This window comes from Rhinatrema bivittatum, unplaced genomic scaffold, assembly GCF_901001135.1.
Source record: "Rhinatrema bivittatum unplaced genomic scaffold, aRhiBiv1.1, whole genome shotgun sequence".
NCBI lineage: Eukaryota > Metazoa > Chordata > Amphibia > Gymnophiona > Rhinatrematidae > Rhinatrema > Rhinatrema bivittatum.
The window spans coordinates 1-72,089 of record NW_021820855.1 but is presented as its reverse complement, the minus strand read 5'-3'; the positions used below and the strand labels follow the sequence as shown (position 1 = coordinate 72,089).

Genomic DNA, 72,089 nt, shown 5'->3' with positions numbered 1-72,089 from the left:
CTGCTGCTTTCAAAGATATTGTAATCACACCACTCCTCAAAAATCATTCACTGGGCCTTACTTACCCTGCTAATGATCATCCTATCACTCTCCTGCCATTTACATCCAAACTTCTTGAATGTACCGGCTGCCTCCATTGCCTTGACTTTCTTGAATCTCAAGCCATTCTCAGTTTGCTTCAGTCTGGCTTCTGCCATCTCTGTTCCACTGAAATGACCATTACCAAAGTCTCTAGTGACCTCTTATTTATTTATTTTTTTATTTTTAATTTTTATATACCGAAATTCTTGTAGGGACTACAAATCACTCCGGTTTACATAAAACGAAAACGAAAAACTGCCCAACAGAGAGAGGGGCTTTACATAGAACAGTAGCACCGATGGAACAATAACTGGATGACCTCTTCATGGCTAAGGCCAGAGGCCACTACTCCAGCCTCCTCCTTCTTGACCTATCTAGTGCTTTAGGCATTGTCTACTTCTTGGCACTCTGTCCATGCTTGGAGTCTGGATATTATTAGGTTGGAGGGAGTGAAAGAAGACATGGAAATGTAATTTTCAAATCTCCAAGAGGGAGATTTAAGGAGTGCTAACATCAGAGCCTTCATTTCCTGGTGGTAAGTTGGACTTGCTGGGAAAGAATGCTAAAAATCTTTTTTTTTTTTAATGTCTTTCAGGGTTAAATTATTACTAGCTGTGTGTTAGAAATTGTGAGAGTTTAGAAATAATAGCTTTGAGCTAATATAAAATCAGTATTTGTTTGCCACTGTTACGAACTGTGAGAGTTTAGGGTTAATAGACTTTGAGCTAATTTTGTGAGCTAATATAAATTAGTATTTGTAAATATTAGAATTGTGAGTTTGCAAAGGTCACTTACTTGATCTGTAAAGGTGAGAATACAGGTTCCTGGACAAATAGTCACTAGTTTTATTCTCACTCACCCACCCCGGTTCTTTTTCTGTTAAATAGATACCCCCCCCCCCCCTCACACACACACACACACACACACACTCCCAGTTAAAAGGAAAATCTTCAAAATATGAGATTGCAAATATTGATTTTTAATAATACATATTTAACCCTGAGTTTAGGGATTGACTAATTTTTAGTGTTATTGCTGGTCATTCACAAACTAGCACAATTCACCTAGTAATCAAGGTGAAAACCTTAAGGCTCTATTTACTGAGCATTTTCCCCATAGAGAAAACCTTTAGCAAATAGGCTCCTTAGATTTTAAAAGACACCATCTAAACAGGCCTGTTCATACAGGCCTATCCTTCCTCCATGAACCGCCTTCCTGAAACCACCTAAACCATTGAGTACACCTCCTTTATCCTCCAGCACTCCCTGCTGCTACTTCCGTTTTTAGCAACACTCTCCTTCCCCCTCCTCTTCCTCTCCTCGCCTGCCCTCTGATCTTAACGCTTTTGCAACCTAACTCTTGTCTAATATTTTGTAAATTGTCCATCTTTGCCTTTGCCAGTTACCAATGTTGCATATCTTTTACGATTTGCCCCGCTTGCCTTCCTAGTTTCCAAGCTGTAATTAATCTATTTGTCTCTTACTTTTGTAAATACTATTAATTTGCTTTTAGATGTTTGCTATTCCCTAGTTCACAGTTTCTGTTCCATGTAAAGGCAATGCCTAAAGTTTTTAGTTATCTGTAAACCGATACGATGTGCAAACGGTTGTCGGTATATAAAAGTTTCTAAATAAAATAAATAAATAAATGATGTCACAAACTAAAATAAGTCACCTAGTTATATTAAAAACCTAATAGGTGAATTTTCAAAGGAGTTATGCGTGTAAATGCAACATACTATCATAGCAATTTTCAAAAGCTATTGACCCCTGTTAAGTGCACTTAACATCGGTAAAACTTATTGACAATTCAATGGCATATATTGTAGCAATTTTTAAAGGCCCATTTACACAGGTAAAGTGCATAAACACAGGTAAAACCCAATCTTAAATGTGCAAATACTTCTGAAAATCAGGCCCTTTGATTTTAAAAGACATCAAATAATTTAAAACCCCTTAAATTCAGAGATCTAACTACTCCATAATCTGCTTTAAAACTTTAACAACTTAATAAAATTAAGATGCAGACAGAAGTTTAGCAGCGAGTTGACAGCTATCCAGTCTTTTGCACAGACTGCCACATGTATGATTAGCTACCTATTAGTGAGGTGTTGTATGTGTGCACCCAGTGCAAAGAGCTCCTGGCTCTTGGAGAATAGGTCTAATATCTGTAGGCAGAATGGCAGACCTGGAGGAGCTGAAGCAGACAGATATATAGTAGAGGAGACCTTCAGAGACGTAGTAGAGCAGCCTCAACTCCAGTCAAGCAGCCCTTGTGCTGCTTTTGGAGGATCAAGGTCACCTGGCAGAAACCATAACCTTGGTGTGGCAAGAAGTGATCCTGTAGCTAGAAAATGCCTTCCAGGTGATATCGTATCTCTCACAATGAGGTTATGTCTCCATGGCCATGTTCCCAGGAGTGAAAGGATAGGATGGCCGTTATAGTGGGTGATTCAGTCATTAGAAATGTAGTTAGCTGGGTGGCTGGGTAGGCATGAGGATTGCTTGGTAACTTGCCTGCCTGGTGCAAAGATAGTGGACCTCAGTGCTACTTAGATAAGATTTTAAAGAGTGCTGGAGAAGAGCCGACTGTCATGGTATATAACATAGGAAGGTGCAGAAGGGAGGTACTGGAGACTAAATTTAGGCTCTTAGGTAGGAAACTGAAATCCAAAACCTCCAATGTTGCATTCTCAGAAATGCACTCTGTTCCACACACAGGACCCTAGAGGCAGTCTGAGCTCCAGAGTCTTAATGCATGGATGAGACAATGGTGCAGGGAAGTGGGTTTCAGATTTTTTAGGACCCGGGGAACATTCTGGGGAAGGGAGAACCTATTCCAACAGGATGGCTTCACCTTAACCAGAATGGAACCAGGCTACTGGCACTAACCTTTAAAAAGGAGATAGAGCAGACTTTAAATTGGATGATGGGGGAAAGCTGACAGTCACTCAGAAGCACATGGTTCAGAACAATGTACGTAACTTTGAAGGATACTAACAAAACAGGGAAGTTAAGGCATCCCAATAGAGAGGTTGCAATAAATGCTAAAACATCCCAGGTACCTTTAAGCAAAGAGCAGACAGAGCAGAAAGATTCCAAATTAACTTCATCAACTGATAAGCAGGTTGTTAATACAAACAAAAAATGTACTTTGAAATGTCTATATACATATCCTAGAAGTCTAAAAAATAAGATGGGAAATGTATAGCACTGAATGAAGAGGTATATATAGTTGGTATTTCAGAGACCTGATGGAAGGAGATTAACTAATGGGACACTGTAATACCAGGGTATAAATTATATCACAATGATAGCATGGATCAAATTGGTGGAGGGATGGCGCTATATGTTAAAGAGGACATAGAGTCAAACATGATAAAAATTCTACAAGAAAAAAAATGCACTGTAGAATCTTTATGGATAGAAATTTCATGTGAGAAGGGGAATAGATTAGTAGTGTGGGTGTACTACCATCCACCTGACCAGGGTAATGGATCTGGATGGTGGATCCTTGATGCAAAGGAGTTGTTGACACAACCACTAGGTCCACTCCATCAGCAGGCAGTGATGCCTTGTGACAGAACAGACTGGAGCTTCACCTATACCAACACAATCCCTCAGGTTCAGCCCTTGAGTTGTGGTGGCCACCAGGTCTTAGATGGGTCCCTAGGGCAGTGGCAAGAACAAGAATCTAAGGCCAGGCAGAGGTCAGGGTAGGCAGCAGAATAGGAAAAACCAGTAGGTGGCTGGAGGTCAGGGCAGGCAGTAGACAATGAGATCCAGTAGATGAGCTGGAGGTCAGGGCAGGCAAAAGACAAGGCAAGAGTCAGGTCCAGGCAGCAAATGAGAATGGTCAAGGTCTCTAGCCAAGGTCAGAATCAGGAAATCAGGCCAAGGGAGGACAGACAAGACAAGAAGGAACAAAGGCAAGGAGAGGACAAGTCAGGAACACAGGAACAAGGCAGGAGACAGAAACAGGACTGGAACGAGGAACCCAGAGCAAGACAAGAATGCAGGAGAGGCAACATCCACTGATGGGCAAAGCAAGGCAGAAGACCTGTTGCTGAGGCAAGAAACTTCTGCGGCGCCTGGACTTAAAAAGGGCAGGAGACTGACGTCATCAAGAAGTGCCGCTCAAAGTCTTCCTGCCACTGTGGGCATATTATGGGATAGGCTGAGAAAAGAGACATGGCGGCATGTGTGGTGGATCTGGGGGCGTTCCAGCCATGTTTGAGACCAGGCAGTCTTGTGAGTGAGTGTTGCAGGTTGTGGATCTTAACAGCCAGAATGAACAGACAGACAGACAAGGAAATGCTAATAGAAATTAGGGATGCTAACAAAACCCCAATATTGACTAGGTAAACACAAATCGGTTGTTTACTATTTCAAGAAATATAAAGACATGGGGACATGCAATGAAGTTGCTAATGTAATACATTTAAGACAAATAGGAGAAAGTATTTTTTATTATCACATAATTAATCTCTGGAATTCATTGCTGGAGGATTTGGTAAAAGATGTTCCTGGGCTTAAAATAGTTTCAGACAAGTTCCTGAAGAAAAGTCCATAAACTATTATTGAGGTAGACTTGGGGAATCCACTGCTATCCCTGGAATATGCAGCATAGAATCTATCAGCCTTTTGGAATCTTTCCAGGTACTTATGGCCTGGATTGGTCACTGTTGGAAACAGGATGCTGGGCTTGATGGACCTTTAATAAACAGAGAGCAGAACTTGGGCTTTGGAAGACAGGAGGGAGGGAGAGGGGGGTGGGAGGGTCAGTGATGTGGAATTTGAAATACTGTTTTTGTCTGTACTCTGCTTTGAGGTTTTTAAGATTAAAAGTGAGTTAACAAATGTAAATAAGTAACTCTTAAGGTAGAAGTCTTTTTTTCCAGATCCCTGAATATGCAGACTTTTTTATTAGCAACTCATAGAGTGAAAAAAAAAAGTTTAAGTAAGAGATTTGAGCCAACTGATTTTAAAATTCAGCTATTTTCTTTCCTATCTTAATTACTTCAAGATAAAATTAAATTTTACAGCAAGATGCTTTACAGCATCAAAATGAGTCGAAGTTAAATAAGATTCATTCAGAGGATATCCAAGTAATTGGTCTTCCAGAATAAATAGAAGAGGATTATACAGATTCTTGCTTAGAAAAAGATCTCTGCCCTATTAACAAAAGTCTTGAACTTTCAGTGTGAGTGTAATTTACTTTTTTTTTTTCATGATCATTAACTTCCATAGGGCAATGTTGGAAGTAGATAGCAGACCAATTGGCTCTACATGGTATATCTTTTTGTATGAGTCAGACAAGGATCTGATTATGTCTTTAATAATAATAAAAAAAAAGAAGATTCTTAAATACAATGAGTATGGAATTCATATATTTCAAGATATTGTAAGAGCAACCCAAATAGATTGCAAAAGATTTTTTTTTCCATTTGTCAATGGATATCTGCTTATCCTGTCTTTTCTCAGCTGCCTTTCGTTACCCCCTCTCCCAGTTTTGACTTCCCTGTTAAAATGTAATTTTCCAAACTTAACCTGTTTACTGTAAACCAACATGATGTCCACAACTAATGCCGGTATATAAAAATGTTTAAATGAATAAATAAATATCTATTTTGTTTCCTGCAATGGATATCTATTTTTGTCAATGGATATCTATTTTGTTTCCTGCAATCAGGATTTTTTTTTCCTTTGATGGTGATAAAGCATAAGGATGATCCCTGACCATAGGACATCTAAAAGGAAAAAAAATGAAACTCTGGCTTCAGTTGAGGATTTGCATTCAGATTGATTATATTCTCTAACTGAATGACCTGTTTATTTCTTTATAATTTCCTGTGCTTTTAGAATTGTCTCTTTCATCTATTTGATCTTGGCAATTGAGTTAATGGTTGCTTGTTTCTAGTTTTAGGTTTCTTCCCTTTGACACCGTTGCTGCTCTAGAACTGTGAATAGGACTTTGCCATCATGCACAAAAGTTCCAATAATTTATTGCTTAGTGAATTTTTCTAATGACTCTTTCTTATGCCTTTATTATGTTAAATAGAAGGACAGGGAAAATTAAATCTCAATACTACAAAATATGATTACCTTTTTGAAATACATTGACTGATAATGCAACATTTGTGGTTTCTCATCTTCATATTTTTTTTATTTTTTTTCTCTTTGGTTATTTTTATTTGGAAGAGAAGCAGGGGGTGTTGTACTTTGGGTTAGTTTTGATGGTCCAGATTAAACTGTTTTCACAGGATACAGCTTGAAAAACACAACATTAAGTTTGATTTGAATTGAATTACTTTCCTTTCCAAATCTGAGCTCAATGGGAGTTACAAATTTATTTATGACTGTATCAGAATACCGGTATAGAAATTGAAATAAATAAATACATAAATATTTTCAGTAACAGTTGGTAGATTCTTGCCACAGAGGGCGTACAATCTAAAGCGGTTATTTACTAAGCTGTGTTAGGCCATCTACTGCATGGTAAAGATCTAACACAAAGTATTTGAAATATCACGCATTATCTTCACACATGTAAACACAGCATGATGTGAGTATTTAAATTAGCTGATTTGCATGCAAATACATGCTAATCTCATAACTAGGCAATATAATGCAAATAAAATAGCAGAGCTTGCATCTACATTTTGAAGCTGTGTTGTTTTAAGGAAAGTTAGCTACACTCAAGAGATGTAGCTAACTTTTCCCAAGAGCATTGGGACACTAAAACATATCCCGATGCTCCCAGGATTCTCCTTAAAGTGGCCAAATAGCCTAAATATGTACCTCCCAGTGGCGTTACAACCTCTGGGATTCTCAAGACACCCCCCGGCCCACCACCCCTTGAAGCAGCTCCAGTAATTACAAAGTGTTAATAAGTATAAAACTGTGTAGTTTTGGGACCTACCCCTTTTTGTCTGAAAATGTGACCCCTAATTTTGTAGCTGAGGAAATTGAGGGTGATGCTTACCCAAAGTCACAAGGAGCATCTATAGGAGAAGTAGGATTTGAATCTTGGCTTCCCTGGCTTGCAGCCTGCTTGTTCACATCACTAGGCTACTTCTCCATGCCTCATAAATGATCTGCTATAATTACTATTCATGGATTATTATTATTATTATCATCATCATCATTATCACAATTTGTGTAGACATAGCAGATGTATGCAGAGACATATACTAGACACTCTTTACTCCTTGGAGCTTACAGTCTAGTCAAAGATGGGACACACTATGAAGAAACAGATAAAAATTGTTTATATAACATTATTCCTAAGGAGCAGCATAATGTTTATCTTAAAATGATTTATTGTATCTTTATATTAAAGGACTGTAGTTGTAGTGGATTTATAAGCTTATGTATGCCATTGTATATTAGGGCAAATGAAAAATAAGTTAAAGTGCCTACAAAAATCATTTTTTTGAACAATTACAAAGAAAGTACGCTAACAAGAGCTGCTATTCATGATTCTACTGTGGTGTTAAGACTCATCATCCTGATCTTATGCCACTCAGTTATCATGCATATAAAAGCTGAAGGAGTTGGATGATTTTGAGATTTTTTTAAAGGTAATTTCCTCATTTGCAGGCTATTTTTCAGCAATTTTCTAGACATGGGTGTTTTTCACTAACAAGAGCACGGATGTCAAATTATTCCTTTTTAATAGGAAAACCATACTGCAAATTGCTGAAAATGAATGTGCAAAATAGGAAATTGCTGGGGGGGAAAAGAATCCGTGATTCACTCACATCCCATGTCATTCTAATCAAGCTGTGCCAAGACATCAAAAGGTCTTTATAAATGATGGGGTAGAGAATGAGAATTGTCATCCCAGCAGCCTAACCTGACAAAACCAACTTAAAAAAGTTAGCTAAGAAATGGAAAGTGATTATGGGTAATTTATCTGATAAAATCTTTCATTACATAAAGTACGAGTCTTACCACATACTATATGCAAACATCACTATATACAAGGTGACCATATCGCTCATGTCAAGAGGGACAAGCTGAGTCAATCCTGGTTTAACCCCGTTGCATTCAGGGAGGCCTATTCATTGAAGGGAGAAGATTTGCTCAGATTACATGGCAAATCTGCCATGTTTTGATGACAAGTATTAAGATAATATATGCAGAGGTGACCCATTATAATGTTTTATGATTATATTCAGAGCAATGCACAATGATGCCTTGGCTGCATGGTAATACACCTTATCACATGGGAAGTGTACAAGACTGTATAAGGGTTGCAAAATATCACAGGAAACCACACCCATCTCTGAAAATTATAAAAGACAGGCATTTCTTAGGGATATTTGTCAGCAGTGCAATCAGGTTGAGGAGAGCAACTGGACAGGTAAGGTAGATTCTTGCTGTAAAGAACTATAATTCAACTTCTAAATGTGGTGTGTTGTCATTTGTTTTTACTTTTTTGATTCTTATCCATTTTGTCTCTTCATTAGCTGTTGAAGTGAAACAGTGCAGATATGTGTCTGTTAGTCATAGTGAGATGTAGTAGTTATTGTAATGCTATTTGTAGTTGTGTGTGTGTGTGTATATATATATAAATATATATATATATATATATATATCTATAATATCTCAACATTCAGAAGAAAACATCTATGTAAATTAGCCGAATAAAACTTATTCAGCTAACTTACAGGGGATATTTAGCAGCATGGCTATACTGCTGAATATTCCCATTTTGGTGTTACTTAGCCAGCTGTTTTATCCGATTAAGTTAGACCTGTTCTATAGCAGATGTTTCCAGGGACATAGTAACTCGTATATTTATGAGACTAGCAGTATAGTAAGATGGCTCTGGCACCTTCCATTAAAGCTGACTGTTAACTTAGACAATGTCAGAAAGACTTATCCACCAGCTAGTCTTAGGCATATTTTCCTTGCTCAAATTGCTTGAAAAAGCTGATGTGACACAGGATCTAAGAGTCAGAGCAGGATTCAGGGTACAAATTTCTCTTGCTGTCATGGAAAACAACCAATACATTCAGGGAATGCAAATGTTTCCTCGCATCTATTTCCTTTCATGAGGTAGCATCTTCACAATATGGAATGAATTTTCAGTGGGGATCCATGAATGCAAATAGCATATATGTACCTAAATAGCATGTATGCACATATATGCTGTTCTATGAATGTCAAGAGTACACATGTATTTTCAATTTCATGCATACTTTTCATCAGGGGAGAAAGGTGTGGTCAAGAGGCATTCTGAGGCAGGAGAAGTACCTACAGTAGTTGCTATTTTGTATGCAATATACACATATTCATTACTGACCTTGTTTATGCACTTTTGCACTTGCTAATTAACTCACACAAGTGAAATCAGACTTCTTAGACTGCAGTTTTTGGGTGGTAGGTCTGGGAGAACGGGTGGAGATTCAATGAAGTGCTAGAGGGTCTAGGTGAACTGGAGAAGGTCTGGGAAATTTGGTGGAAATATCAGTGACCTGGTCATTCCAAGTCCTTGCACATAATTTCTAATATACCTGCCTCTGCATTTAATTCTGGGTATTTATTCAAACAGTGTGACAATTATTTTGTACATACAATATATGCCCATATTTTAATAAAATGGGTAAATAAAGTATTTTCTTGCATTGGAAATATACAGTGCATGAGAATTAAAACATACATACATACTTTCAGAGCTGAAATCCATGGAATTTTATAAACTGTGCAGTTCCTACCACAGTTTAGAAATACTGGCATTCTATCTCTATATTTCCACTTAAGCACTCGGTTGCTGTACCATGGATAGGTTTGAAAGTTGGGCTTCCTGTGTGCAGTCAGTTGCATCAATCAGTTTACGTAGGCCAATGATGCCCTGCTGTGCTGTCCTCTCAATAGGAAGAATTATTTAAAGCCTAAAGTATTTCAGTGCCTTTAGTACTTGGATGAAATACAGGGAAAAGTTGGACTGCTCCTTTCCAACCTTCTACAATCACAGTAGACTGAAAAGATCCAGAGTCCAGAAAATTTAGGGAACCCTAACCTTGACAAAAGCATGAGAATCAGCTGTTAAATGATCCAGGTCTTCCCTGACCTCACAAAAGTCTTAATAACTTGGGAGTTCAACCAGTATCTGTGAATGGCTTCCCTTTCAAGAAGTCCAAGCAGGATAATCTTTACTTGACAATCCTGGTCCTTCTGTACTCCAGCCCTTTTTTTTTTTTAAAAATATTGTTACTGAGCCCTCTGTTCCTTTCTGCCCTCTTGTTGGCATTCTCTGGACAGACATTTACAGGCTCCATTTTGCTAGGAAAACTGTGCCTCTCAGCCATTGCCTTTTATACATAAGGTTCTCCGTAATTTTCACTTCCCTCCAGCAGATGCTAAATTTTTTAAAATAAATTTAGCACAATATTTATCCTGCTAGTCATTGTGGTGAACACACTGTAGGAATATGTAATTAAAACAGTCCATTTATATACCACTTTAAATAAATGAATACCCTGGCATGAAGTGTTATCATGCACTGAACAGAACACACTACATTTCCACACTCCCCTCCCCCCCCCCCAAAAAAAATAAAATAAAATTGTGCAATAAGTTTAGCACATACTGTGACAAGGTTTCACAGGAAACCTTGCTTTAATCCCCAGAACTTCTGCATGCACTATATAAATTCCACATCTGCATGCAGCTTTGCTGAATGCTGGCATTCACTGCACTAACCTAAAAAGCTGCAGATGTGGAATTTCAATGTGTAGAAGAAGCTCAGAATGTCTGTATATTATATACTGTATGCATTTCAGTATGTTTTATATATAGATAAAGTATGCAGTGTATGATTTCATAGTATATATGGCAGTAGATAAAATTCAGTATATAGTGCATGTATTTCATTTATCATTCATACACTAGAATTCAAGGTGTATTTCATGGAATATATATTTAAGAGTACATGCTCATCAGTATCTGCTCAATGAATTTGACTCTATTGCATATGGAGTCTACTGTAAAGTAAAAAGTTCATTCACCTGAAGTTTATTTCTGACAGTTATTAACTGATGGTTCCTTTAATTGATAAGGGACTAGCAAGGAATATTTTGTAAAGAACTGCATCATTTTTAACTCATAATCGTCTGAACTGCTCAATTTATAGCTACATAATTAAAATAAGGTCAATCAGAAAAGCAGAATGGACTATTTTGAGTGTGGTTTTGGGCTTAGAGTCTAACTTTAAATTTAAGACATTCTGTCATGTTCCTGTTTTTCTTCTTATTGTATTCTATTTATGCAAAATTAATTTTTATTAAGGGAACGCCACAGTAAATACAAAGATCAGTGTGTAACTAACCCTTCCACCCACCTTAATGCTGTTGTGCCCACTAGTTTTCTTAACTTTGCAGCAAATGAGAATTGGAAGGGACCTGCTTCAGCAAAGCTTACAATATGGGAACAAATAGATTGCAAAAAGGATCAGATTGGGAATATATTTAAGTAGCTGCTTTAAGGTTGAGCAGTGAGAGCAGTTGAGATAACAGCATTTGAACCTGGAAATCTTAGGGGTAGGATGGGGGGTCGTCGCAGAGTTGATAGTTATTGGCACTTACTAATGAACTACCCGCCTCTTTCAGAAAGGAAGCCTAATCATGGCCCATGTGAGATTCATTTTTCGCAAATTCAGCATTTTATTTGTATACTTCTTTTGCCTCGTCGGGCTGTTTAAAACTCGAATCCACCTGTGTTATGTTATAAACATCTGAAAGATTTTTGTATTCTGTTGCTGTAAGCCGCAAATTCCTGGAGAAATGTATTTTTAAATACGGTTATGAGGAGGTTCCAGTCCACCTATGAAAAAGGGAAAAGAACAAATAACTCCCTTTGGAAAAAAAAAAAAAGTTTCTGTCTTAACGTGTATCAATCGACCACCCAAGACGTGGCATTTCATTTGCAGATATTCTGTGAAATCTCAGCAGTGTGAACTGGAGAAACTTTGTAATTATCCATAAAGTTAAACTGAGCAGCAGGAAGGGAAACACAACGTCTCACTGATCCTCCGAAGTCTGCTTTCCCTGCCCCCAAGGAGCCGTGATGCTTTACTTTCCATTCAAAAGATCAGGCAGGAGCTTTGATAAACAGTTCAATTGTCTCTGCCTGCGCCCCCCACGCTGCTTTCTGGCGTCACGACGGGGAGGAGTCGGTTAAATAAATAGGAGGAAGATTCCCCCCTTTCCTGATGAGAGAAATAGAGAGGCAAGTGACCCAACGCCGGCAGAATCCTTCCAAATTGCCTTCCCAGGTTCCGCTCGATCTTTTTTTTTTTTTTTAAACCCCTCCGCCCCTTCCCCCTCCTCCGGTGCGTATTCCTAGCCCCACAGGGGGAAAGGGGGGATTTCAGCACCATGGAGAGCTCCCGGACGCTGCTGGCCGCCCTCGCCTGCTGGCTGCTGCTGCTGCTGGCCGCCGCTGCCTGCGCCCAGGAGAGCTCCGAGCTGCAGCCCAGGGCACTGAGGGATTTCTACCCCAAGGACTCCGTCCCTTCCAGCGAGAAGGAGCTAGTGAGTGCCGCCGCCGCCCGCCTCTTGCTCTCTGCCCGCTGCTCTGCAGACTCTGTCGTGCCCCGATCGTGCGGTTTAAACTTTAATAGCCCCGCAGCACTTCGCATTGTTTCGTGTGCGTGTCAGAAATGCCTAAACTGATCAGGGCACTTTTAGTGATCATTGCTTCTTGCTGTATATAAAATGTGAACAGGGAGGATCTTTTTTATCCGCTTTACAGGCGAGCCCCCACCTATAAAGAATTGTTCTGTTTTATGGAGATTCTGACTCAGGTCCCTCGCATATATATGTGTAGTTTATGTAGTTTCAATTGCTACTTTTGATTTATGTTTATAATTATTGATTATGGCTCTTGTTCCAGGCGATGACATCAGCACCATCTAAAAAAAAAATCTTTTTTTATAACACAGCGATTTATTCTCTGCATTAAATTAAAAAAAAAAAAAAAGACTGTATTTAAGTAATATCTATGTTCTGACCGGGATCCCATAATCAACTAATGTAGTAACCCAAAAAAAAAAAGTACTGTTGTGTTCAAGCAATCTGGTTCCCAGGCAGTCACAAGACGTATCCATATGACTGGAAGCATAAAATTCACGAATGCATTTGTTTTTCCAGCTTGGAGCTTTACAAGAAGTTCTGGAGAAACTGCAGAGTAAACGAGTGCCAGTCTGGGAGCAGAAATTTGGACAAGTTCCCACGGTAACTTCTTTCATTAGATTTCAGGATAAGCAAAGCGCTAGGGGAGGAAATGGGTTCTTAATTTACAGAACAAGGGGAAAAAAGAGTAAAAAAGATTTTGATGAGAGGTTTTTAAGTAAGAGACTGGAAAACAACCTATGAGGAAGACAAGAAAATAATATATATATTAAAAAAAAAAAAAAAAAGGTCAGCGTCCAATTTCAACAAGCATCTGCTTTTTTTTGTTTGTTTGTTTGTCAGTTGTGGCATTAACTCTCTGCTCTGCTCTAGTGCGATGCCGGGGAGCAATGCGCCGTCAGAAAAGCCTCCAGGATCGGTAAGTTATGCAACTGCCCCCGCGGAGCCGTCTGCAACTTCTTCTTGCTGAAATGTTTGTAAAGAAAACAGACGCCCCCCCGAAACTGCAAGGATTGTTTCTCGGAGTCAAGGGAAAATGGAAGGAAAGAATTCATCAAGGAAAGAAAACACGAATGACTGTTTCATTCTTCTGCAGCCTCCGATGTGATTTTTCCACTTATTATTTTCTTGTTATTGTATTCCACCTTGTTTGAAATATGCACATTTACCCTCATATGTAAAATAAAATGATTTTTTTTCTCTTTTGTAAAGTAGTCTTCTTGTTCTCTGTATTTATCAGGAGACACCAGGTAAAACCCAAGTAGTCTGGATTCAGCACCATTTCAAAGCAATACAAGACTAAAAAAAAAAAACTCTCCTTTGATAAGAACAAAATGTTATTTTATACAAGTTACAGGCTGATTATATCTCAATGGTACTTTAAGGAGACTAAGGGCCCTATTCACAGCGGCTTTTTCCACATTCTTGGGTTGATTTTCAAGCCTTTTTTGTGTATATAGGCCTGTTTTATGCATGCAGTTGGCTCTGTACATGCGGAAGTACACCATAACTTGGTCACATGCGCACCTTTATGTGAAATGCAGAGCTGCAGCAGGGGAGGCACAGCTCGGGCATTGTTGGAACTTATGGGGGCATATTCAGTAAGCCGGAGAACAGACAAGATATCCAGCAAAAGTTAACTGGATATTCAGTCCCGAAGAGCTAGTGGGCTAAGCATACTGCTGAATATACTCAAAGTTATCCATATAACCAGTTAAGGTTTTAAAGTTATCTGATCTTGTGTGACTAGGTAACTTTCCACTTAATTGGATCTCTTTGAAGAGATCCAGCTAAGTGGCACTGTTGTTAAATAAAAATAAGTGCCTTGTGGCCCTGCAGCTCGATTCCTGACACCCCCCCCCCCCCCAATATGTCTATATGGTGCTGCCAGGCCATGTACCCCTCAGTCCCAAATCACTCCAATGTTTACAAATAGATGTGGTCAGCAAGTCTGCCCCTCCCCCACTCCCATTCCTTTCCTCATTGTTTTTTGAGTCTAAGCCCTCTCCTGCTCTCCCCACCCCACCCCCCCCCCCCAAACCCCAGCCAAGAGTAAGGAATTCACTGATCTGCTCCTGGCACTGTTGGAACCAGGAAAAGCAGCGGAAGCATAAACTTACCCCTCTCTTTATGCTTCCAGCACAGCTGCTGCTGAACAGCAGGAGAATCATAAACTGCAGACAGCTTTACCCTTCTGTCAGAGCAGCACTGAATGTGCCAGAGCTGGTAAGGGAATACTTTGCTCCTGGCTGAGGATTTCTGGACCCAGGTAGGTGGAGGTGGTGCTGGTGGTGCTGGCAGCCTGGGGTTACAGAAGTTGTGGGTGGGATAGGGGCAGAAAGAGACTAAAATTTAAAAACAATGGGGAAGGAGGTGGGTTTTGGGGGGGCTGACTTGCGAATCGTGTGTATTTATAAACATCAGAAGGATTGGGAGTACGGGTTATGGGGCCTGGCAGGGCCACCTGTGACATATTGGGGAGAAGCTTGGGAACTGCGATGCAGGCCCACAAGCCATCTTTTTTTTTTTTAATTTAACAGTAACACTTAACTGATATCTTCAAAGTTATCGTGTTAAGTGGAAAGTTATCTGTCCACACAAGGCCAAATAACTTTAGATCTGCCTTAAAGCAAGTGTAAAGTTTGGGTAACTAAGGGCCAGATTCATTAAGGCTGTGTCTCCCATTTTGTGTCTATGGGAAAAACCCTTAGTGAATCAGGTTCTTAACTGGTTTCAACTGAAAATCAGTTAAGTTAGTCAAATAACTTAGGCCCACCCCAGAATGCCCCGGAACACCTTTTTTATCCTGCTAAATTTCAGCTGGATAATAACTATAATTTAGCCAGCTAAGTGGCCCAATATTCAAAAAGTTGCCATTTAACCAGATTAAGGTGCGTTATGTCCTCTGAAGAGCAGGTGTAACTTTACACGAGTTAATCTATGCATGAACCAGGCCAATTACCCAAGCATTTTCAAAGCAAACGTATACTCTTAACTTTGCTTTGAAAATGCCAGCTAGTTTGTGTGTACAAGTCAAACACAAACTTTAGCCCTACCTGCACAATTGTAAAGTTAGCCTCTGGGAAAAGTCCTTAACGAATCAGGCCCTAACTGTATTTTTTGTGCCTCTTTAAAAGTTCTTGATAACTGGGATGCCCATAGCAAATATGGAAATTACACACAGTGGTTTTCTTGTTTGAACAGCCAAGGAACTGACAAAAACATGCACACATCCAGTATTCTAGGAGTTCTCCACTGTACATTTGTATTTATTTTGGTATACTATGAAGCTATTTATTTCAACTCTAGTTTCCAATTAATCATAAGCAAACCATGCTAAGTGTGGAGTGAATAGTAGTACATTGTTGCCACAGAGGCCTTCATGTACTCTATATTCATCAGAATAATCTTGTTTTAACAACTGTTAAATATCATACCTAACAATCATCATGCCACATCAAAACGACTGTTCATACAAATAAGTCAACATACATTGAAAGAGGCAAAAAAATGAGTGACTTTGGAGATTGGCATTGAAACAAGCGTATAGTTTAAATATTTAAGAAGAAATACGCTTTATCTGACAAAGGCTATCTCATCCTAATGCCTTTTATTTTTCATTATTTTACTGATGTGGCAGGAATGGTTTTAAAATAAAGTTACTTAAGCAGAAAAATGTGTGCAATGCACAATTCCTGAAAAAACAGAGGTCCATAATCAGACACAGTCCGGCTAGCAAAGTTAGTTGGATAAGAACATAAGAACATAAGAAAATGCCATACTGGGTCAGACCAAGGGTCCATCAAGCCCAGCATCCTGTTTCCAACAGTGGCCAATCCAGGCCATAAGAACCTGGCAAGTACCCAAACACTAAGTCTATTCCATGTAACCATTGCTAATGGCAGTGGCTATTCTCTAAGTGAACTTAATAGCAGGTAATGGACTTCTCCTCCAAGAACTTATCCAATCCTTTTTTAAACACAGCTATACTAACTGCACTAACCACATCTTCTGGCAACAAATTCCAGAGTTTAATTGTGCGTTGAGTGAAAAAGAACTTTCTCCGATTAGTTTTAAATGTGCCCCATGCTAACTTCATGGAGTGCCCCCTAGTCTTTCTACTATCCGAAAGAGTAAATAACCGATTCACATCTACCCGTTCTAGACCTCTCATGATTTTAAACACCTCTATCATATCCCCCCTCAGTCGTCTCCTCTCCAAGCTGAAAAGTCCTAACCTCTTTAGTCTTTCCTCATAGGTGAGTTGTTCCACTCCCCTTATCATTTTGGTAGCCCTTCTCTGTACCTTCTCCATCGCAATTATATCTTTTTTGAGATGCGGCGACCAGAATTATACACAGTATTCAAGGTGCGGTCTCACCATGGAGCGATACAGAGGCATTATGACATTATCCGTTTTATTCACCATTCCTTTTCTAATAATTCCCAACATTCTGTTTGCTTTTTTGACTGCCGCAGCACACTGTACCGACGATTTCAATGTGTTATACACTATGACACCTAGATCTCTTTCTTGGGTTGTAGCACCTAATATGGAACCCAACATTGTATAATTATAGCATGGGTTATTTTTCCCTATATGCATCACCTTGCACTTATCCACATTAAATTTCATCTGCCATTTGGATGCCCAATTTTCCAGTCTCACAAGGTCTTCCTGCAATTTATCACAATCTGCTTGTGATTTAACTACTCTAAACAATTTTGTGTCATCTGCAAATTTGATTATCTCACTCGTCGTATTTCTTTCCAGATCATTTATAAATATATTGAACAGTAAGGGTCCCAATACAGATCCCTGAGGCACTCCACTGTCCACTCCCTTCCACTGAGAAAATTGCCCATTTAATCCTACTCTCTGTTTCCTGTCTTTTAGCCAGTTTGCAATCCACGAAAGGACATCGTCACCTATCCCATGACTTTTTACTTTTCCTAGAAGCCTCTCATGAGGAACTTTGTCAAACGCCTTCTGAAAATCCAAGTATACTATATCTACCGGTTCACCTTTATCCACATGTTTATTAACTCCTTCAAAAAAGTGAAGCAGATTTGTGAGGCAAGACTTGCCCTGGGTAAAGCCATGCTGACTTTGTTCCATTAAACCATGTCTTTCTATATGTTCTGTGATTTTGATGTTTAGAACACTTTCCACTATTTTTCCTGGCACTGAAGTCAGGCTAACCGGTCTGTAGTTCCCGGATCGCCCCTGGAGCCCTTTTTAAATATTGGGGTTACATTTGCTATCCTCCAGTCTTCAGGTACAATGGATGATTTTAATGATAAGTTACAAATCTTTACTAATAGGTCTGAAATTTCATTTTTTAGTTCCTTCAGAACTCTGGGATGTATACCATCCAGTCCAGGTGATTTACTACTCTTCAGTTTGTCAATCAGGCCTACCACATCTTCTAGGTTCACCGTGATTTGATTCAGTCCATCTGAATCATTACCCATGAAAACCTTCTCCATTACGGGTACCTCCCCAACATCCTCTTCAGTAAACACCGAAGCAAAGAAATCATTTAATCTTTCCGCGATGGCCTTATCTTCTCTAAGTGCCCCTTTAACCCCTCGATCATCTAACGGTCCAACTGACTCCCTCTCAGGCTTTCTGCTTCGGATAAATTTTAAAAGGTTTTTACTGTGAGTTTTTGCCTCTACGGCCAACTTCTTTTCAAATTCTCTCTTAGCCTGTCTTATCAATGTCTTACATTTAATTTGCCAATGTTTATGCTTTATCCTATTTTCTTCTGTTGGATCCTTCTTCCAATTTTTGAATGAAGATCTTTTGGCTAAAATAGCTTCTTTCACCTCCCCTTTTAACCATGCCGGTAATCGTTTTGCCTTCTTTCCACCTTTCTTAATGTGTGGAATACATCTGGACTGTGCTTCTAGAATGGTATTTTTTAACAATGACCACGCCTCTTGGGCATTTTTTACTTTTGTAGCTGCTCCTTTCAGTTTTTTTCTAACAATTTTTCTCATTTTATCAAAGTTTCCCTTTTGAAAGTTTAGCACAAGAGCCTTGGATTTACACACTGTTCCTTTTCCAGTCATTAAATCAAATTTGATCATATTATGATCACTATTGCCAAGCGGCCCCACCACCGTTACCTCTCTCACCAAGTCCTGTTATCTGGCTAACTTTGGAGGTTTATTCAATAGTGAAATTGCACTATGGAATATAGTCGGCTATCTTAAATTTAGCTGGCTAACTATAGCGACCTAATTTTAGGACAGCTCTTTAGTTCAACCAGATTTAGCCAGCTAAGACACCTGGCTAACTCTAAATATTGGAGTTAGCTGGTTAACTTAGCTGGCTAACTCAACTCCCAGTTATGCCCTTGGAACGCCCCTAACTTAACCAGATATGCACCCAAATATTAATTTAGCTGGATAACTTCTGAGTTAGCCAGCTAAATGATTTTGAATATGAACCTTGAAATTTTTAAATTCAGTTTTGCAATAAATTGATTTTAGAAGCAGAGAGCCAAGTTATTGCTTCTAGTAAGGTTGGAATTTCTTGGCTTTCAGCTGTTCTACCCATGGATGGGAGATGGCAATGGAGCATAGTTTTCCAGCCATCTTGGGCACTATAGATCTGAGGGAGGAATCACCGCCCTGCAGTAAGAATAAACATCTAATCTGGCTGTTATGTATTATCTATCATTCTCCTTCTCCAATAACAAAACCCACAATTCACAAATGCAACCCAAGACTGCAAATTAGGTTATAACAATAAAAACAGAGGGAAGAGATGAAAAATGAGGGACGCCCAGTCATTTGTTCCTTACTAATAATTCTAAAGCATTTTCATACTCAGTATTTATTAGAATATTTTATCTTATTCTTATCTCTGCTGGACAGCTGTCATCAATTGCTGCAAAAGAACTTTGCCTCAAAATCATATTCATCTCAATTTGCTTAATCTTGTATTACCACATTGAGAAAAGTAAGCAGAATAATGGAATATTGTGTTAAAAGTCAAATGCATCATGTTTAAACCATTTTCTTTCTTAAAGCTATGTAGTTAAAGTACACATTGGCCTGCACCCTCATTTGAATCATCTCTGTGCGCTTTGTAACCCATTTTATATAAGTTTAGTTTAGAGTTAGGAGAGACTCAGAAAACATCACATTTGAGTACATAGAATATTTGTTTGCTATCTTTTCTAGCATCAGACCTCCTAACTTTGGACTCCTCTGAATAAAAGAAGAGGCACTCGATTAAAGAATCTGCAATGAGCAAGAATGTGTTGAAAGAACCAGGTGATTCACACGTCAATCCATGGAACAGTCCTTCTTCCAGTCCTACCCTTTGCCTGGTCTCTTCCCTCCTTTCCTTTCTCTCTGACTGCTTCTCAGTTTTGACCTTGCCTGACCTCCTCCTGCCCTGATCATTGCTTGGCTACTGATCTCTGCCTGCCCTTGGCCTGCTTACTAACTCTACCTGACCACTCTTGACAGGATCCATGCCTTAAGTCCTTCTGGCCTCAAAACCCAAGGGCTCAACCTGTGTTGGGGGAGAAGAGGCTGGTACAGGTGAGCCTAGCTATTGTCCTACCATTGGCGTATCTGCCTGCTGGCAGCGGAGGCCGAGCAGGATTTGCCGGCTGGGCAGTGCCAACCTTGCCACAGCTCAAAGGACTCACATTCCATGGCACTACCTCGGGACGATGTATTTATTTAAAATATTTTAATCCCACCAACCTGAATGGCTTATTCTTGGAGAAGTGCAATGAAAGAAACATCAAATACAATCTAATACAAAAACAGAAACTACAGTGTAAACAAACACAAAGAGACATCAATAAGAGGCTGATGAACTAACCCAGAGTATTTCCCAGGGGTTAAAGGCCTGTTTGCATACTATTTTGCTATGGATGCAAATGAGCTTGGAGCTCTCTAGCATCCACAACAATATTGCACAAGAAATGTTGTACGTGTTGCCACGGCCAGGAACCTTTCATGATCCCAGCTACAATGGCAACTTAGGGCTCCCCTTGTTAAAGGGTCCAGGTGAAATTGACTCTGACTCACCATATTCACAAAATTCTCTGATGGACCTGGTGGACCCCACCCCTATTCCTATCCTGCTCACAGCCATAAATGTGGTAAGGTAGTTGGGGTGGGGTGGGAATCCTATGGGACCACCGTGAATTTTTGTGAACACTTTGGAATGAGTGGGAGCGCCAACTTCACATGGACTACAAGGACTCTTGAACAAGGGGAGAGGTTATGCGTAAAGCACTGCTCCCTGGGGCAGGCAGCAAAACATTATTTATTTATTGTCATTTACATTCCACTGATCCAAACAAGATCCCAGCAGCATACCACATAATAAAACAAGACATCAATTCATACAATAACAAAGATAGCTATTTCTCTTGTGAAAACAGGCCTGCAACACCTTTTCTGCATCCCGGTTTTGCAAAATACCACCTTAATGAGCTGCTTTGCATGATTTCTTATTGCAAGAGCTCCTTAATGTGGCATTTAAATAAACTTGTGTTCATAGCGGATTATACTCAAAAGTTTACTACTATAAAACAAAACTCATACAAAACACCTACATTTTTATTTTTATGCATTTGTAAGTGTTGTGCACTAAGGACCAGATTTTAATAGCTATGCACAGGCGTAGATTTGTGCGTGCAACCCGGGGTGCACAAATCTATGCCTGATTTTCTAACATGCGCGTGCATGTTATAAAATCCGAGGCCGGCGCGCGCAAGGGGTTGCACACTTGTACACCTTGCACACGCCGAGCCCTAGGGGAGCCCCGATGGCTTTCCCCATTCCCTCCGAGGCCGCTCCAAAATCGGAGCGGCCTCGGAGGGAACTTTCCTTCTGCTCCCCCCCCTTCCCCTATCTAACCCACCCCCCAGCCCTACCTAAACCCCCCTACCTTTATTTTGTTATTTAAACCTGCCTCTGCCAAAATAGGCTCGGCGCGCGTAACCGCCCTGCGAGCGTAAATGATTTACACGCGCAGGGTTTTTAAAATCTTCCCCTAAGTTTTTTACAAAAATCCTTATTGTGAAAACATTTGGCAGTTTAGTACATCGGCCTCTAAGACAGAGGATATCGCCGATAAAAGGTCCGGAGACATGCACATATTTTGCTATTGTACTTATGCTTCATTAAGAGAGGGTGAAACTTTACAATACGGCACCGAATATTGAGCCGTCAGCCTTTTTTCCATTGCTCCCTCCCTTCGCTGTTCTTAGTTTCTGGTAAAACGCTTACCTTTAGTGAAAGAAAAGGCATGCTTGTTTTCCATCTGTCTAGGACGCAAAGCTTTATTTTTCAAGAATCAGAACAAACAGCTTTCTAATTTTTGTGCAGCACAATAAAGAAAAAACACGTCATTGAAAGCTTGAGTTTAAGACATTGAAGCTGAGTGGAATGCAATATCCACTTTTAGCTTCTATAAGCTGCAGGCTGTCTGGCAGAAGGTTTACCCTGAGTTCTGATTCTGATGTCACTTTAACCGAAAATGAAACATTTGTTAACCTTCCTGTCACAAGAAGTTTGTGTTGATGGCCTTGAGCAAAGACATTTATCTACCAAAATAGCATTCTGGCAATTTATGGGCATGAACATCCACAAATAACAGGATGAAAATAACGGGTAATGTTCTCTCTCATTATACTCTTCCCTCAACCACCAAAAGCATCTGGTGGATGAGGGCTGCCACGGCTCAAGGAGCATAAGCCATGGCCAGCATTCATAGACCTGAACCAAATAACCTGAACCAAATAAGTTTCAATATTGTTCATTAAAAATGGACTTAGACTTAGACTTAGACTTAATTTTTGGGTACTTGCCAGGTTCTTATGGCCTGGATTGGCCACTGTTGGAAACAGGATGCTGGGCTTGATGGACCCTTGGTCTGACCCAGTATGGCATTTTCTTATGTTCTTATGAAGATAAAGAGTGTGGCCCACCCCAATGCACCCAATGTTAATTCAAGTAGAAATACCATTAACATTTGTATCAATGTCATTCAGAGGAATTCAATTTGCTGGTCTTTCATGCAAATGCTGGAATTCACCCCACTGTATAGTGGAACTCATTTTAGCTTTTGGAATGCATGTGTGGTTATATCACTACAATGTTTTACTTCTTGTTAAACTTTTTATCTCTCCTCTAACTCTAATCCCAGTTAGAATAACCCCTGTTTTATTGTAACTTTTTCTTCTACGCACTTGTTATACTTTTGTAATGTATACTCTTACGTTTTAGCTATGTACGTTATAATGTATTGCTCACCCCCTTGTTTTATGTAAACCGACATGATACGAACTGCCGTGAATGCCGGTATAGAAAAACACAAATAAATAAATAAAAAAAAATATCCCCTATTCACCAAGTCTGACTGCCCAGTAACAGAAATGAGTGCTTGTATCATTTTCCCCATAAATGCGCATACATAGCTTCCACTTCAAATCCCTCATACTCTTTCCACAGTATAGCCTCTTGCACATGGATACATTTCACATTTTTTAAGTTCTTTCATGAAAAGCGTCCTTGTTCATTTCAAATGTTGTTTCACTCTTGTTCAGCTGGGCTGTTGAAAGGACTGCTCCATTGCACTAGTCGTGCAATGAATGGATGAAAGCACACAATTCTCAAGCAAAACACATTTTGTAAGTATATCTGCTTTATACACCTTCTCCAATATTGCAAAGATCTCAGATTGACCACATAAGGTTCTACTCTAATAGCGTAAATAGTCAGAAGAAGCAGTTGTTTCCACTTTCTGTTTTCTGCTGCAGAATGGCGCTTTCTAAAATTCCCTTTTCCTCCCACCTCACCTAGGCCCTAACTTTAGAAAATAATTCATCAGTGGGCTACAGGGAGTGGAGGAGGAGCCTAGTGGTTAGAGCGGCAGGCTACAAAACAGGGATTAGAAGGCAAAAATTAGATACATTTAAATCAATTTTAAGACAACAAAGTATACAGTTACATAATAAATGTGATTTTTTTAATGTGTATATGTTTTGTGGGTTATTGGTGTTTACTAGAATGTATGTGTTTGGAAGTTTTAATTCCTATTATTTTCCATATGGCATTGTTATGTAACTATATACTTTGTTGTCTTTAAATTTATACAAATGTATCTCTAAAATTATTGTCCATGGAACATTTGTAAATATAGTTGTTTCAATTTGAACAATCTATTGTACTTTTTGAAACAGCATTGTTATTAAGAAAAGTCCCCCCTGCAGAAGTTATATATATTAGTGAAACGTGGACCTCTGTCAGGGTCCACACTGCTTTGAATTTTCCTTGTATGCATGTTAGATTGGGTTATGAATGTGATCTTTTAATGTGTGTATGTTTTGTAGGTTATTGGTGTTTACTAGAATGTAAGTGTTTAGAAGATTTAATTCCTATTATGTTCCATATGGCATTGTTATGTAACTGTATACTTTGTTGTCTTTAAATTTATACAAATTTATCTCTCAAATTATTGTAATAAAATAGTGTTGTAACTTTTGTATGTTTTGAAGGGATTACTTTCTTTTGTTGTACCTTCTTTTGTTGCATTACAAAACAGTGAAGCCAGGGTTAATATCCCAGTGCCATTCTTTGTGACCTTGAGCAAGTCACTTCACCCTCCGTTGCCCCAGGTAGAAAAACTTAGATTGCGAGTCCTCTGGGAACAGGGAAATACTTCCTGTACCTGAATGTAATTCACTTTGAAGTGCCAAAAAAGCAGAATATAAATAAATCTAGCAGTTCAAATAAATACATCTAACAGCAATAGAATGTAAGTATTATAAAAGTGTGCAAGTGCAGCCTCTTATTTGCTTGCATGTAGCAGCTTTATTGCCTCTAGCCAGCCCATTTTACATCAGAAAATATTTCAAGAGTCACACCATTTACAGTCATTGCTATCTCCAGTTTTTCTGCAAATATGCAACTGCCCCAGGGCTGGCCCAGTGACAATGCTGCACACACTGTCATGCAAAAGAGTTGGGCTCATAGTGCCAGGGGAAGGAAGCCGAGTCATTGCACCACAGTGAAACGTATGGGTGTGACATTCAGGGTGCACAAGCAATGGGTCCCAAAGGGGGAGACAAGAGATCCACATCAATGACTATCATTGCAATGGTTGGGTTATAGAGGGAGGAGGACGACTGGAAACGGTGGAAAAACCTCATGGAGCTGTAATGAAGGCTCGCTGGTTGGGACAGGTTCTGCTTGAACGGGAAGCCCAAAGGAACAAGAAGAAATAACTGAGCCAAAAATATGTGCACAACTATTTATAGAGGTAGCACAAGATGTGAGATTTTCCAGTGTCAACCTTCTGAATAAATAATTAGGGTTAACTCGCTGTTTATCAGAATGATTCTATTACATCTTTTTCTCATTTTTTTATGGTGCTGATGACACTGAGACATGATCATGTGAGGCAGATGTTGCTTTAATAAGAAGTTGGTCATTCAAAAGTCACAGATGACCATAAAATAAAAAATATAAATTACTAATACTTGTTACTTAGCAACAGACTTCTCAGCAAAGGGCTGTATACTTTTCCATGAAAGGTTACACTGCTCACTTCAGGGAAACCAGAGGGGGCACAGTGAGAGAGAGAGAGAGAGAGAGAAAGGGAAAAAATATAGCAAGGTCCCAGCTCCATCACATGTAAAAATATGTCAGAGATAGTATGTGATGTATTCCAGCTGTATACAAGCACACAAAATTAATTAAATCACCAACATAAAGCACATAGAACTTAAAGAACACAAAAGTGTACAGACAATATAAAGTTAATACTTTAAAAAGTCCCATATGTGGTCCTGAAATGCAGGCTGTAGTGCTGTGTGCTGCAGAGCTGTAGGCGCAGGTTTGAGGCTGCTGTCTGTAAGGTCAGCAGGGCTCAGACGTGCCCCAGTAGTGATGACATTTTATATTCTAGGAAGAGAGAGAAGGCAGCTGCTACAACTATGGCAGACCCTGCTGGCCACAAAGTGTCATCCCTCCAACCTTAATGACTTGCAAGGGTTGCTGATGCTACTTGAGCAAGCCATTGGGGGGAAGGGGTAGTGATTTAAAGAAGAAAAAGATCTCTCTTCTGCTTTTATCTTTTCGTCTTCATTGACTAATTTTCCTTATTCATATTTTCATTTTACCTAAGTGTCTTTCCGTGTTTTCTCTATCTTTCCTTCCTCCTTCTTCTTTCCGATTGATGTATTTCAGACATCTCTTGGAATGAAGAAGCAGCAAGACTGAGAAGCAGGGAAGGCAAGGTCCAAATCCTGCTGATGCTCACTGTGACCTTGGGCAAGTCATTTCACTTCACCTCCATTTCCTCAGGTTCAAACTTACAAAACAATTTGATTACGCACTTTTTCATCACATGCTCAGAGAGTGGTAAGCATTAAAAAAAAAAAACACAAAACTATACTGGTCTTTTATCATCTCCCTAAAATACACAAATCTTTAAGTCATCCTCCAGGTCGTCCAATTATTTCAGCGAAAGGATCATTATTGGAGCCATTGTCCATTTTTTGTGGACACATATTTAAGACCTTTGGTTCCCTATTTACCTTCTTATATTAGAGATTCTGGCGACATTATCAACACTTTGCAAGAATACACAGGACCATTTCAGAATGTATCTTTATTAACCATAGATATAGTATCCCTTTATGCTAATATACTGCAAGATGCTGCTATAGAAGTTTTCATAGATTTTTTTGGTTTTACATAAAGTGAGCTGGCATGCCCCGATTGAGTTTATTATCCAATTGGCCTCTTTGGCCTTAACAGAAAATTATTTCATGTTTGATCAGTTTTATAAACAGATTGGTGGGATGGCAATGGGTGCTACGATGACATCTAGTGTTGCTAGTTTATATATCGGGGCCTTTGAGGACAAATGGTTGATACAATATCCTTTCAGACAGTATATTCACTGCTGGCATAGATTCATAGATGACATTCATAGATGACATTTTAATTCATAGATTCATAGATAACATTTTAATCCTTTGGTCAGGTGGTTGAAGTTTGTTTGATAAATTTATGTCATGGTTGAATGGTTGTGATCTGCATTTGCAATTCACTTTTTGCTATAGAGACTTGTCAGTGTCTTTTTTGGATATCACCATTTCAATACAATCTGAGGCTTTTTACTTTTCTATTTTTCAAACGCCAACGGATCGTAATACCCTTTTAAGGTATTCTAGTTGTTATCCACAAGGCTTCAAGAATAGCATTCCCGTTGGACAATTTTTGCATCTTAGAAGGATTTGCTCTACAGTACAGGAATATAAAAAGAAGGCTCGTGATATGTTCCCAAGTTTATTGATAGGGGTTATCTCCCTTTGGTTGTAAAAAGGACTATGAAGAGAGCCTGATGGAATGACAGAGAAACATTATTGAGAGCTCAACATAGCAAACCTTCACAAAAACTAACATGCGTATTACCCTTCTCTCCCTCAATGTATTGAGTGGCGAGGAGAATTCATATTTACCTCCTACCCCTATGCCACCTCCTCTCCGACCTAGGCCTGAATTTCTTCCTATATGCAGATGACGTGCAGATTCTCATCCCGTTTCAAGGGTCCACTAGCGAACCCTTGCAACGCTGGGAATCTAGCCTCGCCACCATAAGCACATTTTTATCTGATCTCCATCTAGCTCTAAATACCTCAAAAACAGAACTACTCATCATCTCCAATCAACCAGAACGCTTCACTCTCCCCATGCGACAGAACACTCCTCAAAAGACAACCACAACCCTCCCTCAGGCCCATTTTGTAAGAGACCTGGGCGTCTTTATAGATCAGCACCTAAGTTTTAAACCCCACATCAAAGCTCTTCTTAAGGGGGGTTTCTATAAACTTAACATCCTAAAAAAACTCAAACCCCTCCTCCACACCCATGATTTCCGCACAGTCGTACAGACCACCATGCTCACGAAATTAGACTATTGTAACTCCCTGCTACTAGGACTCCCCAACACCACCATCAAACCCCTCCAGATTCTACAAAACTCCATGGCTAGAATCATAACCGGTACGTGTAAAAGGGACCACATCACCCCCATACTAAAAGACCTACATTGGTTGCCCATCTCCTTCCGCTCACAATACAAAACCCTCACCATCCTTCACAACACCCTACATAAACACAACCACACCTGGCTCGATGAAATGCCTCGCTACCGCTCCTCCAACCGCCCCACAAGAACAACCCACACAGGCACTCTCCACATCCCATCCCTCAAAGCAGCACATTCAACTCACACCAGAGGGAGGGCTTTCTCCGTCGCTGGCCCCACCCTCTGGAACTCCCTCCCCACCCTCCTACGCCAAGAGACATCCTTTCACAACTTTAAGAAAGGAGTCAAAACATGGCTATTCCGACAGGCCTACCCCGACACAAACCAAACTTAATATCTCCGCACCTTAGCCCCCCCTCTGCACGACCTGACACCCTGCGCCCCCCCCCCCAGGTCCCCCCCGCCTGGCCTTCCACCCTCTCTCTCAGCCCGCCTGATCCCCTCCCCTCCTCCCCTGGCCACCTCCCTTTATCCTCGACACCCAGCCACCACCCTACCCCCCCCTTTTTTTCCCCTTTTTCCCCTGCCCTCCACACCCCCTACATACCCTTGAAGAAACCCTTCCCAGCAATTACCTCCTGTTTCAATTGTTCCATATTCCTATTTAATCAAATGTTTCCTGTACATTAGTCATCTGTACATAGTATTCCTCTTTTCCGCTTTATTCCCTCCCTTTACCTCTGTTAACTATACCTCTCCCCCCTTCCCCCCTTATCCCCCTTTCCCACCCACCTCCTACACCTTCCCTTTTCTCCCCCCCCCTACCCCCCTCAAATCTCTATTCCTTGGTTCCATTTATTGTTTATTTTGTTGTATTTGGTTTTGGTTTGTTTTTTGCTCTTGCGTTAGTTTTTTCATACTGTTTTATTGTCATATTGTTATACTGTATCTCCCACCTGAGTTCATTGTAAACTGGCATGATGTGCTTCACGAATGTCGGTAAATAAAAGTTAATAAATAAATAAATAAATAAATAAATAAATAAATAAATAAACATTGGTATATTTTACAGCTGCACCCATCTTTTATGGAGAAACCCTTGATAGCGTATCACAGAGGTCATAATTTGAAAGACCAGGTTGTTAGATCACATTTTTTTCAGCATCAAGTTGAATTGGCACAGAGCCAAACACACGAATAGTGCTTTAACTTTTGAGAAATTATGCAATTTTACACCAAGGGCACAAACTAATTGTCTATCTAGTAAGATTTACATTTCACAGTGTTACAGCAATTGAATACTGACCATCAAGGTGGTGACCATAATTTACATTTACTCCAAGCTGATCAGCATTGGATATTTTCCTTCCAAACTGTTTATCTGAAGGGATTTGTTAGTGTTTGTAAGGATTTGGGTTGACCCCTGGACTCTGTGGCTGCTGACCATGTCCACGGGGGGAAATCCCATGAGGGGCCACAGGTCAGGCTCAGCTTTAGGACACACACACAGTTAGATCTTTTATTAAACAGTATTGAGGAGCCACCAGAGGTGGCAGTAGTGAGCAGGAATGTAGCCCGGCTGGGCTTGTAGTCCCTCAGGCTCTGGAACAGCGATCCCACAATGGCTGTGCTGTAGTGGAGAGAAACTGAGATCGTGAGTACAAGCAATATATGCAGGGTTCAGGAAGAGAGCCTCGTTGGTATAGTATGCACACAGTGGTCTCTCAGTAGGGAGCACAGGAGCTGGAGTAAAGGCAGGCCCTTGAGGAGCGAGTACCTGGTTCCAGGGAACAGCTCTGAGAGAAGTAGATGGTAACTCACTGATGGTATAGGCAGCAGTGTCTTCCAAGCAGAAGAGAAGTCCAGGTAGCGAGTCCAGGAACATGGGCCCTCGAGGAGCGAGTACCGGTTCCAGACAGCGACCTGAAAGAGAAGAGAGAGAGGCCCCTGAGGAGCAGGTACCCCAAATAGAGTAATCCAATAGTGGAGGCAGAGTAGCTAGGTACGGAGAGCAAATCCCATCCATTAGGAAACCTTTGCTAACTCGAAGACTAGCAATCGCGTAGGCTATTTGTATTCGAGATGCGTGATGTCATCACAGGGGGACGCCCCTGAGGTTCACGCCAAGGAAGGTACTTGAAGCAAAGCCGCGTGGTGTGTGCGCCCTAAGGCAACTGGACAGCATGGCGAGAGGCAGCGCCCAAGTCGGACCGGGGACACCGGAGAGGATGGCAGGCAGACGCCGTGGCAGCCAAACGTCTGTCAACCGCAGGAGGAGTCACCAGAGAGGTAAGGAGGGCGGAGTGGAGATGTCAGGCAGCGACAGTCGTAACAGGATTAAATAAAGAGATCGATTGGTCAGTTTTTATGCGACATCCATTTTGATGTGAGTAGGTAAAGACCGCTGTTGATTTGAGTGAAGCTGTGCAGTATTCAACATTTCAACTAATAGGATGAATCTAAGTGATCGATTGGTCAATTTATTTGTGTGGTTATTCTGATAGGTCTTAGGCAAAGAACGTACATGGTTTAAAAAACGTTATTGTAGGGACGGAGTTAGAGAGTGCCCTTCATTTTGACAAACAATGTGAACTGTTTAGGTCTGGTAGAAAGGTATGTTTCTGCTGGGTTGCTGGGTATGATGTGTATATTTTAATTGTATTTTTGTGTGCTCTTTTTTAGATTGTTATAGTTCCCCTAAAGAAGGTACGAGAGTGCCAAAACATTGTCAGTGTTGGACTATTGATTAAGCACACTAGTAACTTTGTTGTATTTATAAGAGTGGATCGCCTCTTGATAACTTAAGTGGATTTTTAAAGATAAGAAAATTATACATTAAAAATATAAAACTTTTGTTTGTAGAGAAGGTTAAAGGCTTAAAAGTCTAGTTATGGGGAAAAGTCGATGAACTAAACAAGGTGCTCAATTGTATGATACTGGTTGTAGCCCACTGAGGGCAAGAGCCTGTGGATTACATAAGAGAGATTACATGAGAGAGAGCACACGCAAGTCTTTATCATTATCATAAGTCCCTGCCCTCTGGGACATGGAAATACCTCTTCTTCCTGAATTTAACTCACCTTGTGCTACCAATGAAAAAGGGTAAGCTAAAATCAAAATAAACCTCTCACATCAATTCTTTCTCTTGCTTCCCTCCATCATTGCGTTTTCACTTTTTTCACTCCTTTTCAGCACTCCTTATATTTTTTAAATCTCTCTCCCCTCTCCACAACTCTTTCTCATTGCTCTCCCCTAGTCTTCCATTTTCTTTTCTTTATCTTCTCCCCCTTCTAGGTCTCTAACTCTATCGCCATCTTTATTTTTCTCCTTCCCGGCTCTCCGTTTCCCTGTCGCTTGCTCTCCCCCAGCCCTTTCATTTTCTCCCACTTTTCTAGCCTTCCATCTCCTGTTCTCTATGTTTACCCCAGGACAATCAAGGGTCAACAAAAGAGCTGCATTCACTATCTCTGCATGCGAGGGAAGTTCAGCAATTCTCCTGGGAGAGGAATTGGGAAGGGTAAGCAGCCCTAAGGTATCCTGGAAAAACTGACACATTTGGATTGTCTGGACCACTTTATTAAATGGTCTAGCTCAAAGCAAGTCCTATTTGGGAAATGTAGGCCTCTTCTGGTTTTTCAACTCCTATTTCAAAGCGTTTTAGGAGCTTCTCTATAGAAATATCCTATTTGAAATAGGGAAATGAAAAATCAGGACTTATCTGATTTATTTATTTATTTATGATTTATTTAAAGACTTTTATATACCGAAGATCATGTACTAGTACATATCGCTTCGGTTTACAGATAACCAGCAATAGAATTACCATATACATGGTGTACATAGAACAATAAACAGTCAACCGTGTACAGTTAATAAATAAGTAAGGTATTAAACAAGGAGAATTATACATTAAACAAGGAGTATTATGAATTAAGCATTAGGTTTTTACAGAGAACAATTAATGAATGGGTATACATTGAACATGGCGTAATATACAAGTGGAACATTAATATGTATGGTACATTATAGGTAGTGTAGTACTTTATTGGTGGTATGGGAATCTAAGTGGTTTTCCTATTCCATTTGTTATTTACTATAGGATATGTAAACTATGAGCCAGATGTACTAAGAATTTTTCCTACAGATACAAAACAGAAAATTGTTTTGGTACTCTTGGCTATATGACTCCCCGTTTTCTATACCACCCTAAGGCTTGCCTTGGAAGGAACACACATATTAGCCTGCAGGTTAGTAATAGTAAGGTACTGTTACTACAGTTTAAAGTGTTAATTACCACACCCTTTATCTATTATAAGCCACGTTACTGGACACAGAGATTCCAGTTTTCTCATTCTCCTCCTATTCACACGAGCTCCTGGAAGAAGGAGGGAAGTGACTACTGTACCCGGCAGGCTTTGCGCTGTCGCTGTGCTGACGTCATTAGCGAGCGGCGGCGGCGGCAGCGGCGGGAGAGAGCCGTTTCCTATCCCGAGGAGGCGCCGGGGGCCCGGAGGGAGAGCGGGCCAGCAGCGGAGATGATCCACGAGCTGCTTCTGGCGCTGAGCGGGTACCCGGGGAGCATCTTCACCTGGAACAAGCGGAGCGGCCTGCAGGTAGCGGGCACCGGAGGGGCTCGTGCTGTCCCCTCGCGCTAGGCATGGCTGGGGGCTGTGCCCTGCCTGACAGGAGCGCGTGGAGAAAACAGTCAACAACTTCTTTGTAGTTGGCTGAGACGGTTTTGCAGTGGGTGTTGTGAGCAGGACCCGGGTGGAAGGGACCTCTTTTAATTAGTGAGATTTCTGGATTCCAACATCAACTGGTTTAAAAAAAACAACAACCCATTAAGGACCAGATGTACTAAGCTTTTTCTTTTCTTTAACTACAGTGGGAAAAGCCCTTCAGTACATCTGGTCCCAACTCCCTGTTATCTTGAAGAATGCGCCTGAGAATTGCCAGATTGGAAGCTGCCTCCTTCGATTGTGTTCCAAACATTGGCTCATCTGCACTGTGTTAATTTTGAGTGCATCTTTATGGCATAAGATTTCTGATAAACTTTGATGATTGTAAAAGCCCCTGTAAGAAAAATAGCTTATTTCCAACTCTCTGAAACAATGTAAATGAAACGTCATTGGCAGAAGAAAGCTTTAACCTCATGTCTCACGGCTTCTGAATCACAATACTTTACACTAACCACTCAATCCAATCTCTCCCCCCAATAAAGGGGCTGATGCAATTAAAACGCGCTGAAAGCGGGCACTAAGTGTTCAGGGCCTGCTTTCCTAATGCACCCCCAGGCACCCTTTATGGGGGCGCCATGCAATATTTAAATTAAGGATTACATTGTCAAGGAGGCGCTAGCGTTGATTGCACGTCCCTAGCGCCTTCTTGACAGCGGGATCCCATAAGTATCGGCTGTCCGCTGGTTTAGAAAATGGACGCTGAATTTATCGGCATCCGTATTGCTAATCGACATACAGCCAGGAGTTCAGGAAACGGACACTTGTTAACTGAGCATCCATTTCCTGACCCTGACCGTCGGCACTTTTTAAAACTTTTTTTTTTTAAAGTTTTTGTGCCTCCTACTTAATATTGCGACGATATGAAGTAGGAGGATGTACAGAAAAGCAGTTTTTTCTGCTTTTCTGTACAACTTTTGGGATTGCTCAGCAATAAACACCTGCTCTAGGCAGGCGTTCATTTTTTAGCGTAAAACTGTGCATTTTAGATGCACTTATATTTTTTTGCATTGCGGGTGATTCCCTAATAGCCTCCACAACATGCATTTGCATGTGATGAGCGCTATTAGTTTTGCCATGCGTTGGATGCGTGCCTTGTGGAGGTGCTAATCCCCTTATTGATTTGCATGGGCCCAAAAGAGAGTTCTTCAGACTGGTATGTCATCCCCTTTGCAATCCTGAAAGCCATCACATTGTCTTGTGCTGCTTAGGTGTAATTAGAGACATTTGAAGATTTATTTATTATTTATTTATTGTTTTTGTTATACCGAGTTTCATGATAGGCATCACATCAACCCGGTTTACAAATAACAAGGAGTGTAAAGCATAACGTAACGTAAAAAACAATATTTTCAATAAGAACCTTGAACTTTAAAAACAGTGAATCAGAAAAAGGGAGAGGGAAAGTTACAAAAACAAGGAAAATAAACTTGGGATGGAAGGGGAGAAATTGAACAGCACAATATTTACATTTCAGCCTATTGATACATTAGAATAGCAAGTGAAAAATAAGACTATGAAACGGTACATAGGTAATCAAATGAATAAATATGACAGTTGTGAATGGTAATAGTATGATAAATATTCAGCAGGAATTAGTGAGAGAGGGTTTGAGGTTGGTTGATTCGTGTTTACATTCCATTATTGCATACGAGTTAGTGCTAGTGAGAGGAGGTTTTATTCAAGGCTTGGAAATGCTTTTTTGAAAAGCCAAGTTTTTAGTCTTTTCCTAAATGTTAAAGAGCATGGCTCTTGTCTCAAAACAGGTGGGATCGAGTTCCAGAGAGCTGGACCTGCTGATGAGAAGGCTCTGAGACTCAAGGATTTATGTTGGTAGGTTTTGGCCTTTGGAATTTGGAGTGACTCTTTGTAGTGTTCCCTGATAGGCCTGGCGGAGGTGAATTTTTTAAGTGGTATTTGTAGGTCGAGTTGCGTGTGTTGGTTGATAGTTTTGTATATGATGTTAATGGTTTTGTACATGATTCTATAGTGGATCGGAAGCCAATGGAGGTTTTTGAGAATAGGTGAAATGTGGTCAATTTTCCTGGAATTTGTAAGGACTCTGGCTGCAGAGTTCTGAACCATTTGTAAAGGTTTGGTGTAAGAAGCTGGGAGGCCTAATAGTAATGAGTTGCAATAATCTAGTTTGGAAAAGATTATTGCTTGCAAGATTGTTCTGAAGTCCTGAGTGTGAAACAGCGGTTTTATTCTTTTCAGGATATGTAATTTGTAGAAGCAATCTTTGGTGGTTTGGTTAATGAATGTTTTGAGGTTGAGACGATTGTCTAGGATGGCTCCTAAGTCTCTTACGTGGGTTGTTTGAAGGAGTGTGGGTGGTTTAGGAAGTGTGTTATTGTTTTCCGGTGATATGAGCAGGAATTCTGTTTTCGAAGCATTGAGTACAAGGTTTAGACTGTTGAGGAGAAGTTTAATTTCTAATAGGCAACTGTCCCAGTATTCCATTGTTTTTGAGATTGATTCTTTTATAGGGATTACGATCTGTACGTCGTCTGCAAAAAGGAAATGTTTCAGGCTTAATTTTGTAAGTAGTTGGCAGAGTGGTAGCAGGTAGACATTGAAAAGGGTGGGTGAAAGTGATGATCCTTGCGGCACTCCTCTATTAGAAGGGTGGTATTGGGATTCTTTATTATGAATTTTGACTCTGTATCCTCTGTTTTCTAGAAATGTTTTGAACCAGATGTGTAGAACAGCTCTGCTTCAGTCATATTGATGTTTGATTTAATACTATTGCTAGTCTGGTGAATGACGCTAATACTTTCACTTATGGTTAAGACCTGGCTTTTTACTTGCTCCTTCCCTAGCAGCTAGTTTTTTGTTTGTTTTTTTTTAAAGCAAATTGTTCAGAAAATGTGTAGCATTGTATGGAAGGGCTGTATGTTTAGGCCAGAGTATTATTATGGGTACATTGGGATATTTAAATGTTGATTTAGGGATTCAGTGCATGTTTTATGTTGTAACTTCATATATTTTATGAATGTAACCTGTTTTGATATCTTTGGATTAAGGACAGGCAATCAAATATTAATAGGAAAGACAGCGAGAGTAGAAAAGGGGGAGGAGTAACTTTATGTAAAACTTATTAGCAAAGTGGTTGATGCAGGGTGTAAGGGGAAAAGAGAAGGGGCTTGGGCTGGCTTGGAAAGAGATGATGGCAATTCCATCTGCACTGGTGTAGTCCAAAGATCTCCAACTCAGACAGAGAGCTGGCTTAAGATATGCAAAAGATAAGCGTGAAAGGGGAAGCGTTGTTGGTGGGAGATTTTAACCTGTCAGATATGAATTGGCGTATCCTATCTGTCAAATATGCCAAAAGTAAAGAGATTGTGGATGCCTTGCAAGGAGCCTTGCTCGGACAAATAGTGATGGAACCCGCAAGGGAAGAGATGATACTGAACGTGGGGCTTACAAGCGGAGGAAGTATTTCAAATGTCCAGGTAGGTGCCCACCTGAGCACCAGAGATCATCAGATGATATAACGGCCAAGGCACAGAGGAATCTTAAAGTTCTGAATTTCAAAAACACTGACTTTTTGGTAAAATGGGAACATTCCTTAAGGACATGCTGGTGGTTTGGGAGGAGGTAGGTGACGTGGAAGAACAGGGGACCCAAAAAATAGGGAGCCATAAAAATGGCAACAAATCTTTATGTCAAAAAAAAATAAATAAAAATAAGAGGAAAAGAAAACTGATATGGTTCTCCAAAAAATAAAGGCAAAAATGTGTAAATGTTCTCAAAAAGAACAAAGTCAGGAAGATTATCTAGTAAAGTTGAAAGAGATTATAGAAAGAAATCAGGATGGCAAAGGCACAAGCAGAAAAAAAGGTAGCTAAAGAAGTAAAGCGAGGTGATGACGTTTTTCAGAGATGCTGGAGACAGGAGGAAGACCACAGATGGAAAATAGACTTGCTTACCCGTAGCAGGTGTTCTCCAAGGACAGCAGGATGTCAGTCCTCACGTATCGATGACATCATCCAATGGAGCCGTCATGGAGCTTTGATCTCAGAGATTCTAGAGCTTTCAGCATGCTCTGCTGAGAAACCTCTAGAAAAGAAAACTGCGGGTCACTCGTTTCCAAAGAGGAAGAATGGAATGCATTTGAAGAATTGCGCCCGATGATTGGCCAAAAAGGACCAATGGGCGTAGAACCCAAGCAAATGCTTGGGAGAAGAAACAGCAAACAGCAGCAGAGTCTGCAGCAGGACTCCAGTTGCCTCATGACTGGAGAAGAGATCTGACCCCGCAGGTCAGATGGCGTGGAACTAAGAGTCGTGGTCAAAGTTGTCCAAATGTGTAATAGTTCACGTAGAAGTTTTATTTAATCTCAAGAATATGTCGCAACGCTGCATTTTTAGTCCATTTGCACAGTTCCCCCGACACAGACTGTTTCCATTAACTGTGTCGGAGGGACCTCAAATCTGTATAGATAAACATGCAGAACAAGACTGAAATGTAGGGACAAATAAGAGATTGACATACACAATCATTTACAGCATAAAGATATCTAAATATGGCAAAACTTACCAAGGCTTAAATGCTTACACAAATGCACATCAAAGTGATCACAAATGCACATGAAAGTGATCTTCTGGTTATACAGGGTTAAATAGCTTATAACAAAAAGCATGCCAAATTGGAAGGTCATGTGATCAAGGCTGTCAATCAAAGAGCAATCTAGAATATCTAAATCAATTTATACATGTAAATAAATCAAACAGAGTGACTAGAAAACCAGTAAAGCAAGGCAAGGTCTCAGAAAAACACAGAGCAATTAATGTTAACCTTGAGACTGCAGGGAACAATAGGGTCAAGTGTGTGAATCCACCTTTGCACATGTTGAATCAAAATGTGGGAGAAGTCGCCACCCCCCAGGGGATGGAGACCATATCTCAAGGACGCAAAAACGGAGTTGTGATAGAGTATGTTGTGTGTCCCACCAATATCTCACTAGAGGGACATTTTCATGGTCAAGACAGATACAAGAACAGTGTTCATAGATGAGGATGCAAATACATCATGTAGATTTCCCAACCTATACATGGGGGCATGGGCATAGAATAATGTAAATCACTCCCTTCATAGAGCAATCGGAGGATAATCATAATGAGAAGCTTCTCCCAGTTGTCAGGCCGATTCAGTACAGTGCGCTCCGATGGAGTGCACTGTTAACGCGTGGCCAACCCCCCCGAAACTATTAGCGCCTGCAACATGCAAATGCATGTTGATGGCCCTATTAGTTATTCCCGCACGATTCAGTAAATAAAATGTGCAGCCAAGCCACACATTTTACTTTCAGAAATTAGCGCCTACCCAAAGGTAGGCGCTAATTTCTGCTGGCACCGGGAAAGTGAACAGAAAAGCAGTAAAAACTGCTTTTCTGTACACCCTCCGACTTAATATCATGGTGATAGTAAGTCGGAGGACCCAAAAGTAAAAAAATAGCTAAAAATAATTAAAAAAAAATAAATTTAAAATCAGCCGTGGCTCGCGGGTTGAAAACTGGACGCTCAATTTTGCCAGCGTCCAGTTTCCGAACCCGTGGCTGTCAGCGGGCTCGAGAACCGACGCCGGCAAAATTGAGCGTCGGCTGTCAAACCCGCTGACAGCCGCCGCTCCTGTCCAAAAAGAGGTGCTAGGGCCACGCTAGTGTCCCTAGCGCCTCTTTTTACCGCGGGCCCTAATTTGAATTTTTTTTTTTTTTTTTACTGAATCGCGCGCACAGGAGAGTGGGTGCTTGCCTGCTCTCCTGCGACTTTTACTGTATCTGCCTGTGTGAGATTTGTAACGGGTGAGTGAGTGAGAAAAACCACAGGCTTTGCACTGGCCACGGTAAATAGTTGAAATAATAGGGACTGTGAAATTCAGAGGATAGAAAGACGCGTAAATTTCAACCACCATTAAAATACTGCCTGTGCAAACACTTCCTATGTCTTCCTGTTTGTTAAACCTGTACACACCCTTGCCACCAGATATGGTGCTTTTATCAGCCAAACTTGCAAACACACAATCTTTAATGTTTCTGTTATTTATGATAAAGAGGCATGGGAAGTCAAAGCTGAACCATTTTGCTTTTCCAAACCTGCAAGAAACGACTCTTCTGCCATCAGCAGCCTCTCTCGTGCCATCTACCCAATTTATAAGCAACAGAAACAAACGAGAAAAACATGCATAACTCGCTGCTGCTGCCATAACCGGGCGAAGGATCCAAATGTCATCAATGTGCAGAACAAAAATACAAACACCTACCATGATGGCCTACCAAAATAAACCAAAACCTTCATTTTATTTCCCCCCCTTAAAAATCCAGTGTTTCAGTCCCCTGCATCGGGATTTGGTGGTTTCGATGGAGAAGGAAGCAGAGCTCCTGGAAGTTAGTCACGAGCATATTCCATCTGTCCCATAAAATGGCAGCATCTACACTGTGTGTGTGACCTTTCATTCATTCATTTATTTATTTATGCATGTATGTATTGCTGTGTTTTGAAGCTTGCTTCCTACTTACGTACTGCAGCTCACTTGCTCCAGCTGCCGGTCAGAGTGTGGAAGCGCTAGGGCTGACAAACATCTCAGGTGATTTATTTTGAATCTGCCTCATTTCTAGCTTGACGCTCAGGATGCCGGAGATTTCAAGCAGATTTTAGTTGCCAGCGGTCAGGGCAGATTCCGTGGCTGTTCCTGTTCACTAACTGCACCCTTCCGTCCCCAGGTATCGCAGGATTTGCCTTTTCTCCACCCCAGTGAGACCAGCGTGCTGAATCGTATCTGCAGGCTTGGGACAGACTACATCCGCTTCACGGAGTTCATTGAGCAGTACACTGGGCATGTGCAGCCACAGGTGAGACGGCAGCTGCCCCCGCGGTAGGGATCCTGGGATAGCTCTTTTACTGATAAGCTGGCGGCTGGCATTGGTCCGCAACAAAGAAAAGGCAAGGGAGTAGGTAGAGGGGCAAGTCAAGAGGGAAATGATTTATACTGACACGTCTTGCTGTACAAAGAATTAAAGCATAGGGATCCATTTCACTGCTGTAGAGCCCATTGATTGGCTGCTGTCTTGCTAGTAGCTAGGTCAGAGCTCAGCTGTCCTTTTAAAAAAAAAAAAAAAGCACAGAGTATTTTCTTTTCTGATCTGGCATAAGGGCTTAGGGGCTCAGTGTGTGGTGTTTGTATGATGTGCCAGTGTTTGACAGGCAGCACAGCACATCTTCCATCTCACCAAGCATAGAGCATTAGAGGCTGCCTTGGTTCTTAAGTAAGATACGGAGGATGGATGAAGTGAAAGAAAACAAAGCTTCCTCTTCATCCAGTCGGACCAGTGTAGATGAATGGGTTATGCTTACCAACCAGGAGATGGAGACAGAGATCAACAGGTTTGCTGACATCTCCATCTGGAAGGTTATGGTAGCGGTGGCAGTGGCACTGTAAGAAGAGGACATACTGGTGCATCCTTACTTGGAAGATTAGCTTATCAGAGAGCATAGTCAGAAAGAAGAGCATTGCAGCCACTGGAAGGATGTGGAATTGTTCGGACATCAGGTTGGGTTGTAAACTTCTCCAAGAGCAGTTTTCTATCCTCCCAAACTCTGGCGTACCTGGGAACACTGTTTGACACAAAAGTAGGTCAGGTTCGCTTAACGGGACAAAGGGTCCAAAAATTGCAATAGCAAGTTTGCTTGTTGATATCGTTACAGAATCAGACAGTATGGAGTTATGTGCAGCTTCTGGGGTCTATGGCAAGGACACGTATGAGGCACCTCCAGGGAGCACTGTTGTCCAGGTGGAATACTCAATCCCAGGAATATCATAAGAGGTTGCCTGTTCTGAATTCAGGCAGGGCAAGATTGTACTGGTGGCTGGATTCCAGGAATTTGGAGAAAGGAGTGGACCTTGAGCCTCTAGCCTGGGTCATGCTGACAACAGATACCAACCTTTCAGGTTGGGGGATCTTTGCCTGGGACATGTTGCTCATGGGCTGTGGACAAAGGCAGAAGTGGCATGATCCATCAATCGCTTGGAAACCAGGCAAACTTGATTGGCCCTTCAGAATTTCATATCCATCCTCAGGGGTCAAGATGTCAGAGTGCTGTCCAACAGTGCCACAGTAATAGCATATGTGAATCATTGTGGAGCGGCAGGAATCCTCAGGTATTGGAAGAAGTGGATTTGCTGATTCACTGGGCAGAAAAGAATCTAAAGAAGATTTCAGCCTTCCATATAGCAGGAGTGCAGGACATTCAAATGTACTTTATCTGCTACAATACTGTCAGTCCAGGAGAGTGGTCATTGTCCTTGGTGGCCTTCAATCTGATAGTCATGAGGGGGGCTCCCTCTGGTGTATCTGATGGCCACCGACAAGATGTAAAGATCCGCAGGTTTTTCAGTTGGAGGACACAGAAAGGGTTGGCCAGTGTTGGATCAAGGCATCCAGATCGTACATCACAGGCGGTTCTATATGAGTTTCCTCCATTGCTGTTGGTGGAGGAATTGTTCAGAGGATTGCTGGTCATCCAGGCCTGATAATTTTGGTGACTGCAGATTGACCAAGGTGACCTTGGTATGCAGATCTCATTAGGTTGTTGGACACACAACCATTGTGGCTTCGTCAGTGCAGGGTACTACTTTCACAGGGTCCTGTTTTTCATAAGGTCCCGGATTGGCATTTTCTTACAGCTTGGCCCTTGAGCTGTAAGAAAGCAATTGATCAAAAAACGATGCACTCCCGAGGTGGTGAACATTCTCTTGAAGGCTAGAAAATCTTCTACCTCCTTAGCCTATGTGTGGGCTTGGGAAAATTTTTTAGTTTTGGTGTTTTGTTAGGAAGGCCTCGGTGGCTAACATTTTGGAGTTACTGCAGGATAGTCTGGCTAAGGGTTTAGCTCGTAATTCTTTGAAGGTGCAAGATGCAGCTATTGCCGCCTTTATTTTCTCATCCAGATATTACTTGCTTCTTAAGAGAAGTTTAGCAAATTAGGCTTCCGGTGAAAGACCTATTCCATCTTGAGATCTGAATTTGGCGTTGTCCTCTCTGGCAGGTTCAATGTTTGAGCCTATTCAGGCACTTTTGCTGAAGTTGTTTTTCTGGTGGCAGTTTGTTTGGCCAGACAGATCTCTGAATTACAGTTGCTGTCATTACCATTTTTAATGATCATGAGAGATGTGGTCAATATTCATATAGTATTGTCCTTTCCTCTGAAAGTAGTGAATGTTTTTCACATAAATCAGAATGTGTGTCTGCCTTCTTTTGGTAAGCATAGGGAGAGAGAGAAATACAGTATGATTCACTCCTTTAGATGTGAGGAAAGTTCTGAGATACCCGAAACTCCGAGATGAGTTTCAAAGATCACATCATCTTTGTGTGTTGTTCAGTGGAGTTAAGAAAGCTGGAATCGGCTGCCAAGGCCACCATTGCAAGTTGGATTAAGGAGCTTCATGGCAGCTTCCACGGATAAGGCAAGTCCTTACCTAAGCAGGCCAGGGCACATTCTGCTAGTGTGCAAGCAGCTTCATGGGCAGAGTTACATTTTAGTTTATCCACAGAAGGTATGTAGAGCTATAACTTGGAGGACTTTGCATTCCTTCTCAAAGCATTTGTCGTTTAGATGTGAGTTCTCCACTGCAGAAGTCTTAAGAGAAGGATTGGCAGTATCCTGCCCAGTTCAGGATTAGCTTGGCTACATCCCATCTGCCTGGACTGGTCTGACTGATTGAAGAGGAAGGTGAAATTTTATTCTTACCTATCCTTGAAACTAGAACCCACTCTTGCACTGCCAAATAAGCTGCTGTTCATTGAAGCTCTCTGAAGTGGATGATGCCGATTGGATCCTGCTTCTGGTAAGCAGGGAGGATAAGTATCAGTGTTTGTATATAGTTCTGTGCTTACTTTGTTTATTTTCTCTGTTCTTACTCTGGATAGCCCTCTGGTTGGAAGGGATTTAAATTCTTGAAAATTAGTTTGATACAGGTAATACTGGCAGACTGAAGTCAGCACACGTGCTCGTGAGGAGTGATGTCAGCAAACCTGTTGATCTGACTCCATTTACTGGTTGGTGGGCATAACCCATTCATCTGGGACTGTCTGACTAGATTCAAGGAAAGGAAATTCAGGTAAGAATAAATTTCACCATCAAGGGGCAAGCAATACTGAGTCAGAATGTGTTATAGAAATGTATTTATCTGGCAATCACTCCAGAATGGTCAGCTTTAATTCATTCCTTGGCCTACTAAATGAAGCTTTTCAGTGTATTCACAAGATGTAGAAGTGGGGGCCACTCTGGGATTGAAGTCTATGCAGAACGTGTGCTCGTGGTTTTGTGCTGGATCTGGGTTCCATGGGGACAGCTTTCACCCTTTTTTTAATGCTACATTTCATTTCTTGTTGTTTTGTTTTCTGGTTTCCTTCTGCTGTTGTCTGAGGGTCTGTGACCTTGGGTAATACAGATGTCTTTGGGTTTTCAGGACCACCATCCATCCCAGCAGGGCCAGTGTGGGCTGCACGGGATTTACCTTCGGGCCTTTTGCACAGGTCTCGACTCTGTACTGCAGCCATACCGGCAGGCGCTACTGGACCTGGAGCAGGAGGTAAAAGGATAATATGGGTAGGGAGACCCTGGAGGTTGAGATGGGTCATTTTATTCCCTCTTGAATGAGTGGGGCATCAGCTCTAAGCATCTCGAAGGCTCTTTGTTTAGAAGGCTGTAGTAGTCTACTGTGTTCAACTGTTGTTCGTTGTAAGCATTCTATTTCCAGCTGACATTGTGAGATATTTTAGGAGCATGGCTACTTTAAGACGATCCCTGTCCCTGCTGTGAGGTACTGTATACTCCCTGCTTCAAGGATCTATTGAGGAGGGGGAGAATCGTCCTGCCTCATCTGCATTTTTGGGTGTCTGTGAGGCCAGAATAGCTTCTGTAAGACACACAAATTCTGCAGTTTTTTCCAATGAGGATGTGCCCAGGAAATTTTGCTTCTTATCCCTGTGAGACAATGTGTGGGTAGGCCAAGCAATGCCTTTCCACTACAGCTTACAGCTGAGGGCTTTGCAAAGCTGAAAATACGGTGCCTTGTCTTTCATGCGCTGTGCTTTTGGAGTTTTACCTTCTTTGCTTTATTTTCTTTGCAGTTCTTGGCAGATCCTCACCTCTCCATCTCTCACATCAACTATTCCCTGGACCAGGTATGTTCCCAGTGCAGAGCACCTTTTGGCTTCTGTTTGCACATTTGCATTACCAATTGAAGAACAGTTTGATTAGGAAACACAATTGTGTGCCATAAAGTGCAGTTTTTCTGGGTCTGTATAAGAAAACAGAAACTATTAGAAAGATCGGTCAGCTTGACTTGTGGCATGTGTAGATAGCATTCAGTTTTGCTAATATACTGTATATTTTTTTGAAAATCTGATATATCTTCCTGAAAGGCAATAGAAACAGGAACGTTTGGGAATATTACCAGGGAAAGCAAAGATTTCAGCTTGCATGGAAGAAAACGTTTCGGGAGAGAAGATGGGATAAGGAAGATGAATGAAAAAGAAAGGGCTGAGGAATGAGAAAGGAGAGGAAGAAAGTGTGTAGGGATGAGAGTATCCTAAGAAAAAATGGATGGGAGGTAGGGGAAAAATTAGAAATGGGAGGAGTTTAATTGAGCCTGAGGATTAGTTCTAAGGGGTAAGATTAGCGGAGAAACGAATGGATGGAAGGGAGAATTGGAGAGGAAGGGAGAAGAATGAGGGAGAAGAGTGCCAGAAGGAGACTGACATTCATGCCTAGAAAGATTTATCCTAGTTCTGAAATCTGAAAATGCCTTCCTTTTTCTCCACATTTGCATATGTTAATTACCTGCTCTTAGGAGGTGGAGATTCCTATAGCTTTTGAAGTTGTCTTCTCCAAAAACTGTCCAAAAGATCCTGACTCCATTGATCAGGTTTTCAGAATAGGCTACCTAAGCCACAAGGATTTGTAGAGGATCGGCTATCTTAGGATATATTTTAAATTATACCCTCTCATGCTGATGGTATAAGTCTATATATTGGCCCATGTTTTTTCAGTTCCAGCTCCTTTTCCCGTCCGTGATGATTGTGGTGGAACAGATCAAGAGTCAGAAGGTAAATTTTCCCCTTTACATCTCCTTCCTTTGCTCCCCTTCTTGTTTCTTATTGTTAGAGAAGCAGCATATTAGAAAAGAAGGGGCCCTGTTTCTGCATTTAATGCTGTGGAACTACAAATACCACAATGCTCTGGGGTTTGTATGAATTGAAAAAAAAATGGGTTGATCTAGTCCTACACTAGAACTTGTAAGCCATCATTCCTTGAAGAAATGTACAAAAGTTCAACAGACTTCCTCTGACGAGGGCTCCAGGGATGATCTTGGAAACTATTGGCTTGTGAGCTTTGATGTCTGTGCCGAGTAAAATGGTAGAAACTATTCTTAAAAAAAATCACTGGCCATATAGATAAACGGATTAACGGGAAAGAGTCAACATGGTTTTAGCAAAGGGATGTCTTGCCTTACCAATCTCTTTAGATTCTTTGAAGGTATAAATAAACACATAGATGTATGCGATCTAGTGGATATATTGTATTTAGATTTTCAGAAGACATTTGACAAAGTCCTCCATGAGACGTGCCTCAAGAAATTAGCAAGACAGGGTAGAGGAGGCAGTGTCCTATTGTGGACAGAAAATAGAGGGCAAGTCTAAATGATCAGTTTTTCAAATAGAGACCTGCGCTGTTTAACATACTCATGAAAGACCTAGAATAGGGAACGATGAGCGAGATGATCAGATTTTCAGTTAAAACAAAATTATTCAGAGAGCAACGGATTGTGAGGACTTACTGAAGGACCTTTCAGAGATTGGGCATTTGAATGGCAGATGAAATGTTTAGGGAAAAGTGCCAAGTGATGCACATAGAGAAAAATAAAACCAATTACAGGTACACGATGCTAGGTTCTGTATTGGAAGTCATCAGCTGGGTCAAAGACCTTGGAATTCTTGTGGACAGTACTTGAAATCTTCAGCTCGGGGTTTGGCGGTGGTCAATAAAGCAAATGGAAATTTTGTGGAAAGGATTAGAGAACAAAACTGAGAATATCATAATGCCTTTGGATAGATTCATAGTGTGACTGCACCTTGAGTTTGATGTGCAGTTACCTCATCTCAAAAAAAGACATAGCAGAGATATAAAGAGTTCAGAGGAGGGCGACAAAAATGATAAAAGGATGAAATGGATTGTCTGTGATGAGAGGCTATGCAGGCTAGGCTCTTTAGCTTGAAAAAGAGATGGCTCAGGGGGGACAGGATAGAAACTCTATAAAATCATGAGTGGGGTGGAACGAGTAAATAAAGGATGGTTATTTATCCTTTCCGATAATACTAAAACAAGGGGCCGCGCCTTGAAACTAATGAGCAGTAGATTTAAAACAAATCATAGAAAGTACTTTTTTACTCTGCGCACTATCAAGCTGTTCCTTGTACGTACCCGGATCAGTCCAGACTTGGGGTTATGCCTCCCTTCCAGCAGATGGAGACAGAGAAAAACTTGAAGGGCACCCTCACTTAACCTGGTGTGCCACCTGCATCCCTTCAGTATTTCTCTATCTCCAGCAGATGGAGGTGGTGCAAACCCTGCTGTCTTGCCCTGATTCATGGTCAAGGCGACTAGCATAGCAGGGGTTAAAAAAAAAAAGGTTTGGACAAGTTCCTGGAGGAAGAGTCCATAAGTGACGCGCGCAGCTCCAGACCATGCGGTGAAGTAATGGTGTGCGCCAGTGCATGATGCATTTGCGGAGACTCGCGGTCGCAACAAAATATGGAAGGATTGTGTTTCTGATGGGTAAGGCATGTTGGCAGTGCCTCCCTCTCGTGCTAAGCCTGCTTCTTTGGCGCAAGCTTCCAGGCCTGTCCCGGGGTTTCCTCTCTCGGCGCGGGAATGGTGGCCATGTTGGATTCGGCTATGCGGCTGTCAACTTCACCGGGAGAGGTCAGGGTTTCACCACTGCGACTGTCCCTAGCTATGGTAGGCACAAGGATGGACCAGGGGAATTTGGACAGGGATGATTTCCTCCTGAATCGTGGAGGCTCAGCTGTAGGGGATTTCCCCCTGGATTGTGACTGAGTCCCTTTTCAACTAAATTTGATCTCCTTCTGCACAAGGCATACTTAGCCAAGAAAGTGTCTGGGGGGTCCTTTTAATTCCCTGTCTCGATCTGTTGGTGAACCCAGATCATGGGAGAGGAAGCGTACCGAAGGTGTTCAGCGTGTTTTGGGATTTTCATTGTTGGCTGATGAGTCTGAGGATCTTGAGCCGGCACTAGGGGAGAAACCCAGGGACAGATGCGTTACCGGAGGCGCCTGACCTAGCTGGGGACCCAGAAGATGGCAGAAGGAGATGATCCCAAAGTGGTGCACCTCTTTCGCAGAGAAGAACTCTGTCTGCTGTGAAGGCTTTTTACAGTGCTTATCCCCGTGTTTACAGATAAGCAGACAAGTACTCAGTCAGGTTAGAAGCATTTATTGATATGCAAAATAAGATAGAGTATTGGGAAGGATAATCAAATGACTTACCTGATAGCCACTGTCGGAACTCCTTCAGTTTTCTGCCGGCACATTAGCTGCTTATAAAGATAATTTCTTTCTTTGTTTACAAGTTCCCTCTTATCTGAGCAAGTCATGACAGCTGAATCTGTTTCTTTTCATCTTTGCCCAATATTGCCCCATCATTAGTATCTTTCCTGTTCCCAGAGGCTGTTATCTCTCTTCTATCTGAGTTTCAATCCCACCAGGTGCCTGTGGTTTCGGCATCATGAGTCCCTTTTGTCTGGTTGTCAGATCTCCCCACTGGCAATGTTTCTTTTTCTGATTTGAATCATGAGCACCACAGCTGCAGTTCTTGTGTGTGCACATTATGTCTGCTAGAGCCGACTCTTGCTCTGCAGATGTCCAGTTTATACCACAGGTGCTTTAGAAGCTAGGAATCAAGGTGGCGCAGGAGTCTGACTTGGAGGAAGCAAATCCTATGTTAAACGGTTTGTACGGTCCAGTAAAGGCTTTTCCCTTTCATAAGTCAGTAAAGATGTTGCTAGTTCTGACGTGAGATGCTCTAGAGCCCAGCTTAAGAGTTTGGAGAGCTATGGCGAAGCTTTATCCGTTGCCAGAGGAGAATTTGGCGCTTTTAGCTCTTCCCAAGTTTGATGCTTTAGTTTCAGCGGTCACCAAGAAGACCACTATTCCGGTAGCAGGCTCGGCCGCTTTAAGGGATGTGCAGGATCACAAATTGGAACTTCATCTTAAAAAGAAATTTAAGGTTTTGGCCCTTGGCATAAGGGCTGCAGTTTGCAGAGGACATGTCTGTATGGGGTCCAGCAATTGCCGGAGTCACAAGCTACGTTGCGGGACGCTGAGTGTCGGGAAGCAGCTGCGGCTTAGGGAGTGGATGCCTTCTATGATCTGCTAGACGGTTGTTATGGTTACAAAGCTGGCCAGTGATTGTGTGGGCCAAATCTCAGCTTGGTGCTCTTCCTTTTAAGGGAAAGGTTTTGCTTGGAGAGGACTTGGGAGCAGATAATGAAACATCTGGGAGAGTCCAAGGTGTATAAGTTGCCAAAAGATAAGCCGACGGGCAGGAGATGTTTTTTTCCTGTGTGGGCTAGGTTTCGAGACAATATGCTCTGTGAGTCCACAGAGGCAAACCGCAGTCAGAAGTCAGTCCTGGGGGTCATCCTTTCGAGGTGTCAGGAGACCGTCCCAGGACAACTCTGCTATGGATGCAGGGGGAACCCAAAACTCTGTTTCCATATGGATGGTTATTTACCCTTTCAGAAATAGTTTTGGGTAAAGCAATTGTGCAATAAATTTATAAAAAAAAAAATAGAAATTAAAACAAAAAACAGTAGTAATAGTTTTCTAGGGAGCACATGTGGTTTTGAGAAATGTTGTGTTGAACACTAGAAAAATTGTGGGTATTTTCTAGCATGTTTAACTTTATACCATGTAGAGGTTGTATCAGCTTCTGTTTTCTTCGAGGCTCCTTGAAACATACTATTTATCAGTGATGCTTAAATATTTACATGTGGCCTTACTTCTCTGCTTGTGGTAGATGACTGTGCTTTTGTCCGTTTCTGGTCATCTGGAGGACATAAAATGTCATTGATAAATATTTGGTATTTATAAATTGACCAATAAGGTGTGTAATATAAGTAAAAACAAGAATCCCAAAAATGTTCTAACACCCCAAAAAGAAACCTTTTTAAATTAAAAAAAAAAAAAATTCCACAAAAAATATATATACCAATACCACTTGTTTTAAATTAGTCATTTTTTGAGGCGTTAGAATGTTGCTTTTGGTATTCTTGTTATTGATAAATATGCATCTAGTAATATATAAACAACATAGTATTAAAAGCTGATGTTGCTCTTCAGTATGTCTAGAAAAGCTTGGGAAACCTCATAGCGTTTTTTGTTTTTTTAATCTCACTTTAAAAACAGTCGTTACACAGCCTTTTTGCCATGTTAATTGCTTAACACTGCTTTTTGTTATGTGTGTTGGCTTTATTTTTAAGTGTATATTACAGCCCGAAATTGGCATGGAGCTGTATAATTTTAATCATTGGTTTCCAAGCTATGACTGTGAAACTGAAGCAAAAAGCTGAATTTTTTAGTTTGTTTTTTTTAAACATTTTTTAAAACATTTTTAAGACACTAGCACTTATCATTTAAGAAGTCATAGCTTGGAAACCAATGATTAAAATTATACAGCTCCATGCCAATTTACGGGCTGTAATATACACTTAAAAATAAAGCCAACACACATAACAAAAAGCAGTGTTAAGCAATTAACGCGGCAAAAAGGCTGTGTAACGGCTGTTTTTAAAGTGAGATAAAAAAAAAAACGCTATGAGGTTTCCCAAGCTTTTCTAGACATACTGAAGAGCAACAGAGTAACATCAGCTTTCAATACTATGATGTTTATATATTACTAGATACAGGATTATACATCATATTGTTGCAGTTTACAATATCACATTGATAAATATGTGCCATGAACAAATTCAGCTCAGTTGAAAGCAGTGTGGGGGTTGCTAGCCACCCATGTGGATCACCAGGGCAAGGCAGACCCGGATGCTGACTTTTTGGATAATAGAGACATTTCTGTTATCTGGAGATAGCCTGTCTATTCTTGCTTCTGTCATAGAATTGGTCCTTGGTGCTTTTCCAATGGAAACATTTATTCTGTCAGCTGGAAAGATTGTATCAGCAGCAGAATGGAGCGTTTGCCACTCATCTCTGCTTTCTTTATGTAAATGATGCTAATTTCCATTTGCATTCCATGTTCCATTCAGGCAGGCAGCCATCCCACCCCACCTCCCCAGAGTGCATGGTTTCTCAGTTTCCAGGCTTGTGCACCTCTGAAGAGGAGCTGGACAAGGAACAATCTTCCTAGTACCCAATTATACATTTGTAAGCTGAAACACAGGTAGATCAGGCTATATAGAGTCATTGGCAGATCCAGGACACGGACCCATGTACATTCACCATATGTACGTGATTTAGGCGTTATGATAGATAATCAGCTTAACTTCAAAAAATTTATAAGCACCACCACTAAAGACTGTTTCTATAAACTTCTTGTCCTGAGAAAATTGAAACCACTTCTCCACTTCTATGATTTTCGGATGGTTCTGCAAGCCATTATACTAACAAAAATTGACTATTGCAACTCGCTCCTTTTTGGCCTACCAACCTCATCCATCAAACCCCTCCAGATGATTCAAAACTCTGCAGCTAGAATCCTTACCAATACGAATAAAAGAGACCACATAACCCCCATACTAAAACTCCTCCACTGGCTGCCTATTAAGCAAAGGATTCTCTATAAAGTATACACAGCAATTCATAAATCTATTTACAACATATCCCCACTCCACTTAAGCACCCAACTACGTTTTCATTCTTCAACTAGACCTATCAGAGGAGCTTATAAAGGCACACTCTATGTTCCTTCAACAATATCCTTACATCGGAAACGTTCCATTTCTTTAGCAGGACCTGTCCAATGGAACATGCTCCCGCCAGACATCCGCCTTGAGATCTGCTTTGCTTCCTTCAAAAAGAAAATTAAAACCTGGCTCTGTAGCCAAGCTTTTCCAGAACTTTGATTATTTTTTACCTCCAGCTATCAAGATTTTCTCACCATCTCAATCCCTTTTGCAGATCACAGTTATCTTAGACAATTATGCCTTATTTTATGATTTGATTTCTCAGAGACTTTACAACTTTATCAGTGTTATTATTCGAATCTGTTTTCCATGTTTTCCAAGTTCTATAACCTTGTTATATGTACCGCCTCTTGGCATAATTTTTATGTTTCAATGTAAACCGATGTGATCTGTATTTTAATACAGGAACACCGGTATATAAAACGCTTCCTAACTCCAACATTATTTAATCTCCCATCAATCAACACGCTTCGCTAGTAATAACGTTAATAAATGTTATTTATTCAATGCTATCTATACTTATATATAATTATCTGATCTTCATTTTCCTTCTCACTCCAAGTTATTGATTTCCTTGTTATATGTAACTGCTTTTTCTGCACTATTGTTCAAATTGTAAAGTTTTATTATTATTACATCCCTGTTTCTTGTGAACCAGCATGATGGGACTATCGTCCTGAATGTTGGTATATAAAAAAACTTAAATAAATAAATAAATAAAAATCTAAAAATAAATAAATAAATAAAAATGATACATACTCCCATTAGAGGAAAAGGAAGGACCTGAGCAGTCTGTAGAATGGATCACTATGCTGTGCTTGAGTTTCATCTTTGCTGTTTGGTATGATATTAATCCTTCCTTCTTTCTGCTCTGTGCACGACATAGACCAGGGGGGGAAAATGTGGTACATTGGTTGGGTTTTCAGGATATCCATCATGAATATGCTTGAGAAATGTATCTGAATGCATGGAGGCAGTACATGCAAATATATATCCGAGGCATATTCATTGTGGATATCCTGAAAACCCGACCTGCTTGCGGAACTCAAAGACTGGAGTAACCTTCCTTTGGCATAGATCCAATATGACTGTCAGGAAGTAAAAATGTTGATGCCCTCCAATTTGAGGGTTGCTCCTACCCGCTTTACTTCCAGCCCAGCATTACTTCCCTCTAACCTCTCCATCTTCCCAGGGAATACTATGGAGACACATTCTAGAGCACAAAAGTGTTATTCCTACCCGCTTTACTTCCAGCCCAGCATTACTTCCCTCTAACCTCTCCATCTTCCCAGGGAATACTATGGGGACACATTCTAGAGCACAAAAGTGTTATTCCTACCCGCTTTACTTCCAGCCCAGCATTACTTCCCTCTAACCTCTCCATCTTCCCAGGGAATACTATGGGGACACATTCTAGAGCACCAAAGTGTTATTCTGCAAAGGGCATTCCAAAGTTATACCTGCGGGGTAAATGTAATTTTGTTTGAATGGTCTTGGGGACTGATGTATCAGCAGACAGATCAGATGAATGTGTCTGTACAATGATCTTCTTTTTTAATAGATTGGTTTGGATAAGATAGCCTTATTATTATTATTATTTTTTTTTTACTGAGCTGGACTGGTTAATATGGTTTCCACCCTCGGCTGCAAACCTTCATAGAACATTTTTGTCTTTTTTTTTTTTCTGTGTAGATTCATGGATGCCAGATCCTAGAGACAGTGCACAAGCACAGCTGTGGGGGGCTGCCACCTGTCCGTAGTGCCCTGGAGAAGTAAGGAAATGAGATTTCACAGTCTGGCACCAAATGATGCTGGCTTACTGGAGATAAGCTGGACCAGGGGCCTATACACTTGTGATTTTCAGAAAAGTCAGAATTACAGATCTCAAAGTGTAGTAAATAAATATAAAAACAGACAGGCCCCTATTCAGCTGCTATGCAGCTCAGTTAGTTAGTTAGGATACATTTATCCAGCTAACTGAGCCCTTATATTCAGCGATGCGGCTGTGCCACTGAATATATCCTGCTTTCTTAAAGTTATAGTATATATCCAGCTAGCTTTAGGACAGGTGTTTGGATCGACCACAGTTAGCTGGATAAGTTATGCCTTGATTTAACCAGCCAGATTTTAGCGGGATAAAAAGTTATCCAGCTAGAATTTAGCCAGATAAGTGCACATAGGAGGAGGCTGGGAACTACAGACCGGTTAATCTGATCTCTGTGGTGATCAAACTAATGGAATCACTGCTAAAACAGAGAATAGTGCAATTTTTGGAATCCAGTGGATTGCAAGATCTGAGACAGCATGGGTTTGTTTTTTGGTTTGTTTTTTTTTACCAGAGGTAAATCTTGTCAGACGAATCTAATCAATTTTTTTGATTGGGTGACCAGAGAGTTGGATCAAAGGAAAGTGCTAGATGTAGTGTACTTGGATTTCAGCAGGGCCTTGTCACGGTTCCACACAGAAGACTTATAAATAAATTGTGTGCCCTTGGTATGGATCCTAGAGTGGTTGCGTGGGAGGTGACAAAGGATAGTGGTAAATGGAGTTTTCTCTGATGAGGGGGATGTTGTTAGTGGTATGCCTCAGGGATTGGTCCTTGGACCGGTTCTTTTCGATATTTTTGTGAGCGATATAACAGAAAGATTGTCGGGAAAGGTTTGTCTTTTCTCCGATGATACCAAAATCTGTAATGGGGTGGACAGCCAGAAAGGTGTGGAAAACATGAGGAGGGATCTAGCGAAGCTCGTGGAATGGTTTAAGGTTCAGTAGCTAAGACTTAATGCTAATAATGCAGATTAATGCATTTAGGATGCAAAAGCCCAAGGGAAAGGTACAGTATTGGAAGTGAAATTCTTCTAAGCACAAAGGAAGAGCAGGATAGGGAGTAATTGTATCTGATGATCTTAAGGTGGCCAAACAGGCGCTTAGCAAAATGCACAAAACATGTTGAAATACACCCACAGAAAGTGACAGGCAGGTATGCACTTAGGAAAATGAACAAAACACGCTGAAATGCGCACATAGAAAACTCTCAGGTACATGCGCACAAAACATGCTCAGTGATGCACTTAGCTATGTGTACCATATACGCACAAAGAACATGAACGGGGATGCAGAGTTAGGAACACAAGAAGGTGTGCAGGTGCACAAAACCCCACCGCGGCCTACCATGTGGAGTCAGAAAAAGGGAGGTGATATTGCCTCTGTATAGGTCCCTGGTGAGACCTCACTTGGAATACTATGTACAGTTCTGGAGACTGCACCTTCAAAAGGACAAACAGGATGGAGTCACTCCAGAGAGTGGCTACTAAAATGGTCAGTGGTCTTCGTTCTAAAGCATATGGGGATTGTGATGGAGTGTACAGACAACTCCCTCATCCTACTTTAAGGAGCCCAGTTTAGGTTTCTAACCCAGTCCTCCTTAATGTAGACCGCTGCCAGAGATTCTGGGTGAAGGGAGGTCAAGTAATAAGTTAGGGCTGGACAGACCAGCAGGTGCTTTTGTTTTCTCCGCCTCGTGTGAATCATCCATTTGGGAGCTGGCCCCAAAGAGAGAGAAAATGAAGCAAGTAATCCAGATCCTGGCCACAGGTCAGCAAAAGCTGCAGAATGCTTTACAAACTTGAATAGACAAACAGCAGTGGCTGCAAGTCATTTAACACAACAAAGCTTAGTCTTAACTAACATAAGAACATGCCATACTGGGTCAGACCAAGGGTCCATCAAGCCCAGCATCCTGTTTCCAACAGTGGCCAATCCAGGCCATAAGAACCAGGCAAGTACCCAAATGGACTTCTCCTCCAAGAACTTATCCAATCCTTTTTTAAACACAGCTATACTAACTGCACTAACCACATCTTCCTGCAACAAATTCCAGAGTTTAATTGTGCGTTGAGTGAAAAAGAACTTTCTCCGATTTAGTTTTAAATGTCACATGCTAACTTCATGGAGTGTCCCCTAGTCCTTCTATTATCCGAAAGAGTAAAAAAACGATTCACATCTACCTGTTCTAGACCTCTCATGATTTTAAACGTCTCTATCATATCCCCCCTCAGCCGTCTCTTCTCCAAGCTGAAAAGTCCTAACCTCTTTAGTCTTTCCTCATAGGGGAGCTGTTCCATTCCCCTTATCATTTTGGTAGCCCTTCTCTGTACCTTCTCCATCGCAATTATATCTTTTTTGAGATGCGGCGACCAGAATTGTACACAGTACTCAAGGTGCGGTCTCACCATGGAGCGATACAGAGGCATTATGACATTTTCCGTTTTATTCACCATTCCCTTTCTAATAAATCCCAACATTCTGTTTGCTTTTTTGACTGCCGCAGCACACTGAGCCAACGATTTCAATGTGTTATCCACTATGACGCCTAGATCTCTTTCTTGGGTTGTAGCACCTAATATGGACCCCAACATCGTGTAATTATAGCATGGGTTATTTTTCCCTATATGCATCACCTTGCACTTATCCACATTAAATTTCATCTGCCATTTGGATGCCCAATTTTCCAGCCTCACAAGGTCTTCCTGCAATTTATCACAATCTGCTTGTGATTTAACTACTCTGAACAATTTAGTATCATCTGCAAATTTGATTAGCTGAGGCCCTGTAATCTGCTGTGTCCAAAATACCTCAGGCACCTTCACCTTCACAAATCCTGTTTAAGATGAAGGCAGATGAGGACCTGGAGGTCTTTTAAAAAAACTTTGAAAGGACCGCCTGCCTTTTGGCCTGGCCAGAGACCAGCTGGACAACTTCCTTGGTGAGTTTTCTTACAGGCAGGAGTCAAACAGCTTTCCAGGCAGTCAATCCAGATGGGAGGGCTTCCTATGAGAACATCAGGTCACTGTACTTCAGAGAGCGGGACATTCCCCAGGACATTACCGACAGCAGTTCTGGCAAGCCCAGGAGAGCCCTAGAAATCTCTTTCACCGATTGAAAGATGCCGGTTGGAAGTGGCGTTGGCCGGAGTCAAGGTCGGGATCAGAAGTAGCTCATCAGATACTCCTGAAGCAGTTCCTGGATGGTCTAGACCAGCTCATGTGGCATTGGGTCTGCTGGCTCACTAGGCTCACCTTGGAAGTGGCAGAAGCCTTTCACCAGGCACAGTCAATACCTGCCAGCATAAGGGGCTTAGAGAGGCAACCTGTAACCATTCCCTGGCATGGGACAGAGGATAGAAGACTCGGCCAACGCCCAAGGAAGACGTACACATACTGAAAAACAGTGCTTTGAAGTAGCGACATCCCGCAACCCAAAAAAAAATAAATAAAGGGGAATCTGGAGAGACAGGAACAACCCAGAAACGGGACCTTGCAGACCCTCTCTTTTTGTGCACCTTGTGTAGAGAATGGGCATGAAGAAGACAGCTGTCCATTTAGGCAGCCGGTAGCCAAAGAATATTTAAGTGAACCTGGCAGGGCAGAATCCTGACCGGCCCTACAGAAGGCCATGCAGAAGAAGGTCTTCGGCTTGATGACCTGGAGAGCGAAGGCAAGTTAGCAGAGCAATGGGAGAAGGAATAAAGAATGAGGACAGTGGGGAAAATGCTTGGGATCACAAGTTGTCAAAACTGCAATTTTGTAGGTGTCCTGCATACACGACTTAAGGACTTTATAATCATGTGGATCTGGAAAGAGCCTCCACACAGGCCTTGGTTGATTCCAGCTGTAGCAAAATGCTCATTCACCAGGGCTTACTATATCATGCATTAACTCTAAGAAAATGGAGACATTGACATGTACAACCTCTTCATGACTACCGCAGGACAAGCCGTGTTAGCAGCAGCTACCCTCCCCAAGCTTCCATATCCAATAGTCCAGGGTCGGGATTATCCCCATTTAGCAACCTTATGAAGACAACTCATGAGTGCTGGGGACAATATGGCTGGAGGGGGGAGGCACTTGAAACAGAGTTGCGGTGTACCCCAGGCACGTCTGGGTGCTTGACCTGACAAGGCTGAGCTGAAGGGGAGGGTATGTGACAGAGTACACAGACAACTCCTCATTCTACCTTAAAGAGTCTGGTTTAGGTTTCTAACCCAGTCTTCCTTAAGCAAGAACGCTGCAAGGGATTCTGGGTGAAGGGAGGGTCCCTTCAGCCTGCCATAAGAACCCAGGCCTAGAGAGCTGGAGGAGGCCCTCAGAGAGCTGCTAGAACCTCCTGGTATATCCATACGGAGTATGTTTACCTGAGAGTTCTGCCTGACGCAAGGTGAGCCACTGTTTTTTTTCTGTAAGTGTGAAGCACTGTAAATAAATACTTGCACAGAACTGGACTTGTGTTCCTGGGCTATTCCCAAGGCCACAGCAGGCCCAAATATGCTTCAGGGATAGACTTAAAGATCTAAACACGTATACCCTAGAGGAAAGGCGAGATAGGGGAGATGTGATAGAGACATTGAAATATCTCAAAGGTTTCCATGCACAGGAGGTGAGCCTCTTTCAGTGGAAAGGAGGCTCTAGAACGAGGGGTTATGAGATGAGGTTAAAAGGGGGTAGACTCGGGAGTAATCTTAGGAAATATTTCTTTAGAGAGAGGGTGGTGGATGCATGGAAGTGGTGGAGACAAAAACAGTATCTCAATTCAAGGAAGCATGAGATAAATACGGGGGATCTTTAAGGAAGTGATAAGAATTATAATGCTAAATTAATTGGATGGATAGGCTGACTTTTTCTGCTGTCACGTTTCTATGATTCAAATATTAATTTAGCTGGATAACTTCTGAGAATGGACCTCTCATTGGCTATGATGTCTTGGAGCTATTTTGTAATTAGCCTGAGAAAAAAATTACAGAAATTAGACAGCTGAGATCTGAAATTGTGCCCCACACCACCTGTTTGAAGGCAGCCTCTGACTGGTACAGATAATGTATAGGTTCTGGACACATGTGTACTTAAAAGGCACAAACACACAGGGCACACTCTTTCCCTCGACCTCAAAATGCTACTTGTTATGATAACGTGTGTTTTGTGGATCCTTGGGTGCTGTGGAGATGACCACACCCAAGGGGAGGAGCCCCGGGAGGAGCCACAGCACTGGGCTAGACTCGTACACACAAAACACAGGATAGTTCTTTATTAGACAGCTTGAAGATCTCCACCAGAGGTGGCAGTAGTGAGGCAGTCTGTGGTTGTATTCTCAGGGACCTCGGCAGAGGGGGCCCTTCTCTCCTAGATGACGTCAGGGGGTTCCGCAGCAGGTCTCCCAGCGAGGAGATACTGTGGATGAGATAGACTGAGAGTTAGAGTACTCACTAGGTGTTTGCTGTTGATATGCGATTCCACCAGGTCTGTTGTAGAAAGTACAGGCACCGAGGCAGGGAGAGCAGGCCCGCGAGGAGCGAGTACCTGTTCCCTGTAAGGCACCTGAAATAAAGCAGAGGGCCCCCGAGGAGCGGATACCCAGGTTAGCAGTTACCCCGAAGGGCAGCGAGAGAGCTTCCTGCGGCAGCATGGAAGCAGCAGAGTAGCGCAGACAGGAACGGATTCGAGTCCTTGCTAACTCTGGGAGCTAGCAATTTGATGAAGGTAATATACCCAGATGGCGTGATGTCAGCATGAGGGAATGCCCTCGAGGTTCACGCCAAGGGTGGTACAAAGACGTGGGTTGCGTGCGCGTGCGCACCCTGGTAGGTACCTGGGAGGAGCAATGGCGGGAGGCTGCACCATAGCCGTTCTGGGGATGCCAGAGAGGTCGGCTTAAAGACGCGGCGCTAGCCATCTTGCCCAGGTAAGCGGGAGGAGCCGAGAATAAGGTGAAGCAAGCGGGGCGAATCCGTCGAAGACCCGACGCAACACCGCTGTATAGAGAGAATTTTGCATGTTTCTTTCCACATAAGTAGGGAGTTGAAGGCCTTTAGCTGGATCATTGGTGCTTCTCCAGCCTTTCTGATATTTCCTTGGTCACATGGAAATTGGAGCCAATACTGCAGATTGGATACTGAAGCTGATAAATGGCGAGAGGCTGTAAATATGTTCTTTATCGTGAAGCTGTATGGCTTTGGGTTGCGAGTTAGTCTCTGAGAAGGCTTAATGATTTATAGTGTTTGCTGCTGCTGACCTCAGAGCTCGTTGATTTAAAGACTCTTCACAAAGTACACAGCTTCCGTTATTCGTGATAGGGCCTATTCACTGATGATGTGCAGGCAGTTTCCACGTTGATATGGTAATGCACGTTTGTGAATAGGGCTGTTTGTATTATTATACGTAGAATACTCAGAACTGCATCATGAGGAGTGTATTTATATCCCAAGGCCTGCTGCAAAACATTTTTAATGTGTGGACAGAATGATAAAGACTTGTTAAATATTGTACCTAAATTACACTGAGAGACGTGAATCTAGTGACCGTGAAAACTAAAATTGGAAGGGGGCACCAGTACGGGGGCATCTACGTAATATCATGATTTCCATTTTATTAATATTCAGGTCAGCTTCTAATTACTAAGCCAGCTATGGACAGAAGTAAGGCAACTGGACAGTTTCTGAAAAGCTTTAGAGAAAGTAGATAGGGGAACAAAAAACTGAGTATCAGCAGCATAGAGACAATACCCTACATCAAGATTTGCCAATATGGCCGATTAGGCTGAGCCCTGAGACACCCCAGTTTAATGAACAAGGGGAGAAGAAGAATTCCCAATAACATGTTGTCTACCAGTTTGTCAGAAAAGAAGAAAACCAAGCCAAAACTGTCAGTTAAACTAGAACTGGGTCACACGCGCAGTGAAAATCTCGTGGTCCGTAGTATCGAATGCAGATTAGGTCCGAAAAAATACCCAAAATGTAAGCTGCATCAGTATCAAAATCGTGATGGAAAATGTCTAGGGTAGAGATCAGTAAAGCTTTGGTACTGTGAAATAGATAAAATCCAGAAGAACAGGGAAGAAACACGATGGTTGTCAAAGTCCTGAAGTTGTTTCAATATCGTTTTCTCAATTAATTTGGCTAGAAAGGGTAGGGAAGAAATAAGATGACAGTGAGAAGACTTCTCGGTGGGATCCAGAGAAGCTTTCTTCAGTATGGGTCGAACTGAAGCTTGCTTTAAAATGTCAGGGAGGTTACCCTCAAATAACGAGGATTTAATCAAGTTAGGAAAACCTCTACATCAGATGCCAGCATTTTCATAATCCCAGAAAAACAAGCATGAAAGGAGCTTATTATTATTCAGTGATTAAAATTGATTCACCTGATCAGGAGTTACTGGGGAAAATTGATACAAAGGATGTAAATCAAGATCCACTGAAGGTTCAGCAGATTAACAGTAAGAGAAACAGTCAGTGCGAGATTATCGTCTCTTTGTGACTATGACAGCTGAACTCCTGCCTACCTGTGTGACTGTGCCTCTGAGCTGGAACTCCGTATTTCTGTTAGACGCAAAGCACTGAACCAACGAATCCTCTCCCCCTCAGGATCCTGGCAGTGTGTCATGGGGTCATGTACAAACAGCTCTCAGCCTGGATGCTGCACGGCCTTCTCCTGGACCAGTATGAGGAGTTCTTTGTCAAGCAAGGTCCGTCCTCTGGGAATGTCCCTGCCCAGCCGGAAGAGGAGGAAGAGGATCTAGGCATTGGGGGCCTGACAGGGAAACAGTTACGAGAACTACAGGACTTGGTGAGATTTCTTGTATAAACAGGTTCTTTCAGCCTGCCCTTGTTAGGTGCTTATTCCTCTTCTTTTTGGTTTCTCCAGAAGTGTTTCTCCCTTTTACTACACATTTCTCAGGGACTTCTTTGTTTGATTCCTACAGCATAAATTCTTAGTGTTGCAAGGCTGATTAAATCCTATATGCCTTACCGTCACTGAGAGCTTTAGGTTTAATATTCAGCAAAAAAAACAAATATGGATGTCTGAACAATGCTGACATGCATAATTGGCAGAATCTATTCCAGAGGCACATACAGATTCAGCATTATCTCCCCAATACCTGGCTGGTAGCCATTTTTGAGAAATTTAGATAATGTAAAAAGATGAATGTAAAAACAATTTTCCATTTAGGCAAAATGTTCAAAAGCAGCAGCCCATGTTTGGCTACCAAAAAGCAGTTTGGAAGAAATGCTGAGCAGAAATTGGGCTTCCTGTTCATCCAGCAAGACACAGTGGGTTGCGCTCACTAACCAGCAAATGGAGAAAGATTAACAGGCTCGCCGATATCACTCCTTATATGCATCTGCGCTGACCAACCTGCCAGTATTCTCTGTCTCTAGTAGATGGTAGACAAGCATCCTGTGCTGTGGACTGCAGCCTGGCAGGCTGAAAAGGAAATAGGTTCAGAGGCTCCTGCGGTGAAAGACTAGCGCTACCTCCCTCAGGCTTAGGATTTAACAAATAAAATGAGAGAGCCTTGGTTCCCTCCCTCAGGGCACTTGGTCAGGACCAGGGGCCTTCCAAGAGGATTGGGGTTATTCTCCCCCCCCCCCCCCCCCAAAAAAATTTCCTAGATATAGCTGCTTTGAGGGCAGTTTTCCTCCTTGGTGGATGAGGCCTCTTTGCCCAGGGAAGCTATATCTAGGGAATTTTTGTAAAAGTCTTTTAAAAATATCTCAAGGTTACTTAGGCCTTCCGAAAGTCAAATCATCTTTTTTGTTCTGTATGAAGGAGTGCCTAAAGGTGAAGTAGCCTCTAAGGCTACAGTGGCGCATTGGATTAAGGATGTAATTACAATGGCCCATGTGGGTTCCAGTACTTCCTTGCCTACACAAGTGCAAGCTCATTCCACCAGGGCTGGGGCTCAGGCTATGTCTTGGGCAGAATTATGTTTGGTATCTCCCTTGGAGATCTGTAAGGTAACCACTTGGTCTTCCTTGCATACATTTTCTAAGCATTACCGCTTAGATGTCAGCCTCAGAGAAGAAACTTCCTTTGCTTCAGAGCTTTTTGCGAGGGACTTGGGCAGCGTCCTACCCTATTTGGGAGTAGCTTGGGTGCATCTCCCTTGTCTGGACTAATCTGACTGGATAAAGAGGAAAGTGAAATGACTTCTTACCGTATAATTTCCTTTCCTTGAGTCCAGTCAGACCAGTCCAGGAGCCTCCCTGTGCTGCCATGTTTTTTCAGCGATGAACAGCAGAGAGAGGAAATAATCGACGAGCTGGATGCAGATTTGATATTGAAGGTATGGCCGTCTCTGCAGATGAGTGGTAGTTTATTTCTTTTAAAAATTTATATCCTGCAGCTCATCCATCATTCACAGCGGCTTCCAACCAAATATACAAAAAAATATATTAAAAACATAGTTCAGTTTGATACTAGACAAAAAAACTAAAAAAAAAAAAAAATAGCTGGATACATGGTTGCTTAGTGTAATGCAAATGAGAAACCTAGGGTGTAAAATACTCAATCAAAAGCAAGTGCGCCTTGAGTTGCTTTCCAAATTGCTTTTGACACTTTATCAACCGAAGTGCTTCAGGTAATGATTTCCTTAAGATAGGTCCTGTCTCTGGTTTCACCTAATCCAGCAGCTCTGATAGAAGGCACGTCAGGTAGGCTTCGATTAGCTGATCTCAATGCTCTAGAAGGATGGGAAAGCCGTAAGCTGGCATTTAAAATGGACACTGAATTGGAATAGATCATTTTATGAGGGATTCTGTACTGAGAAACTTTTAGACCTTAACTTCCTTGTTCTTCTGGAAGTTCACTGGTTACAGAAAAGGTTTTAAATAAAACAATGCATTAAGGTTTTCTGCCGTTAGCTGCTTGTAAAAATACTGGCATGCTAGTGCCAGCACAGATGCATATAAGGAGTGACATCAGTGAGCCTGTTGATCTCTGCCTCTATCTGCTGGTTGGTGAGCATAACCTACTGGTCTGACTGGACTCCAGGAAAGGAAATTATAAGGCAAGTTCAGCATACAGGTCCTTTCTGGGCCTGCCATAATGCTGAATCTCTTCAATGACGGGCCCTTTGCTGTCCTGACTACCTTTTCCAGGATGACCTTCTGAACACCAATAGGTCAGAAAACCACAGGAGAAAGAGACTGGTGACCACATGGGCGGTCACCTTGCAATACTGAATTGTTTGCATTTGTGATATCTTTCACTGGACCAGCACAAGAAGTTTGTACAGATGTTGTACATGAGCTTCTGAGACCACATAGGTCCTTTTTTTTTTTCTTTTGTCCTATCTCAAAGGGTCTTGAAAGTATGTGTACATCATCAATTTTGAATAACTGTTGTGTAGTTCCAGTTAAAAGTATTTCAGCTGGGCTACCATCTTGAGAGAGAAGTTTTAAAATTAAAACAAAATGTTCTTGTGTTGTCTGTAAAATGTGCATCGCCTTGTGCATTAGTCCCGTAGGATCTTTGTTGCTCACACTCCTCTTGCCTCCATCGCTGGTCCTTTCCCCCTTCTGGTCTGTCACAGCGCCTGATTGAAGAAGAGAACATGCTGGCACCGTCTCTGAAGCAGTTCTCGCTGCGAGTAGAAATGCTGCCATCTTATATGCCAGTCCGGGTTGCAGAGAAGATCCTCTTTGTGGGCGAGTCTGTCCAGATGTTTGAGAATCAAAATGTGAACTTCACCAGAACAGGTGAGAAACATCTGTACGGTTCCGAAAGAGCTTTGCTAGTGCCGTACCACAGGAGGTGGGTGTCGCCCCGTTAATATATTGTTTGCTGCCAGGGTAACCCTGTGACCGGACTGGGTGTGATTCTCCGAGCTGTTACCTCCGTAGGTTCCATTCTGAAAAACCAGGAGGACACTTTTGCTGCCGAGCTTCACAGGCTGAAGCAACAGCCTCTCTTCAGCCTGGTGGACTTTGAATCTGTGGTGGACCGGATCAGGAGCACTGTTGCTGAGGTAACCAGAATCTCTTCATGTCGTGTGTTTCCTGCAGCAGAAGTCGGGTGTCACCCTGGCTCTTCTGATAAAGTTCCTTCTGTATAGCAAATGGCATATAACCAAAGCGATGATGAAAACAAACCAAGTGTGAGATACCCAGATTTTGTAGGCTAGACTAAACTGTATATTGCATCTGGACGTTTGTAAAGTAAAATGTATTATTCGGTGTGAAAGCAGTAAGGTCCCAGTAATCTCCCTGTCTGTAAAGTCCTGATCTGAATGTAAAAACACAGGTTCTACACAATAAGCTTATGTCAGTACTTCTGCGTCCTCTTTCCCCTGTCTAGCACTTGTGGAAGCTGATGGTGGAAGAATCGGATTTGCTGGGAAAACTGAAGGTAACAACTGATGGGCTGTACATTGTGCGGTGATATTTGGAAGGTACCTGACACTCATCAGGCTCCATCGGTGAATAGATGCGAGATCTTTAATACCTCATGCTGATTGGGTTGCTTTCCATAAAATTCTGGAGGACTTGCGTGATGAGATGATTAACCAAACAGCCTGGAGGTTAGAGCAGCGGGCTGCAAACCAGGGTTCACATCCCACTGCTGCTCCTTGTAATTTTGGGCAAGTCACTTTTGCTTCTTTGCCTCAGGTACAACTTAGACAGTAAACCCTACAGTACCTGACTATAATCTGCCTTGAAAGTGCCTTCAAGAGGTTGAGTGCAGGTTGACTTATATTAAATTGAAATTAAATTGTGATAAAACTAAGCTCTTATGGCTTAAATGTCCCAACTTACTTTTCAATAGCCCTCAAATTCAAATTGGGACCCAGATTGTCCATCCAAGTGTTGAAGTAAAAATTCTAGAAATCGGGTTTGATTCTTCCCTCACAAAGCAGAAACATATCAATGCTACTGTTAAGGCCGCTTTCTTTAATCTTCATATTAATGCTACTTTTAAGGCCTCCTCCTTTAATCTTTGCACATAAATCCTGGCACCAGAACGCCAGCTTCTGCCCATAGACTAATATTGGCCCTGGAAACTTTAGGAGTGAAGTTTCCAGTGCTAAGAAACCCCGAGTTAAGCCAGTGCGTCTCCCAGCAACGAGAGGCAATATCTGATACCATCATTAGCATGAGATTTGCATTGGGATAGGTGGGATACACATTTTTAAAAATAAATGAGAAGGCGCCAACTTGCATGCACATTGTTGTTGTGCAAAACTCCTTGCTGCATTGCCAGTGAAGTTGTGCACAAAAGATATGCATGCAGGCACAGGTTAAACTGTGTACGCTGCCCCCGAATACATCGGCCCCCTTTCTTTGGAGCATATTTCCTTATGTTCTTGGGTCAACAGAACATTTCACAAAATGTCTGAAGCCTTTCTCATCCTCCTTACGTCTGATTAATTTTGATTGCTTTGTGTCTCTTACTTTTGTGTATGTTCCTGTCATGCATATCACTTTCTAACCTTTTTTGGGAGAAGCAGGTAATAAATTTTAAACTAAGTAAGTCATAAGCCTGTTTTCTGTGGATGCAAACTTGTGTATATTATATTTTAAGGGGGTTGAAAATCCACACTGTGTGCATAAGGCCGACTTGCCTGCATACTTCATTTTATGCATCAAGTCCTGATTATTCAAGATTTTGAAACTTTAACCCTTCGAGAAACCTTAACAACCTTGTATTCATTAATTCACAGCCAAAACAGGTGTGCACAAAAATAAATCCAAATAAGAGTGGGAAATGTATATAGTTATGCACCAAAATTGAATGATCGAGACTTTCCTTTCCGTTTAGATAATTAAAGATTTTTACCTCCTTGGGAGAGGGGAGCTGTTCCAGGCCTTCATTGACATAGCGCAGCATATGCTGAAAACTCCTCCCACTGCTGTGACAGAGCATGGTGAGCACTCTTCTTCTGTCCTTGCTCTCTGCCCTAGAACCAATCCCAGCAAGCTCCACCCTGCTGCAGACTAAGCCATGTGCATCAATACCCCCCCCTCTCTCTCCCTTTTACGTGTATTCTCTCTCTCTCTCTCTCGTAATTTTAGCCTGAAACTGGCTCTGCGCATTCTTGGTTTTGCCATACATTGAAATGGCTGTGAATAAGTTGTGTGTCTTTCTCAGATGTTAACGTGGCATTCCAGCTGTCAGCACACAAAGTGCTTCTAGATGATGATAACCTCCTTCCCCTGCTCCACCTGACGATTGATTATCATGGAAAGGAACACAAAGGTAGGACTCACTTGTACCTTCTCTTTATTTTTTTTAATGCAGACTGTGAGTGTGTTATAAACTACTTTAGGCCTGGCTTCTCCAGTGCCACTAACATATTAAAGGAGAAGGCACTTAAACTTATTTTATATGTTCCCAATATTTTAAAACATGGGAATTATTTGCCTGTCTTTCTAGAAACAGAATACCAGTTAAAGTAGCATCACAAAGGTTTGCTTTGTTTTACAGATGCGTCTCAGGCCCGAGAAGGTCCTTCACGAGAATCCTCACCACGGGAGCCTCCCTCTTCTGGCTGGGCAGCCCTGGGACTCTCCTATAAAGTGCAGTGGCCTTTACACATTCTTTTCACCCCGGCAGTGCTAGAGAAGTGAGTCTAGCCCTGTCCGTAGAGACATCTGATATTCTACTCTCTTGGTTCATCTTGCATTTAAGCACTACAGGGAGAGCATGGAATTATATTTTGGCTCCACACGGACTCAGGGTAAAGGTTCTAGTTGTGGTACTGAGCATCTTTGCTGGCAGTCTTTTCCTCTCTCTTTCTCCTTCTGTGGGGGCTTTTTTTCCCTCCTGGCCGTGCACGATAGTGGAACTGTGAGGAGAAGGGAATCTTGATGTGAGTTTGATGCCATATTTGTTTCACTGTGTTATTGTTGTTTTCTTATCTTATCCTTTTTCCTTGTTGACTGGTTGGTGTGTAGGGACAGTAATGACACACAGTACTTGGGAGGTGGTGGTGGTGATGATCTCATCTCTCCAACAGGTACAATGTTGTGTTCAAGTACTTATTGAGCGTACGCCGGGTTCAGTCTGAGCTGCAGCATTGCTGGGCTCTCCAAATGCAACGAAAGCATCTGAAGTCCAACCGAACCGATGCAGTCAAATGGAGACTCAGGAACCACATGGCATTTCTGGTGGATAACCTCCAGTACTATCTCCAGGTTGGTGTTGGAAGGCATGATTTGCATGTACTTGATCCAAGGCTAGTCAGCGCAGGGAATCTGTGCTAATGATCGGGGTTCTAGTTAAGAGGTATGTATGGTCGTATTTAAATCTGCCAGTCTGGAAGAGGTTAATCTTTGTGAACTATATAGTTAGCCAATTTGAGCAGTCCAGACCAATAAACAGTTCAGTGCTTCTCTCTTAGGTGGATGTGCTGGAGTCCCAGTTCTCACAGCTGTTGCAGCAGATAAATTCCACAAGGGATTTTGAAAGCATACGACTGGCTCATGATCACTTCCTTAGTAACCTCCTGGCCCAGTCATTCATCTTACTGAAACATGTAAGTGTCTTCTAATTTAATGTTCTTACTGTGAAACCTCACGTTCTGCTTTTATGTTTCTGGAATTGCCGGATGCATGTGATATTTTTTGTGTTATCAAAGACTTTCTACAGTCTTTTTCAGTCCTACTAGTTACAGCAACTAAACAATTCCTTTATTTTTATGATAAACTACTTTATGCTAACAGTTCAAGTCACAAACCTGTTCAGCTGGGCTTGGCAGAGTCACCATCATCCATTTAAGTCAATGATTATTGCTCTGTGTATAGAGAAGTTGCTTACAGCGCTTTACCAACTTGTGGGTCACGTGACTGTGCTCAGCAGCTTTACATTACCTATGATGGTAATTCCCATGTTACTGTGGCCCCACGGCAAACCTCAAATTTCATCTTTGACTGGTAGGGAGAACGAGGAGGAAGGGGGGGGTTGTGAGACTGACGAATTGCTGTGTTCAGAGCACTTCTATTACAGGTGAGTGACTTCTCTTTCCTTATCGTTCATGCCAGACCAGTGCAGTCCAGATGAGTGGGTTACATGCCCCTGCCAGCAGATGGAGACTGAAAATAAGCTCAAAGCTAACTTCATTGCCTTTATTGGGGGGTGGGGTGTCATCTGATGCTGCCTTCAGCTTTATTTTTCCGTCTCCAGCAAATGGTGCAAAAGAGTGGGCTGGTACAGCGAAACTCGCAGAGGGCAGAGACCAGCTCTGGCTTGCTACAAGGGAAGCAATCACCGAAGTTCTCTTGGATGGCATACTTTCTTCTGGGGAATCAAGCGCAAAAATCCTGCACAGTGCAGATCTGCTCGACTTGGAACCTGAGCTTAGTATTGAAGGGATATGGCCTCCAGTTCTCTCGAACCTCATAGGGTAGTATCTCTTAGGTGGGGGGGGGGGCCCCCCAAGTTACTGAAGACTTCCGTCATGACCTTGTCTGAATCGGGATCAGCGGTCATGTTGGATCCGCGGGGGTGTGCAAGGGATATGGATCTTTCTCATCTCACACCCGTGGTGCAGGAGGCCAGGCATCTACAGGAGTTTCCCTTGCGGCTGCAATTCTTAAAACGTGTGTTTTTGCTGTCTTCCTCCATTGCCTGGGCAGGTGAGTTCATTAAATGTTTGAAGCAGGGTTTTGCTATGTGACAGAATTCAGTCCCAGGATCCACTCCAGGTTTTCCCCACCCTTTTGGTTCAGGAAACATGAGGAGGAAGAGGTTGGAAGAGGAATTCTGTTCAGATTTGGAGGAGTCCCTCGATGGGTTTAAGAAGCAGGTGAATATCCTCCTGAAGAACAGGATGGCTCTTCTGTGGTGCACCGTTTCAATAAGGAAGAGCTGGTTTTCTTGATTTTTTAAACTTTGAGTATGCTGCATATAGCGGAGGAGAAGAAAGAGGAAGCTATCAGCTCAGCAGAGCATCCCATTGTGGTTAGTATTGGAAAACCTTCCAGATCCTTTTCTCTATGTAAAGTGGTAAAGGATCTGAAAGATCTGGAATGGGTGTCTTCTAAAGTGAATTTTAGAGGTGGTAGAGTGCTGCCTAAACTATATCCTTTAATGCCTCAGGAGAGAGATAAGCCGAAGTTTCCAAAAGTGGATGTGCTGGTCTGTTTGGTGAACAAGTGGACTATGATTTCTGCAGAAGGTGGTGCAGCTCTCAAGGACACTCAAGATAGGGGAATAGAATCTGTGCTGAAGCAGACCTATGAGGCGATCAGCATGGATCTGCAGGTAGTCGCATGCAGCTGTATTGTGGTAACATCTGGCTTGCGTCTGGTGCAGGGTGCACAGGAGAAAGTAATGGATGAATCCCTGCATTTGGAACCCGGGAACTGCATATCTATCAAATGCCTACTTTTGATTAGTATAAATGACTGCAAGGGGAATGGTGTTCTTAGTAGCAGCAAGGCAACTTCTTTGGCTACGAAATTGATCAGAGGATTTCATTTCTAAGTCCAGTTTTACTAAACTGCCTTTTAAAGGGCAATGCTGTTTGAAGAGGATGGCCAAGGTTTGGTGCAACTTGAAGGTGCCTAGGCTACCGGAGGATAGGCCTAAGAGTTCCTCTCAGTCTCTCTTCAAGCCTGCAGTAGGTTTTGGGACTCTATATAGGCAGAGTCGATTCTTAAACACTCAGAAGGCCTGGTCATTTGGTAAATTTCGGTCCTTTCAGTCCTCTAAGAGAAAGAGGTAAGATCAAGTCCTGTGTGGTAGGCTCATCCTAGATCCTCCCAGTGCAAATTTGGGGGCCCAGTCCACAGTGAAACAGAGAGGTGGTTGCCTGTCAAGGCTTTATCAGAGATGGGCCCAGATTACAATGGATAAGTGGATCCTTGAGGTCATTTGGTATGGTTACACACTCAAATTCTCTAATTCAGTTTCAGACACTTTTATGGTTTCCCACTGTCACTGGCAAAGCGAGAAGCGATGAGTGACTCTGGAGCACCTCCTTACCTAGAAGGCAGTGGTGCCAGTGCCTAAGTGGCTAAGGGGACTGGATCTTTACTTGATTTACATTGTGGTCCCCAAGAAGGGTGGACACCTTCCGCCCTATCCTGGATTTAAAGCAGATCAATTCTGAGAGTTTCTCATTTCAGGATGGAAACTTTGAAGTCAGTCATTCTGGAAGTGAGGTGGTGGAAATTTCTGACCTCAATGGACATTATGGAAGCTTATCTTCATATTCCGATCAGGAAAGAGAATCCACAATTCCTTCATTTCGCAGTACTGGAGGGAGCACTTCCAATTTCAGGACCTTTCCTTTTCATTGGCCACAGGGTGGTTCAGATGTTGCAAGACTTGGATTAGTCAGTCAATTTTTCCAAAAGCAATTTGAAAACTTCTCAGACTCTGGACTATCTTGGACCTCTAGACAACATGAAGGAAGGTCGTGTCCATCTAATAGAACAAAGAATTTTAAAGCTGTGCTAGCAAGTTTGTTCGTTGCTGTCAGATTTCTGACCAAGTGGCATTATCTGCAGCTTCTTGGTTCCATGATGGTGGCCTTGGAATCAGGTACCTTGGGCGAGAGTGTACATGAGAGAGCAGAGCGCCTTGTTTTTAGGTGGCTTTCTCAATCTCAAGATTACGCCATTCATCTTCTGTTGAGAGAAATGAAAAGCACCTTGCAGTGGTGGCTGGATTCCAGGAATCTGGTTTTAGGTGTGGATCTCGAGCTCCCTGTCCAGATGATGGTAATGACAGATTTGAGCCTAGTGGGATGGGGGGGGGGGGGGGCTCATTGTCTATCTGGGGCAAGTTGCTTAAGGTTCTTGGTCTCTGATGGAAATGAGAAGGTCCATCAGTTGTTTGGAGACCAGGGCCATTCAGCTGGCCCTGCTTCACTTTGCATCATTGCTTCAAGGTCAGGCAGTCAGAATAATGTCTGATAACACCATGGCTGTTCCTTCATCTGCTGGTCGGTGGGCATAATCCATTTGTCTGGACTGGTCTGACTGGACTCAAGGAAAAGAAATTATCCTGTTCAGAACTATTTTCACCTTCTTCAGTTAGTCTAAAATGCCATTTCTTGGATGATTGTGGGTGTTGGTAGAAGGGAGCACATCAGCCCAGTTTTAAGGATACTTCATTAGGTACCAGTAGCTCTGTGGGCAAAGTTCAAGATTTTAATGACAGTGTTTAAGGCAATGCAGGATGATGGATTGGACTGTTTATGCATGGTTTTAGCTCCTTATGGGGCTAGAAGAGGTTTTAACACAATATGCTATGGCTCCCAAGCTCATCATGCAGCTATATTGCTCTCTTTTGTATAGTAATGAGACAAACGGAATACAGATCTGGATACACATTTAGACGATATGGATTGGTGGTTGATCTGGCAATCCATATATAAACTATCTACTTGCAATAAAAATCAGGAGCTGATGTATCAGCTACTACATCATCCATGTCTATATTCTGTATTTTTTCTTTTCTCAGTTTAGTGCTGCTAGTCCCCATGCGTTGGCTGTGTGATGAGCGAGGGTGCTATATTCATATGTGGTGGGGCTGCAGGAAAGTGCAACAAGTTTGGGAAGATATTCAAGAGATCATTAACACTATTGTGGGGAATAGTGTTCTGTTTTCACCTCAGCTTTGCTTGTTGAATTGCTGGGATGAACAGAACTTACCAAAATCAGATAAACGGCTAGTATCTCATCTGTTACAAGCTGGACATTTAACTATTGCGTACTTTTGGAAAACCTCACCGCAAGTGTCAGTTTGGCGTAATAAAGATGTGGAGCTGGCTATCTTGGAGCGTATCACCTTTACCTTAAAATCCAAATTGGAAGCTTATGATGGTACTTGGGGAAAATTTTGGAAATGGCACACTTCAAATTAATATATTGCGTTTCAGATCTGTCTGTGATGCTATATTCAGATATTTCTGGGTTTTTCTTTATTCATTTGATTGTTAATGCAGTGTGGTATATATGCAGATATGTGTTGTCATGGATCATATCTATGTCTTGTCTCTTTTTGAAAAATAGTTATAAAAAAAAAACCAAAAAAACAACCCAGACCTGTTTGTGGCACTCGAGGACCGGATTTGCCCAACTGAGAACTAAGCAGTTACCTGTATAAAATTTTCAGCTGAAACTTGCCCCACCTCCATCAAATGCTGTACTGCACTGTCTTTTCATCTCCTCTAAAGCAGGTCCAGGTATTGGCGAGCCTCTGAATTTGAGGAGTTTCCCTTTGAAAATATGCTTGCAGGCCCTTTATAATTGCTCCTAATATTCTGTCCTGTTTTGTTTCACTTTTTCTTTACCAGTAATAAAGAATTAGCATGATTTCATTAGGTTTCAAATTTTTTTTTTAAATCTATTCCCAAGTCATGGATTCATATGGGAGGTAATATGGAGCGTTACAGTGCATTGACAAAATCAGTGTCTCCTGGAGCGCACTTCAGCTTATGAGTTTTATAATAACCATGCGGGTCGTCAAAAAGCTTTGTTTTGCTTCTCTGCTTGTGTGTTTTAGGTTTTTCACTGTCTGAATGAAATCTTGGATCTCTGTCACAGTTTCTGCTCCCTAGTGAGTCAGAACCTGGGTTCCCTGGATGAGCGTGGAACAGCACAGCTAGAAATCCTCGTCAAGGTGAGGCTCACCGACGAGCAGCATTCCCAGTAACTCTGTTTAACTCTCGTTTGCTTTCCATGTTCAAACACAAGTCAATATTATACCTGGAAATTTGTTAAAAAAAAAAAAATTCATTGAATATCCACAAAGAAAAAGAATTTCTTTATTAACAATGTAAGTGCATATGAAGATTAGCTGTTAAGT

General features: G+C 41.8%; 2 protein-coding genes across 3 annotated transcripts; both read left to right on the top strand.

Moving 5' to 3' along the window:
- Positions 1 to 12,450: 12,450 nt before the first annotated feature.
- On the top strand, positions 12,451 to 13,929 carry LOC115082228 (cocaine- and amphetamine-regulated transcript protein-like). Its single transcript, XM_029586484.1, has 3 exons — positions 12,451 to 12,622; positions 13,241 to 13,324; positions 13,595 to 13,929. Exons 1-3 carry the CDS (start codon positions 12,467 to 12,469, stop codon positions 13,700 to 13,702), a joined length of 348 nt encoding a protein of 115 aa, XP_029442344.1. The 5' UTR covers positions 12,451 to 12,466; the 3' UTR covers positions 13,703 to 13,929.
- Positions 13,930 to 32,192: 18,263 nt separating this feature from the next.
- LOC115082226 (gamma-tubulin complex component 4) lies at positions 32,193 to 71,903 on the top strand (the record flags this gene model as incomplete). Of its 2 annotated transcripts, XM_029586483.1 has the most annotated exon segments (17): positions 32,226 to 32,377; positions 34,267 to 34,333; positions 39,225 to 39,353; positions 42,971 to 43,093; positions 43,635 to 43,688; positions 44,556 to 44,612; positions 52,196 to 52,275; positions 59,915 to 60,116; positions 62,866 to 63,031; positions 63,176 to 63,300; positions 63,630 to 63,680; positions 65,091 to 65,196; positions 65,421 to 65,528; positions 65,757 to 65,895; positions 66,289 to 66,466; positions 66,673 to 66,807; positions 71,787 to 71,903. In XM_029586483.1, coding segments are annotated over 16 exon segments (1,776 nt in total), but the record flags the coding sequence as incomplete, so codon positions are not given.
- Positions 71,904 to 72,089: the final 186 nt, after the last annotated feature.

What these genes read in the sequence shown, in the direction of transcription:
- LOC115082228 (XM_029586484.1), top strand. Translation starts at nt 12,467, where the DNA reads ATGGAGAGCTCCCGGACGCTGCTGGCCGCCCTCGCCTGCTGGCTGCTG. An exon ending in CTTCCAGCGAGAAGGAGCTA is followed by an intron (nt 12,623 to 13,240) that starts GTGAGTGCCGCC and finishes TTGTTTTTCCAG; the next exon opens with CTTGGAGCTTTACAAGAAGT. An exon ending in AATTTGGACAAGTTCCCACG is followed by an intron (nt 13,325 to 13,594) that starts GTAACTTCTTTC and finishes GCTCTGCTCTAG; the next exon opens with TGCGATGCCGGGGAGCAATG.